The sequence below is a fragment of the Rattus norvegicus genome, chromosome 13 (genome assembly GCF_036323735.1).
Source record: "Rattus norvegicus strain BN/NHsdMcwi chromosome 13, GRCr8, whole genome shotgun sequence".
NCBI classification, from domain to species: Eukaryota; Metazoa; Chordata; class Mammalia; order Rodentia; family Muridae; genus Rattus; species Rattus norvegicus.
The window spans coordinates 94,974,699-95,032,652 of record NC_086031.1 but is presented as its reverse complement, the minus strand read 5'-3'; the positions used below and the strand labels follow the sequence as shown (position 1 = coordinate 95,032,652).

The 57,954-nt window shown below is 45.3% G+C and overlaps 1 protein-coding gene and 1 long non-coding RNA gene across 2 annotated transcripts; one reads left to right on the top strand and one right to left on the bottom strand.

Moving 5' to 3' along the window:
- Nucleotides 1-2,904: 2,904 nt before the first annotated feature.
- On the top strand, nucleotides 2,905-6,077 carry LOC134481537 (uncharacterized). The gene is made up of 2 exons (XR_010057111.1): nucleotides 2,905-3,504; nucleotides 3,666-6,077. It is a non-coding gene; the product is annotated as an uncharacterized LOC134481537 (long non-coding RNA).
- A 10,219-nt stretch (nucleotides 6,078-16,296) lies between these two features.
- On the bottom strand, nucleotides 16,297-45,010 carry Acbd3 (acyl-CoA binding domain containing 3). Its single transcript, NM_182843.1, is given in 8 exon segments — nucleotides 16,297-18,328; nucleotides 25,677-25,964; nucleotides 27,571-27,757; nucleotides 32,631-32,805; nucleotides 34,471-34,629; nucleotides 37,061-37,201; nucleotides 38,380-38,521; nucleotides 44,676-45,010. Coding segments are annotated over 8 exon segments (1,581 nt in total). The 5' UTR covers nucleotides 44,953-45,010; the 3' UTR covers nucleotides 16,297-18,116.
- Between the last annotated feature and the right edge of the window lie 12,944 nt (nucleotides 45,011-57,954).

Sequence of the window (57,954 nt, the reverse complement as noted above, 5' to 3'; positions counted from 1 at the left end):
TGCTCTCATTGTTTAGGGATTAAAGGTGTGCACTGAGAGCTGAACCACACCACAACTAAAAACAGGAGTTTTTTTCCCAGTGAGTGACACAATCTTGGGGTTCACCGTGTGACCAAATATCTTACAACACCGTGGTTCATCACTGTCTGGAGAATCAACAAAAGCCTTTTTTTTCTTGGGCTAAAGGATGAATCTCTTCTTCCTGGGTTGTCCCTGCTCTCTCTTTGTTCTCGGACCAACTTCAAACCTCAACAGCTGGAAAATGTCTGTGCTGCATCTCAGTGAATGCCTCCCCTCTTCCCACATCCCTTCACCACCACAGAGTTCCGAGGGCCTGACCCTGGCCATTGGAGTATGGGGTTGGCGGGGATGCTAGTTGTCTTGTGGGTGACACAAAGGCTGTAAGTGCTTCATGGAACTGAGTCTGAAGGAAAGTAAGGCATTTCCCCTTATCAGTAGGCCTGAATGAGCAGGGTTTTGTCCTTTCTGGATGGGCGGCAGCCCTGATGCTGACAGGGAGGTGAGGAGTTAATGGGAAGGGACCAGAGCTTCATCCTGGGTCAGGATGGCCATTGTTCAAGAGGGTGAATCCACTGCCCCAGGGGATTGTGGCTCGCAGGAGTGCCTGTTCTCTCTCTCTCTCTCTCTCTCTCTCTCTCTCTCTCTCTCTCCTCTCAATGCTCCCCACTTAGGTGGAGAAAACCTTGAGGTAGGCCCTGGCTGGAGTGACTTTCCTAGTGTAGACTGTGTCCGGGGAGGGCAACTTTCTAAGGGTGGAGGGTGAAGTCCTAGAGCAGAACAAGCAAGCATTCCTGGTAGGAGCAGGCCAGGGCCAGCCTCTTTAGGGGCTTTAGGGGCTGTGAGATTATCAGACTGAGGTGGTCGAGGGAGTTTTTTGTTTTTTGTTTTTGTTTTCTCTTCATGCCCTGGCTCACCCTGGAGATCTCAGTTCTTACAATTGCTGGCCACACTGGTAGCATTGGGTTTCCTTGTATGTATCCTACTCAGTTTCTGACCTCAGGGCGAGCAGTCTTCCCTAAGGCCCCCCAGGGTTTCCTCCTAGTGTCTTGGGGGCAGTGGGACTGTCTTATCTGCAGGGGACGTCAAGTACACCCGGGGTGGGCAGTGAACCTCTCCTTTGTGGGAGTGAAGTAGCCTGGCTTTGACTTCTGCCTCTTCCTCATCTGGACTTGGGGTGAGCTCTGTGCAGCCACTGGCTTTGGGAACTTGGAATTTTGACACAGCAGGGGAAGGCAGCTCAGTGGATAAAGGAGTTTGACCCGGAGCCTGGCAACCTGTGTTTGATCCCTGGAACCCACATGGTAGAAGGTAGAAGGTAGAAGGTACTGCATGTTGTGAATCTGGGGGCTCGCATGTGCTAAGCAAGCCGTCTGCCGACTGCTGCTGATTCACACACCGATTTCTTATGGTTTTTCTTCTCATTTCCTTATGCCTACTTGAGAGGGCTGGCTTTCTCCTTCCCCCTTGTGAGCTCTGAGGATTCTGCTCTGGCACAGTGACAAGCGCCTTCACACAGGCCTCTTACCCCCCATCACTTTTATTTTAAGATAGGATCACACAAAGTTGCCCAGACAGGCCTTGAACTTGAAATCCTTCCTCCTTCACCCCCAGAATAGCTCATACGACAGGCCTGGGTTAACAGTGATGTTTTGTCAAGAAAGATCCTTTGCAGACCATTTGGGTTCAACTAGCAAGACCAGATCTGGAGAGTGAGGGGCTTCTTCTGAGCCCCATGCTCCTCCGCCCCCTCTTTTTTTAAGGCATGGATCTTTTTTTTTAAGATTTATTTATTGGGCTGGAGAGATGGCTCAGCGGTTAAGAGCACCCGACTGCTCTTCCGGAGGTCCTGAGTTCAATTCCCAGCAACCACATGGTGGCTCACAACCATCTGTAAGGAGACCCGATGCCCTCTTCTGGTGTGTCTGAAGACAGCTACAGTGTACTTATATATAATAAATGAATAAATAAATCTTTAAAAAAAAGATTTATTTATTAATTATATATGAGTACACTGTCGCTGTCTTCAGACACACCAAAAGGGGGCATCAGACCTCATTACAGATGGTTGTGAGCCACCATGTGGTTGCTGGGATTTGAACTCAGGACCTCTGGAAGAGCAGTCAGTGCTCTTTAACCATTGAGCCACCTCTCCAGCCCTAAGGCATGGATCTTATGTGGTCCAGTCTGGCCTTGAATTCTCTATAATGCCAAAGAATGTCTTAAAATTCGGATACCCCCACCCCCTCCTTCCAAGCGCTAACTTTCCACTACTCATCTCCCCTAGCACATTCAAAGGATTGCAGGCAGCAAGGAACAACAGTGGTTTCTGCTCACGGGAGGGCGGGAAGGAGATTGGGGCGGGGGGTGGGGGGGTTCCCTTGGAGGCCTGCAGCTGAGGTGCCACGTCCTTTGTCTTCCGGAGAGGAAGGCTGGCAAACGCTGTGAGCTAGTGTCTGTGGGAGTGGGAAACAGGAAGCAGACCTCAACCCGAGCAGATGGGATAGAAGCCTGAACCCCACATCACATCGTGCTCCTCCCTGAGTGGTCTGCTGCTGAGCCCACAGAGCAGCCATAGACATCTGCTTTAGGAGTGGAGATGTAGGTGGGAGCCTGAGGCAGGAAGGGGTCCAGCTATAGGAGCCCCAGCCAGGTAGAACATAAACTTGACTCTGCTGGGGTGGATCAGGGCCACTTTTGTGGGACGGAGCAGTCGACCTGGTAGGTAGTTACTGAACCCAGTCACCCAGAAGAGACACAAGCTTCAGAGATCTCTGTCCATGATCAGTTGGCCCAGACGCTTTGAGCCTGCGGTGGCCCATCATGGTGTGTGTGGGTGTGGGTGGGGTGGGGGGGGATGTTGATGAAAACCAGTCCCATGGCAGGGACGAGGAGAATGGGATCCCATTACCTGGTTCTTGTTGAGGGGCCGTGGGATGAAGCCACCGTGGGGTACCAATGTAATTTGTTTGTTTGGTTTTTTTGTAAGTACACTGTCGCCGTTTTCAGACACACCGGAAGAGAGCATCACTGGATTCCATTACAGACGGTTGTGAGCCACCATGTCCTTGCTGGGAATTGAACTTCAGACCTCTGGAAGAGCAGTCAGTGCTCTTAACTGCAGAGCCATCTCTTTCCAGCACCACCAGTGTAATTTTTACAGAATTCATATCCAGATCCCCTAGCCTGACTGTTGAGTAATTTGCCTGCACCTTATTCTCTGGGACATTTTCCATTTGTTTGTTTCCAGCAGGTCTGCTTATAAAGCAGGACAGAGCACTTTTACTGACAATGAAAGGTCGGGTCTGGGTTGTAGTTTTCCTGCATGACGGGCAAATTCTCAGTCTGGGGAAAGGAGTGCACTAGGACCAGGAGGCTCCTGGCTCCCAGCCAAATCCCTGCCGGATTAGCGCCTCCAAGGGTCTCCAGGCCACCTCTACTCCATTGCCAGCTGAAGGGAGCCTTGGAATCAAACCAGTTATCCAGGTAGTGCTTGCTGTCATGTTCCAGAGACCCAGTTCCAGGTGGACCAGCGTCCCCCGCCCCGCCATGGAGGTTACACAATGACCCAACTAGGTTCTGGGGGGGGGGGGGTGTCACCGATGGCTCGGGTCCTAGAGAGAGCCCTCACGATAGTCCCTCCACAGTGACAGCATCACTTGACCGCCCCAGGCTGAGGAACTGAGAGAACCGTCCGCGTCTGATCTTCCTCAGCACCCGGACCTGGGTCCTGTGCCCCAGGGCGCAGGGCGTCTGGCCCTCGTGGCGGCGCTCGTACGCCCTCTGGTGGCCGTCTTTCGAGCCTGGGGCGCAACAGTCCCCAGACTAGAGCGGGAGAGGTGACCCAGATCTACAGACTCTACGCGAGGATCTCGTTTGCACAGAGGAAGCATACTTTCGTTGACACTTAATTCCTGGGAAGCCAGTGGGGCACGCTTGGACCACCAAATGGGTGAGGGGACCCGTGCCCTGGGAGAAGCGGGCAGAGACCGCGTACCCAGCGGAAGTGGTGGCTATTGTGCTAGCGTTAGGCCCTCCCACTCCCGTGCTGGCCATCCGCCTCTGGATGCCGCACTCCCTTGGGGTGGGAGGCCCGAGACCAGCTGGTCAAATTGGAAGAACCACAGTCACTGTAGGGGACACGAATGGTGGCTGAGAATTCCCCTTTCAATTTCTCCCTTGTTTACCGAGCTTATTAGAGGCTCCAGATCAATAGAGACTTGTTTATTGGGCTTCGGTTCTTGGGTTCCTGCTTGGAAAGGTGGCCCAGATACCACTGCAGCTCTGGCAACCAGGAAGGGCTGCCCTACCCAGGCCGAATGCAACCTTGTGTCGAGACCCATAACGGAGCCAGGCCCAGGCAACTTCCCGCTAGGGTAGGGGCTACGTGGTGGGTGGTGGTGAGGCTGCAGAGGCTGTCGGAACTAGTCCTGATCCTCCTGGGGACCTCGAAGGAAGGGAGCTGGGTGGGGAGGGAGCCTCAGTAAAGAACCCTGTAAGGTAACTGTTGCCTGATGGTTCTTAGTTCTGGCTGGCCAGGGAGGAGGGGGAGGTTCTAGCGGACATTTTGAGTCTATCAGAACCCAGAGGCCCCACAGAGCAGGGGGAGTCCTTGGAGAGGCAGGCACTCCACCTTGTGGGGCTGGAAAGAAGGTTGGTTAGGCGGTGAGGAATCTGAGGAGGGAATTTCCTTGATTCTGTTTGTGGTGTGTAATGAAGTCTGTTTTCAGAGTTCTGGAGGCTGAGGGTCTAGGGAATGTAGTCCCATGATAGAGTACTTGTTTAGCTTGCAGGAAGGCCTTTGATCCTCAGGGTGGCGAAAATCAGCAGGGGTACACATCTATAATCACAGCACCGGGCAGGCAGAAACCAGAGGACTGGAGGGTCATCCTCAGCAACTGAGTGAGCTCAGAGCCAGCCTGGGCTACGTAACTCTGTCTCCAAACCAAACCGCTGTTCTGGAGATTTGGAAGACAAAGATCAAGATATGGAGTTTGGAGGTGGAGAGATGGCTCAGTGGTTAAGAGCACTGACTGCTCTTCCACAGGTCCTGAGTTCAAATCCCAGAAACCACATGGTGGCTCACAACCATCTGTAATGAGATCTGATGCCCTCTTCTGGTGTGTCTGAAGATAACTACATTGTACTTATATAATAAATAAATAAATTTTTAAAAAAAGATGTGGGGTTTGATGTCTGGAGAGGCTTCTCCAGGGAAGACACCTGTGTGTCCTCACAGCCAGGAGGGATTAAGGACAAGAGGCTCCTTCCTCTGATCTCTAGATCTTCTCAAAGGATCCCGCCTCAGGGAGGCTCCTGACTTGTCTAGATGAATTTCGGGTAGTAGTTCCCAGAGGAGGCAGCCCCTCTGAGGATGAGGATGAAGTCCAGAGTACACTACCCCTTTAAAATGAGAGCTTGTCCCCAGCACATTTTTGTGAGGAAATGGGCTAGTGGGTGTGTACTTTCTCCAATTCTCCCCAGACCTGTTTGCTGCAGGGAAGGTGATCTTCCCTTCCAGGTGTCTCCTCTGGATGGAATGCTGGAGTTGGTGCTTTTCGGGAGATGGTGGAATCTTTTTTTTTTTTTCCGGAGCTGGGGACCGAACCCAGGGCCTTGTGCTTGCTAGGCAAGCGCTCTACCACTGAGCTAAATCCCCAGCCCCGAGATGGTGGAATCTTTAGGAGGTGGAGCCTAGCTGAGGGAAGTAGGTTACTGGAGTCGGCACCTTTGAAAGTTAAACCAAGCCTTGTCCCTTCCTGTCCCTATTTTCCTTATAGCTAGAGGGAAACAACCTTGTTCTTCCCATTGCCATGATGCTCTCTGCCTCTGTCTCACAGGGGCCCAGAACTGATGGAATAAAGAATGGTGGGGGCTGGAGAGGTGGCTCAGTGGTTAGAAGCACTGACTGCTCTTCCAGAGGTCCTGAGTTCAATCCCCAGCAACCACATGGTGGCTCACAACCATCTGTAATGGGATCTGATGCCCTCCCCTGGTGTGTCTGAAGACAGTTGCAGTGTACTTATATATAATAAAAATAAATAAATCTTTAAAAAAAAGAACTATGGGTGGAAATCTTTGAATCAATAATTTTTTGTTTCTCTGTATAGCCTAGGCTGTCCTAGAACTTGCTTTGTAGACTAGGCTGGCCTCTAAGTCAGAGATTCACCTGTCTCTACCTCGAGTGCTGGAATTAAAGGTGTGTGTGTGTGTGCCACTACCCACTGTCCAGCTAGACACTTATTCCGTAAGTTGTTCCCATCAGATATTTTCTCACAATGACACAAAAATAACCATCCAACACTACAGAGCCTGGGACAGCATGGTGGGTGCCAACTGCATTTCCTGGGTCCCCACTCACCTTAGAGACACAGCGCCCAACAAGTGTCCCCCACCATGTGGAAAATGCTGTTAGCAGTCACATCCTGGCTAACAGCTGGTCCTGATGCTGTTCCTGCTCAGGCTTGCTGAGGTGGCCTTTTATGCTGACCAGGTGTTCCTCACCTGTAACATCAGGAAGGACCACACACCCGGATTCAGGTCTCAGGGGCCTGGGCAGGTTGAAAGCTAGGGAGATGCTTAGGGAACGCAGAAGAAAGTGTGGGTGGTACCAAGTATGCTCTTAATCCCAGCACTTGGGAGGCAGAGGCAGTCAGATCTCTGTGAGTTCAAACCCAGCCTGATCTACATAGTGAGTTCTAGGACAACCAGGACTATATAGAGATAACCTCCCTCAAAAACAAACAGTCATCAAAACAAACAAACCCCAAAGAACAAAGAGTAAATGAAGAAATAAGATGTTTGGGGAGAGAGAAAGGGGAGACAACATTATAGCCCTCTGGCCTGGAACTCATGGTGTGGTCTGGAACTCAAAGCGATCCCAACTTTGGCTTCCTGAATACCAGGTTGTAGCTGTGGGCCACCATGCCCAGCTTACATTGTCCTTCAGTGTGATTGGTGGAAGGGTCTCTAGTGCGGGTCTAATGTCCCACGGGATGGGCATCAATATTCGATGGGCATTTGTGTTGTTTGCTTTGCCTCGTCATGAGCAATACGGACTTTTGGTAGCATCCTGTAATCTGACCACTCAGGAGGAGGATCATGAATTTGAGACTAGCCTGGGCTATCTACTGAGACCTTGTCTCAAAGAAGAAGGGAGGGAGAGGAGGAGGAGGAGGGAGAAAAGGAGGAGGAGTGAAGGAAGAAGAGAGGGAGGGAGGAGGGGCTTACTGGTAGACCTGGCCAATGGACCAGCAACTTGACTCAGTGGTAGATAGCCACTTGTTGCCAAATCTGAATGTCTAAGTGGGATCCCCAGGACCCACACGATGGGAGAGAAAATCATCTCCTGCAAGTTGTCCTTGACCTCCACCCGTGCAGTGGTGAGTGTCCTTACCACACATAAAGAAACGTAATGAAGAATTTAGAAAAGGAAATAGGAGGTCCAAAAGCAAAAGGTAGGACCAAAAGCAGTCCTTGCAGGACTGAATATGTCCACTAGATGACACCAAAGCTAATAAGATCGCTTTCCCCTCCCCAAGGCAGAGCCACAAGGTCTGAACCCTCCACTCCTGGAAGACCTGGGTGTGTTTCTGCAGCCGGGCAGAGCTGCACTCAATTCTGGATAGGTTAAGACTTGAGTCGTGTGACGGCTGGCTGCTGGTGGTTACACAGTGTGGGTTGTGACACAGGTTGTGGGCTGGCTAGGGGAGCTACAACTTTCTTCTAATTTGCACAGGTTCAGAAAGTGCTCCCTCAGAGGAGGGTTAGGACCCTGCAAATCTGGGAGGGGCGAGGACTAGGCAGCCAACTCCTGCAGAGGAGACAGCTGCTGCAGAAAATGTCGGACCATCTGGAAGACACACCATATGGGCATGGAGGCTCAAGGATGACAACAGCACAAATCCCCTCACTCCAAAGAGAAGGTGCTGTCCTGAAAACTGAAAGACAGTGGACAGACAGGTCCGAGTACTGGAGGCGAAGAGGAGGTTGAAATTCTTAAAGTCCCCACCCACACAAGGGTCTTTGTTCTCATATATCTAGCAAAGGTCCCTCTCTTCACTAAGTGCAAAGCCAGCCCTGCTGATCAGCCCCCCCCCCCCCCCCCCCCCGCAGAGCCCGAATCTGTCCCTCTCAGAACATCAAAGGGTTTCTCAGGCTTCAAGTATCACAGACCTGATTTCTGAACCACAGGTTGGTTTGCAGAGCACCAGCTACGGTCTCAGTACATCCTGCAGGGTGTGTGCTCCCTTCACACAAAGGACCAGGAAGGAGGAAAAGAGAAAAAAAAAATGTATGCTGGCCACACGGAAACAAGTGACAGAGCGTGTCTCCCAAAGACAGCAGCACCCACTCTGGTACCTCATGTACTTCTCACAACATGAGGTGGACAGTCCTCTTCAGATCCTGGAGTCTGTTTCTTTCCCTTGGATCTGGGAGCTCTTGACCCACAGTCTTGGGTCCCCGATGGCAGGGACCCACACCTGGAAGTCCATCTACCTGGGAGCCCCTAGAGGACTAGCCTGGGAGACCCAAGGTCTGGGTTGGGTGAGGGGCCTTAGAGCAGAACATGGGACCAAGCCAACTTCCAGTGACTCCCTGGTAGCTTTAAGCCATCAGAGCTAAGACAAGCAGACAGACAGGAGATGGCCCCCACCACTCAGGCCGTTCACGAGCAAACTGAGTTAAGCTACACTGTTTCTTTTTTTCTTCTGCGGCAGCTGTCTCACAGCACCTGCACTGGTCATGCTTTGCAATTTGACCAACCAGAGTCATCTAGAAAGAGGGAACCTCAACTGAAACCTGCTGCTTCTGACAGACTGACTTGTGGGCATTTTTCTTGATTAATCATAGCTATGGAAGGGCTTGGCCCACAGTGGATGTATCGTCCCTGGGCAGGTGGTCCTGGGTTACATAAGAAAGTAGTCTGGGGTTGGGGATTTAGCTCAGTGGTAGAGCGCTTGCCTAGCAAGCGCAAGGCCCTGGGTTCAGTCCCCAGCTCCAGAAAAAAAGAAAAAAAAAAAAAAGTAGTCTGAACAAGCTGTTGTTCCTGTTTCCGGTTCCTGCCTCCCTTCCCTGGAGCATGGACCATGCTGAGGTGGACGTGTAAGCCAAATAAACCCTTTTCTAAGTAGCCTTTGGTTATGGTGTTTATCATAGCAACAAAAAGCAAACTACACCAGAACCTAATAAAACATGAGACCCAAAGTTCCTGGTGGCAAGCTATCTCTGTTTGCTTGGCACTAGGTGGTTTCCGGGACCCAGGCTTTGGAGTGGGAGTGGTGGCGCACACACCTGTAATCACAGCTCTCAGGAGGGCGAGGCACAGCAGTAGAGCAAGGCTGTTTCCCCTCCCCCACCCAAATGCGTTCAGTGACTACAGTGACAGCACCAGACCAATTGCACTGGGTGGTGTTGGCAGCCAGGTGTACCCCCACCCCCACCCCAATTCTGGGTAGATCAAGGGTGGTGTCTGATACTTTGCATTTCAAACAAGCTTGCTTCTGTTGGCTGGAGCAAGCACTTCCAGAAGGACTTGTTTCAGGGGAATGCTGGGCCTGCTGTCTTCAAGTTCCAAGTTATCTTTGAGCTCTGCATCTCCTCCAGGGCCGAGCCCAGTGGTGAGGCTGTGAACAGAGGACAGCAATGTCTTCTTGTTGTCAACCAGGAAAGATCTCCGGCCTTCCTGAAAGGGTAACTGTGCCCTCTGGCAACAAGGCTTGGTTCAGAAGGGCCAGTCCCTGCCCAGCAAGGGCTGTGGTCTCATCTGGTGAAAGCTGAGAGCAAGCTGAGGTCAGCTACCCCCTGTCAGGGGCCATGTCCAGAAGAGAGCAGCTAGCTGTGAATGCTCCAGGACCTGCTTCCAGGAAAGGAAACCAGTGGCTGGAGATTTACTTCAGAAACCTCCCTCTTTTTGAGTTGTGGGGAATGGAACCAAGGGTCAGGTGCACCACCATTGTGCAACACTACCAGTCCTGGGATTCCTTTGTCTTTGGTTTGGTTGAAACCGGGTCTCAGGTGCCTCAGGCTGGCCTTGACTTCTGATCTTCCTGCTCCCATCTCCTAAGCCCTGGGGTGACAGGTTACATTGAGCCTGGCCCTAGCCTCCTTTTAAGTGGGCAGGTTGCAGGCTAGTGGCACTTTTGTCTTTCTTTAAAAACTAAGGTTCTTAGATGTCATTCAGTGGTGGAGCACTTGCCTAGCAGATGTGGGGCCCTGGTTCAATGCTCCCCTCCCCACCTGGCCTTGCTCCTCTTGCAAGAGGACTGAACCAGGAAGTTCCAGGACAGCCAAAGCTGCATATGCCCTGTCTCAAAAACCCAAAACAAACAAAAGAAAAAAGAAAACTTTAGACCAATTTGTTTGATAAGCAGCAATAGAAAAAACCTTAACAAAATACCTGCTAAGTGACTTCAGGAACACATTAAGGGTGTATTATACACTATGGCCAAGTGGACTTATCATCTCAGAATGGCAAAGTTACTTTAACATATGCAAATCACTAAGCATAACACACCACATAAGTAAACTTAAGGACAGAAACCACATAATCATCTCAATTGATGCCAAAAAGGCATTTAACAAAGTTCAACATGATAGATGTTCTGACGTCTTTTTTTTAAGATTATATATACAGGTGCTCTGTCTTCATGCACACCAGAAGAGGGCATCAGATCCCATTACAGATGGTTGTGAGCCACCATGTGGTTGCTGGGAATTGAACTCAGGACCTCTGGAAGAGCAGTCAGTGCTCTTAACCACTGAGCCATCTCTCCAGCCCCCAAAGTTCTGGAGCCTTTAGGGATAGGACATATCTCAAAACAATAAAGGCTGTATCAACAAGCCTAGAGTCAACATCATGTGGAGACCGAGCATTTCCTTTAGAACCAGGAATAGACAAAGATGTCTACTCTCCCTTCTCTTATTTTATACAGCACTTGACTCCTTTTTTCTAAAGACTTATTTTTATTTCATGTATACAAGTGCCTGCATTTAAATGTGTCTGGAATGAAATCACAGATAGTTATAAACCATCACATGGGTACTAGAACTAAAGTCAGGTCCTCGGCAAGAGCAGCTCCAGTGCTCTTAACCACTGAGCCATCTCCTTTTGACCACCACCCCCCTTTGTTTTTTTGAGACAGTCTTCCTATGTATCGAAAGATGTTCTGGAATGTTCTTTTTAGACCAGGCTGGCCTTGAACTCATAGAGTTCTGCCTGCCTCTTCCCCACTGTCACCACACCTGGTTAGTGGTTGAATCTAGATATAGCAAGTAGATAAGAACAAGACAAAAGGATAAAGGGAGGGAACAAGTCACACCCTTATTTACAGACGACTCCGCGACGAACCTGTTGAGTCAACTAGAAAACTCTTGATCTAATAAAGGCCTACAGAAAAGTGGCCTTAGTTGGCCTGAAGCTACATAGTTCAAGCTGGCCTTGAACTCTTGTCTCTGCTTCTTGGGAACTGGGATTAAAGTCATGCATTGTCATGCCCAGCAAGAATTGCAGAAGTTCATCGCCAAGGAGATATAACTGCTAATAAACAAATGGGCGAATGAACTCAACAGAGAGTTTTCAAAAAACACAAATGCCCAAGAACTATCCCCAAGTGTTCAATGACTCAAGCCTCGAGGGAAATGCAAATTAAAACCATGTGGAGATCTTATCTCACTCTAGTCAGAATGGCTATCAACAAATCTGATAACAAGTGTTGGAAGGGACAGAGAGTGAAAGGGACCCTTGTTCACGGTTGATGGGGTGCAAATTAATACAGTCGCTGTGAGAATAAGTTTAGATATTTCTTAACAAATGAAAAATAGAGCTACTATACAACTATTTCACTCCTGGGTGAAGAATTCTATACACTAGCCAGGGCGTACACCCAGAGAATTCCATACGCTAGCCACGAAGATTTTGCGTGTCCATGTTTGTTGCGGCTTTATTCACCACAGAATTGGAATCGACCTAGTTGTCCATCGACAGGTGAACGAACAATGAAAATATGGCATACACGCTCTCTCCAGTGAGTTGAGAACCCTCTGACTGACACCCACAGATTTGCACTCCCTCTCTAGTTCTCCTTGGTCCCTCACTCAACAGCCAAGTACACTGTACTTGAGTCAATTAGCCCTACTTCAGGGGAAAGTCTTGTCATTTCCATCACTGATTTGGACCCATGACCCTTCCACTCCTCAGCAGAGCACCAGCAGCTACTTCCGTGGCCATTCATTTCTCATAGAAAATACGAAGGTCCCAAAATAGTGGCGGTTCGTGCATTTAAGCTCAGCACTCAGGAGGTAGAGGCAGGTAAAGCTGAGTTGAGCCAGCCTGGTGTACAGTGAGTTCCAGGATCGTCAAGGCTACCTGTCTTGAATAAAAGTACAAAGTTTGCTTTTGCTGTCCAGTTCAATGATTTCCTGGCAGCCAGTGGGCAGGAAGGAGACACCAGCTTCATCTTGATACAGCGAACCCTCTAGGAGGTCCTATGTTAAAGAGCCCATGCCCAGTTTTAATAAGTTGTTATCAAATGTAATAGAGTCCCTGACGCAAGCCGCTCCCAAGCTGATGGGAGCAGCCTGAATAGACTCCTGTCCCCAGGGACACCACCTAGTTACATGTGCTGGGATGAGGCATGAGCTAGTAGTGCCTGTGTGACGGGAGGCCACAGGACTAAATCTGTGGCTCTGTGCATACCCAGATCTTCCACACAGCCCCGGCACCAAGGCAGACTACACCCCCACTGACACTCGTGCCAAGCCGGACTCTTTAACAGATCACAACTTCCTGTTTGCCCAGTGCCGAAGTCCACTCTACTTCCTGTTAGAGGTGGCACTCCTTATGAGGCACCAACCTTTCTTGTTGGAATTGGAGGAAAACAGGGTTACACAGACAGCAGGCTAGAAGCACTAGTCCCTCTGGTCAGTTTCTTGATGCAGGGTCCAAATGGTCAACATGTCCACATCCTGCAACATGGTTCTGTGGAATGCTCTATCCCAACAGCCTACTGATGGGGCACAAAGGCCACGAAGCACCTTCCCACCCGGCCGTAACTACTGTTATTGCACTGGCTGCCAAGGTGGTTCACACACACCTTCTTCCAGCTGCCGGGAGAGCCCTTCAAGGATAGCTCTCACTGCCTACACCATGAGGTCACAGGTCAACAGGAGAGCAGACTATCTCCCCTCATGTGTGGCAATTGTCACCTTTGGGTTGGTCTTTCTGTAATCTGTTGTCAGCCTCAGTGGGATGCAGCTCAACTCTTACAGCATGAGGTCTGCTCATTCAGGAAGCTCGCAGTGCTATGGCACACTTTTCTCTGACAGTCTTTCCTGACATAACGCATCTAGTCGGCAGGCTTAGCACTCATATAGCCAAGGCTTGAATGTATGATCCCCCTGGTGTCTCAGGGATTTAAAAGGAGCTCTCTCTCCTTGTGTGTGTGTGTGTGTGTGTGTGTGTGTAGAGCCACATTGCACAACACACACACGAGTGCGCGTGTGCACAGTTTATGTGTACGTGTCTGAGTGTATGTGGAAGTCAATCCGGACTCCCTGCAAAATCAACAAGGGCTTCTAACCTCTAAGTCAGGGGTTCTCGTTCTGAGAGTCAAATGACCCTTTTACAGGAGCTGCATAGCAGACATTTAAATTATGATTCATAGCAGTAGCAACATTACAGTTGTGAAATAGCAACAAAAATAATTTTATGGTTGGGGGTCACCACGACATGAGGAGCTGTGTTAAAGAGTTGCAGTGTTAGGAAGGTTGAGAACCACTGGTCTAAGCTGTCTTTCGAAGCCCCATCTCCTCCTGCTTCCCTTTTTTGACATAGGGTCTCACTCTGTACTCTGTAGCGCAGAGATTTTGCAATCTTGGTCATGGTGTCTCTTCACAGCCACAGAATGGTGACTAGAAGGAAAAAAAGCTCACCTGTGAGTCCAGCTCTAGGAGACCAGATTTCTCTTCTGGCCTTGGAGGGCACACATCCCCACAGGCACACTTATTAAAAGTGAAATTAAAATACATGTAAATGGACAAACTGATAATTCCACTACTTACAGAAGCTCTTATCTGTGGAAATGAGCAAAAATCCACACAGGAATAAAAAACAAAACACCCACACACAAAACAGAAGATACAGATTGGAACTGGAAAGAAAGGTTTTTAAATGTTTCCTTTCGTGTGCAGGTGCATGAGTGCACGCACATGCCAGGGCTTGAATGTGGAGGTCAGAGGGCAGTTTGCAGGTCTCATGGGAATCCCCACCCTGGGAGATCCAGTCCTGGGACTGAAGCTGGATGGCAGGTGAGCTACCCAGAGCCCTCTGCCAGCCTATATGTAAAAGTAAGTAAACTGTTTTCATTTATTCACTCATTTAGGGACAGTCTATGTGGACATGGCCAACCTAGCTTGTCACAGAGACTAGTCTGCCTCAAATCCAGAGATCTACTTGCCTAGTGACGGGATTTAGGGCATGCACTACCACATCAGCTTAAACTGAATAAAATTATACAAAATTATTTAACTGAGAAAGCTTAGTTTTCTTGCAAAGGTTCGGGTCTCACCGTGGCAGTGGGCAACCGCCTGTAAAGTCTTTTCAGTGTATGACACCCTCTTCTGACCTATGTGGGCACCGCATACACATGCAGTGCGCAAGCGTGCATGCAGGCAAACTCCCAAACACGTAACTCTGAAAACAGTTTAATTGAGATAGGGAAAGGATGCAGGAAATTTCCAGGAGAGGAAATCCAAACAATCAAATGAAAGAAATGGTATCCTGTTAGTGATTACCAGGGAAAGGCAGTGGAATTTCATTGCTGTAGATTTAAGCTTTATTATTTTGTGTGTATGTGTATGAGGGCATTTATACGCCACAGGTCACACGTGGGGAGTAGAGGGCAACTTTGTGGGATGTGGCTCTTTCTACCCTTCCATGGGGTTCTGGGATGACCTCGGCCAGTCGAACATGCACAGCCAGACCCTTTCCCTCCTGAGCCAAACACTTCGTGAGTTCCTCACTGATCTCACCTGGCGGGTTACTCGCAGATGCAGGCAGATTCTAACCCCTGAATGACCTTCTCTTCAGGCTCTGAGTGTGAGGTGCACATCAAGCGGAAATGACTTTCATGCTCACGCCGGGCCCAGGACATCTCATGTCTATACAAACACTCCAGGATCTGAAAACGCCTGAAAGCAGGACGTCTGTGGTGTCAATCATTCAGGGTGGCTGTTACACCTGTACTTGGTATCTGGAAACGTTTTCTAAAACAAACGAGTTTTTAGAGATCTATTTTTTCCTTATGTGTATGCATATGTGTTTGCATGAGTATGCGCACGGGTTTATGGATACTCAGAGGCCAGAAAAGGATATCAGGTTCTCCCCCGAACCTTCCTTTTTACATGTATAACCCGACGTGCATGTGGCAACTCACAACTGTCACTCAGGTTCCGGGGTGTCTGCTGCCTCTCTAGGCCTTTGCATGCAGTAGGCATGAACGTGGTGCACAGACATACATGTAGGCAAAACACCTATCCATGTGAACAGACTAATTTAAGTCTAACGCTGGCGGGTGTGCACACATCTGTAGTCTCAGCACTCAGGAGGCAGAAGCTGGACACTGGGAATTCAAGGCAGTGCGGGTTACACAGGAGGCTCGAGGCCAGCCTGGCCACGCTGGGGGATAGAAATGAATTCAGATTTGCTTTGCCCTGACAGAGACACAGACACGCATTTTTAGGTTGGGTTGCTTTAGTGTCACACTCAGTGGGTAACTGGCAGACATCTATTACGGGAAGCAGATGCTTCTCTTCTGTAAGATGGTGGCTATCATGGCCTCCAGAACCCGCTGATGGCACAACAGCTCCCCTGACTCTCCTTAAATTTGACTTCAAGATACACCACACACAGCAAAGGGACTAAGATATTCAATCCTATCAGTCCTGCATCCAGTGTGGTCTGATGATTGGGGCCGCACACCCCAGGAGCCGTGATAAAATCGGTTATCTCCCACATCACGACAAAGGCCACACGGGGAGGCTCTGGGAAATACTTTACAACCAGTCCTCTGCAGGACAAAAAGCCAACGCTTCCCTTCTTGTCAGGTCTGAGCGATTTAAAGTCCACTTTGATTCACAGGGGAAACTAGCGGCCAGAAAGACTGGTATTTTTTAACTGGATAAGCAGAAAACCTCATCTGAGGCATCTCTCCTCCTATCTGGATGAAGAACAACAATAATGTGCTTCAGGAAACTGTATTAACAGAAACATCGACGAGGTGCAGACAAACATTTTAATTGATTAAATATATTACTTTGAAGATCTTTTTGAAATTGCACTTGTATGGTACTAATCGACAGCCAAAGGCAATAAAAAAGTCTAGAACCAAAAATGTTCAGATATGAACATGTGACAGAAACTGCTATGTAAAGTGACATACACTGCTCCCAAGAACAAGATTTTTAGAAGATAATTTATCTTAACATGTGCAAGGACAAAATTGTAATCAAAGGCTGAAAGAAATATATATTAGTGCTTGCTTTTTAAAAGTTTATTTTACATTTTAAATACAGTATTTTTCTCATTAAAAAAAAAAATCCTAACTCTGTGGTTTCTATATATACAGAAGAGCTGTGGGGCCTAATGAATATTCTGGGTGTAACAGCATAGACATTTGACTACTTCCGAGTGAAAATTCAAAAACACAAATTAAGCATTGGTTAGAAGAAAATAATCCAGTTTCTTAACAAACAAAAGAGAACCTATAAACCAGGTATTATAAACAGAAGGAAAGGCAGCAAATGAAAACCTCACACAGCCTGACGTAGTAGCCTGTGCACACTGCAGCTGGCCAGTGGGGCCCCTGGAAGGGACCTGTGATGTCAAAACTAAACCTTAGACTTCAGAGGCAATACAGCAGTGGGCGTACACTGTGTCGTTTTCTGTCTATACTACCCTCCCTTTACATACTTAACCTCTCACACAGATGGGAAGCAGTGAACGTGGACTTGTTTCCATGAGAAAACTGAAGATGTTCCTTTTTCCACCAGTAAGACATAAGACAGATTAAGCTGTAACATTTAAGCATGTGAGTTTCCAATTTTCTCTAGATTGCAGCTCCACCAGGACTGTGGGGTGGTTTGTGCCCTCATAAGGAACAGAAAGAAATTCAGACTGTCTCTGGCAGTGACTTCCTATTAGTGCAGCAGCACTCTTCAAATGCTGAATTACACTAAAGTGATTTTGCATATTTTAATTCAGTAGGTGCCAGTTGAGTTTATAAAACTCCTGGCCATGTTATTTTTTACAGAAAATAGTTTCAATTTGAGATGTTCCACAAAACTCTATGAAAACAAAATCAATAGTTTTTTGTTAGCAGTAGTATGAATGGCAGGTGGAAGAAAAGGCCTGAGAATGGGAGGGCGGGTGGGAGGACGGGTGGGAGGACGGGTGGGAGGGTGCTGAGGCCGTCTATGAATCTCTACACATCAATCACCTACCGGGCTTGAATATTCTAAGTTGTCATTCTCTCAGAAAATAATTCTCTGTAACATAACTAACTAAACAGTTGTACCCAAAGCAAAAACAGCCTTGGTCACTCAGGTGAGATCAAGTTGAGGCCATTTCTTTTTCTACTATAACCTGTGAAGTCTTGAGCTTTTAAGTCTCAAACTGTTGCACTCCAGTCAAAGCCAGCTGCACAGGAGGAGACTAGTTCAGAAGCATTCCCAGTTACGGCTCTAACCGTGGCTCTGTACAACGCACGGAACAGACAGCAGTGCACCCACCAGCCAGGTCAGGGCAACGCCGGGATGTTTATTTTGGAGACTGAATATTAACACGTAGCTCTTGTAACTCCAATATCCACGAGCGGCTCTGCTGGTCAGCACCCAAGGGCTAGATGAGTCTTCAGAACTGCTTTTAACATCAGAGCATTAACGCTAACGAGTCTCAAGGAATCCTGGTTCTCAGTAAGAGTTCATAAACCATCAGAACACAATCGAGAAGGTAAACACTGACTCCTATGCGCCACAAAAGTCAAAGGAAATTAAATGTCATCTTCTGCTCAACCCCAGACTCCGACTCTGTAACACCAGCTTTATCTAGTATAATAGACTCTGTAGTAGACTGACTTAGACCTCCACAGAGAGTAGGAGTTATCAAACTTGAGGAGATAGACCCCCCTCCCTGGGTACTGGTGGCTGCCTGCATACACTTCCTCATGACAGTCCCGCCGGTACACAGGTACAATCTCATCCAGCAGAGGCTTGTTGACATTCTTTTTGGCTTTCTCTTCACAAGTGACATTTTCTGTGAGATAGTGAGAGAGAACAGAAGACACAAGTCAAGTGTTAGATCCAGGAATATCACCTCACTCATCAACAATGAAACTACATGCTTTGAGGTATTGTTTGTTAGAGATTCTCTTAAATCAGTCTCAACTGTGCCCGCATGTGTGGCATGTGCTGTCACTCACTCGAATTCCTGACTACCACTATGTGCAGTTGCCGGGCTCTGAAAGTGCAGCGAGACAGACAGACACAGGTATAGGTAGCCTCCTGTGTCCTTGCTGCTCACATTACTGGCCTTACTTTTCCCGTTCTCTATCTATCCAGGTCCTAACTCCTTCCTTATCTATAACAATCTCAGTCATGGAACACTGAAGAAAACTCTGCTGATTTCCTATAACGAGTCTGCCTTCATGTTAGGAATGGCAGAAGGTAGCTTAGGCAGACTATAGCTTCTATATATCTTAAATATAAAAACCACAGTAGAGAGGTACACAGAGGCAGCCACAATCTCAGTCAGTGCCCCTTGTCCTGTTTAACAGGGATGAAATACATGGATAAAGAATGAGCTCTCGGGGCTGGGGATTTAGCTCAGTGGTAGAGCGCTTACCTAGGAAGCGCAAGGCCCTGGGTTCGGTCCCCAGCTCCAAAAAAAAGAACCAAAAAAGAAAAAAAAAAAAAGAAAAAAAAAAAAAAAAAGAATGAGCTCTCGGGCTGGAGAGATGGCTCAGCGGTTAAGAGCACCCGACTGCTCTTCCAGAGGTCATGAGTTCAATTCCCAGCAACCACATGGTGGCTCACAACCATCTGTAAAGACATCCGATGCCCTCTTCTGGTGTATCTGAAGGCAGCTACAGTGTACTTATATATAATAAATAAATGAATATTAAAAAAAAAAAAAGAATGAGCTCTCATCAAGACTCTCACTGTTAGTGGTTTCCTGGGCTAAAGCAATTATCAAGTTAGGAAAGAAACACACTAATTGTCTGTAAGAATGAGATAATTATTCCAAACTGTCTCAGTCTAACATATTACATATAAACAACCTCAAGGAAAAAGGTGAACCCTGGCAACATCAATTAACTGTATTTTAATGCTCAGCCAGGAATTTTAAAAGTGTGAAAAGCTCTCAAGAGAAATTTAAGGAAATAAAACAAATTATATCATGTGGCATTTGGAGTTGATCTTGGAAAATTAGGTAAAAACTTCTGAAATATGAATAATTACAGACAAACTTACCATTACTGGCATCAATACTGGTACATTAAGATAAGCAAAATGTGGGGTTGGGGATTTAGCTCAGTGGTAGAGCGCTTGCCTAGGAAGCGCAAGGCCCTGGGTTCGGTCCCCAGCTCCAAAAAAAAGAACCAAGAAAGAACCAAAAAAAAAAAAAAAAAAAAAAAACTGGGCTGGAGAGATGGCTCAGTGGTCAGTGGTTAAGAGCACCTGACTACTCTTCCAGAGGTCCTGAGTTCAATTCCCAGCAACCACATGGTGGCTCATAACCATCTGTAAAGAGATCCGATGCCCTCTTCTGGTGTATCTGAAGACAGCTACAGTGTACTTATTAATAATAAATGAATAAATCTTTAAAAAAAAAAAAGTTAAAAACTGGGGAAACTAGCCAATAGTGGTGGTGCACACCTGCAATCCCAGTACTTGGGCGCAGAGGCAGGCAGAGCTCTATGAGTTCAAAGGCAGCCTGGTCTTTCCAGGACAGCCAAAGCTACACAGTGAAATCCTTGGGGGGTGGAGATGGTGGTAATTCTAAATGTTTGAAAGCTTAGAGAAAGGTGGGGGGGGGGTAAGAGGAGACACAGACATGGTGGCTCACACCTATAATTCCAGCACAAGGGAAACTGAGGCAGGAGGACTATCATAAATTCAAGGCCAACTTAGACTACATAGTGAGTATGATGAGAGCTACTTGGGCCAGGTGTGAAATCCCGAATCAAAAGAGAACCCCTCAAAACAGGTGTGAAGGTGCGACCTGTAATCCTAGAGGAAGGGATGCAGGGTATTCTGTGGATGCAAGGCCACTCTGCCTACACATCAGCCTCAGCGGTGATGAAACCCCATCTCATAAACCAAACAAAATCTCAGCACCCACAAGAGGCCCAAATAAAATTAGCTTCACTACAGTAATGCCTTCAACTAAATGTTTTTATGTGGGGCTAGAGTCAAGTTAAGCTCAATGGTCAAGAATACTTGCTACATTTCAGGGGACCTGTTTGGTTCCCACCATCTAAATCAGGTGGCTCACATATACCTCTAACTTAGCTTCAGCACTCTGACACCTTCTTCTGATCTCCAGACACATGCTTCCACAAATAAAAATCAATCTTTTAAAAAAAAAGGATTTTACTTACAATTGAAGGTTAAAGGATCACTCAAAATATACACTAGTGCCTATAAAGATATCCAAGAAACAAACTAGTTCATTAACTCAATACCCAATTTTGTTACATCCACAGAACTAAAGACTACTGAGCTAGGTAAATAATGTATCTTTCAAAAATTAAAATAATTTAATTTGTGTGTGTGTGTGTGTGTATGTGTGTGACGTGTGTGTGTGTTTTGTGTATGATATGTATGTGTTTTGTGTGTGATGTGTTGTGTGTTTTGTGTGATATGTGTGTGTTGTGTGTGATATGTGTGTGTTGTGTGTTTTGTGTGATATGTGTGTTGTGTTTTGTGTGTATGTGTGTGTTGTGTGTTTTGTGTCTGTGTGTGATATGTGTGTGTTGTGTGTGTATGTATGCCATGTGTGTACAGAGCCAACAGGAGCAGTGGTGGGCGGCCCTTTATTAAGACAGGGCTATGCAATTCCTGGAGCTATAGTTATAGGAGCTATGAACTCCAGGAACTGAATGTGGGTTCTCTGGAAGAACTCTGACCGTTCTTAACCACTCATCTCTCCAGCATCATCTTTCATCAATTTAAGCAAACCACTGGGACATAAAAAAATCAATAAACTAGAGAACCGCAGCAGAGGGGTGATTGTCAGCCCTGTTTCTTTTTTTTTTTTTTGGTTCTTTTTTTCGGAGCTGGGGATCGAACCCAGGGCCTTGTGCTTCCTAGGCAAGCACTCTACCACTGAGCTAAATCCCCAACCCCCAGCCCTGTTTCTTTAGAGAAAACAAACTCTTATCTTTCCAAATGTAAGGGAGAAAAACCAAACCACCACATAGACAAAAATCCGAATGTCAGCTGGGTGTGATGTGCACATTTTAAGTTCAGCAATTGGGGAGGCAGTGGAAGAAGAAACTGCTGAATGTTCGAAGGCCAGGCTGGTTTACAACGTGAGTTCAAGACCAGCCAAGGCTGCATTACTTACTACTCTGGACTCTTCTTCCATGCACTACACAGTGCACAGGTGGACACATCAATGGGGCACAAGTGAGCTAAGTCTCCACACAGGTTCATTCTTAGTGGAACAGTTCTTAGAATTAGTAAGGTCTCACCATTCCTGCTCCAATGGAGATCTGAATGGATCAGTGTTTAGGAACGGTTAGAAACAGTGTATGAGTAGGCAACCCCACCTTCCCTTCAAGACACATACAGCAGAGCCAAGGTTAAAGAACCTCAGATGTTTTACCAGTTCTCTTTTCATAAAACTTTAAGATTGCCTTATATCTCATTTTTATTTGTATATTTGTGCCTATCTGTCAGTATGTGTACCTTATATAAGCAGGTGTGTGAGGAGACCAGAGGGAGGTGTCAGAACCCCTACCTGATGGTGCAGGCAGTTCTGAGCCTGCATCAGTGCTGGGAACTGAACCTGGATACCCTACAAGAATAGTAAGTGCCTGAGCCATCACTCCAGCTCCTTCTACCAGTTATTGCCCCAGTGTCAATAATTCCCAAACTTATCAGCTAGGGGTTCAGAACAGAAAGTAGGAAGTAATTTTCTTTTTAAAAATCTTTAATGGGCAGGACAAGAGAACATCAACCAAACCTCAGAACAGAGCAATTTCTTCCCTTCCTTTTTAAAAGATGCATTTTATTTGATGTGATGGACTTTTGACCTGCATGTATGCATATTATGTCTGTATAAAGAGTGTATGCCTGGTGCCTGCAGAGTTCTTCTGAACTACAGTTATGGGCAGTTATAAACAACTATGCAGGTACTGGGCATGAAGCCGGGGTCCTCTGAAGGAGGGAATGCTGTTGACTGCTGAGTCATCTGTCTAGCCCTTTGTCCTTAGTTTTTGAAACAGTCTGTCTTAGTAGCCCAGGCTGGCCTAAAACTCACTATGTATGATGCCCAAGCTGGTATCAAATAATGATCTTCTAGCATGAGCCTCCTCAGTGCCGAGCTGACAGGTGAGGATAATCACATCCAGCCAGAGCCAAGGACTAACTTTGTCCCCTCCTTCCTTGTTTTTGTGGTGTTCGGGATCTTGTGCATAGAAAGCACAGACCCACCACTGAAAACTCGCCTCACAGGAATCTTAAGCATTCACAGAAGCTCCTTCAGAGAAACACACACTCTCCTTTCTACACACCTGCAAGCAGTCGTGTATTGTATGAGAAAGGCTGGCACATAGCACAGGCTTAGCTGCTGGCCCACGCTGCTGGGATGCAGGTAGTACACGCAGCTAAACTGTTCCGATTCTGCCTTTCCTTGCCCCCCTCCTCCACCTTTTGGTTTAGGTAAGTATTGTGGGAAATGTCTCACTTTGCTCCTAGAACTTAGGAATCAACATTGTTAAAAACAAAATGTCAGAGCCCTGGAATTGGCTCAGCCATTAAGATAACTTGTTCTTGGAGTGGACCAAAGGTCGGTTGGCAGCATCCACAGAGCAGCTCACGATTCTTTATGCTCCAGTTCCAGAAGGCCTGACCTCTGCAAGCATGTGGTACATGTGGTACAAAAACATACAGAAGGCAAGATGTTCCCTCAACTAAAATAAAAAGTCAATCTTTAAAAATCTTAAAAACAGGGGCTGGAGAGATGGCTCAGCGGTTAAGAGCACCCGACTGCTCTTCCAGAGGTCATGAGTTCAATTCCCAGCAACCACATGGTGGCTCACAACCATCTATAAAGAGATCTGATGCCCTCTTCTGGTGTATCTGAAGACAGCTACAGTGTACTTATATATAATAAATAAATAAATCTTAAAAAAAAAAAAATCTTAAAAACAAGCCAGGCATGGTGGTGCACACAACAACATGCCAACCTAGTGGTGATGCACATCTTTAATCCCAGCATCTGGGAGGCAGGCAAAGTGATCTGAGTTTGAGGGCAGCCTGGTCCACATAGTGAGTTTTAAGATAGCCAGGGCAACACAGTGACACACTGGTCATTTAAAAAAAAAGGGGGGGGGGTTGGGGATTTAGCTCAGTGGAAGAGCGCTTGCCTAGCAAGCGCAAGGCCCTGGGTTCGGTCCCCAGCTCCGAAAAAAAGAAAAAAGAAAAAAAAAAAAAAGCCTTGAAAGACAAGGCAGGACATGTTTTGATATTTAATTAAGGACTTTAATCTTCTGATTACAGTCTGCAAGATGTACTTCGAGCCTGGGATACTTGGTAGTTTACATAAAAATGGTATGTAACAACATCTGTCTTTGAAATTTCAACTGTTAAACTACATGCTAAGTGGATTTCAAGACCCACTTATGGTTTAACAGCTCGGTATGATTCCAAGTGAGCCCAGTGGTGTTAAAGTCAAATGGACTCATGTCCATTCCAAGCACAGCTCTTAAACCTATCCCAACACCATCATCGTGAACTACTATAGTACCCTTAACAAGAACAAGGGCTTCTTATAAGCCACCCGACAGCTCGGTTAGCCCTCAAAAGTGGAAGCAGGGAGCTCAGCCGTTCTCATAGGCTGGCCCTGCACTGCAGACCTGTGTCAGCTTCAATTCGGCTAACTCAGCATGTAGAAATGTCCCAAGTTCTAGTTTTTTCAGCTAACAAAATTGAGGAGGGCGGCTTCTCAAAGATCGATACAGCCTTTAACTTATTTCTTAGACCAAGACAGTTTACTAAGGTCTTACAAACTCCCGATTGTTTACTGAGAGACTGAGAGGAATGAAGTCACACTCTTATAAAACAGTGATTTCCAAAGAGAAGAGTGGCTGAAATCTGGTGAATTTTCTTTATTTACACACAACTTTTTGTTGTTATTGGGGTTTTTCCCCCCAAAATTTTTTTAAAAAGATTTATTCATTTTTATTTATATAAGTACATTGTAGCTGCCTTCACACACACCAGAACAGGGCATCAGACCCTTTTTACAGATGGTTGTGAGCTACCATGTGGTTGCTGGGAACTGATTAAACTGAGGACCTCTAGAAGAGTAGTCAAGCATTTTTTTTTTTTTTTTGAGCTGAGGACTGAACCCAGGGCCTTGTGCTTGCTAGGTAAGCGCTCTACCACTGAGCTAAATGCCCAACCCTGTAGTCAAGCATTCTTAACCACTGAGCCATCTTTCCAGCCAGTTGTTTGGTTTTCTGAGACAGGGTTTTCCTGTACAGCAGCACTGGATGTCCTGGAATTCACTATGTAGATCAGATGGGCCCTCAAACTCACAGAGATCCACCTGCCTCTGCCTCCTGGGTGAAGGCCTGCCTGTGCCAATCTGCCCCACTACAGACAATGTCTCACCCAGCATTTGGGAGGCAGAGGCAGGAAAATCAGGCCACCCATCACTATACAGTAAATTAAGGACAGCTCTGGCTCCACGGAGTCCTGGCTCACCCCGCCGTGGCTCCTCCTCACACCTATAATCTTAGCACTTGGGACTCAAACAGGAGGTTCCTGTCTTTGTATTTTTGTTTGTTTGCTTTGTTGTTTTGTTTGTTTGTTTGTTTGATTTTTTGAGACAAGGTTTCTCTGTGTAGCCCAGGCTGTCCTGGAGCTCTTTTTTTTTTTTTTTTTTAGACCAGGCTGTCCTCAAATTAACAGAGGGATCCTGTCTTTCAAACAAAAACGTTGTTATCGGAAATATAAATTCTTTTGTTGGCAAGAATTCTTACTTGCTCTTTCAAACCTTTACAAACTGGGGCATGGTGGCATACACCAGTAGTCCCAGCTACTAGGGAGGGTGAGGAAGAGGGCTGTTTTGAGTTCACCAGTTCAAGACCAGCCTGGACAAGAAAGTAAGTTCCTGTCTCAAAAACAAAATATACAAACAACTCCGCTCCTCTAAGGGTCTTCACATACTTAGCTTCCCAACACACTAGACTGAAGTAAAACAACACTCAGAACCAAACAGACTTTCTTGGCATTTTAGAGAAATTCATGTTTAGGGCCTTTGTGACAGGCAGGCCTTTCTCAGAGTCTTTTCACCCACTATCCCAATCCTGAACAGAGCACTTCCTGTCTATGAGTGTTAGCAGGACTAGATGTGAACCAAGGCCTACCTTCTTCCTCCTCCTCTTCGTCGTCACTGGACTCACTGACATGCACACTGACAGCAGCGTTTGGAGAGTCTGTCCATTCAAAATAAACCCCAAACCCAATGTCATAACTGTCTGTGGCAAATTCCCAAAAGAGGTATGATCCTTCCTCATGAGTGGGGACTCGAACGGTGACTACTTCTCCTCGCCGGACTGTAATCACAGAATCTGCATCCTGCCGAATCTTCTCTTTAAAGTCTTTGATCTGTGGTCTTGTCCACATGGAAGGAGCTGCAATCACTGGAAGAGAGTCTAAAGGCAACAGGATTTACAAAAGCTGAGGCCAAAGGGTTCTTACCCCGCAGAGAGCATCTGACTGCAAGGGCAATATGGTTGGTTAGCTTAGGCCAAGGACGGAAGGGAACAGAAAAGCTTCTTGGGTTATTATAATATCCAGGAAGGTCACAGGTACTCAGAGGTCATCAGACCCCCTCAATAAAACAATCCACAATCTTACAAGTGAGGTTTCCTAACAGTCTGCTTTCATTTAATTCTACCTGTGAAAATTCTTAACCTCTGGATATCTTAAAGTTCTAAGGCTTTTCTGAAAAGAGCTAAGAGAGACAGAAAACCCTGGATAGCATTAGAACTACGGAGGAGCTCACACGGAAAGGCAAATATCTTGATGCTGAGTACATTCGTGTGCACTGCAGAACTCAGCAGGTTTTCCAGGTAGGACAATCAGATTCACTAACAAGATTTCCTCTCATTTGCAAACCCTTGGGAGGGCTAGGGATGTAGCTCAGTTCAGAGAGCTTGCCTAGCACAGACACAGCCCTGGTTTCAGTCACTAGCACTACAGAAAGCAGGAACTAGTACTCAAAGTCACCTTCAGCTATATAGTGAGTTGAAGGCCATCCTGAGTTGTCACAAAACAAATCAACAGTTGTGGTGGTGAATGTGTCCCTTTATCCCCAGCACTCACGTTGGTGGCAGACAGTGCTCTAAGTTAAAGGCCAGCCAGGGATACACAGCAAGATCCTGTCTCCAAGAAAAAAGAGAGATGAGGAAGAAAAGAAAGGAGAAGGAGGAGGAGGAGAAGGAGAACCAAACACAAAGCCAATGAAATGCCTCAGTGGGTAAAGGCACTTGCCACCAAGCTTGATTACTTAAGGTTATTCAGAGTCCACATGGCAGAGAGAAGGAGAACCAAGTTTTCAAGGTGTCTTCTGACCCTCTGTGTGCACGCGCACATTCATACAGTAAATCAGTAACTGTGGAACAAATCTGGTGAAGACTCTTGGTAAGACTAAAGAAGTCTCCTCCGAAGCTGTTACTGTTCTGTTCTGAAAAGTCAAGGACAGGCAGAAGGAGTTTCAGAAATCCCCCTTACCTACACCTGCTTCAACCAGCATAGCACTCACAGGCTGAAGTGGGGAAAAAAGAAGAGAAAACCACTTGAACCTCCCCATCCTTACTTCTAACTACTGAAAATTAAAATTAGGAAAACTATATTTCAAAGAAACCAACGGTCTCAGAAGATCGCAAAAACAAAAGCTGCATGAAAAGCTGGTGAATTCGGCAGATGAAGCTGGTGAATTCGGCAGATGTCTAAACGGCAAATCTCTGCTGAGATAACAGACCTGTGGCACTCATCAGTTTCATGTGGCGCCTCAAACTGAACCCAGGGCTTTGTGAACACTAAGCACTGCCCTCTCTCGACAGAGCTGGGTCCCTAGCCCTGATCTCCATGTCTGCATCATCGAGAGCATGAGATGCAGATTCTAAGAGCAAAGGTGCTGGGCTCACACTCACTCACGTAAGTGTTCTCAAAGCTTTCAGCTTCTCTTCCTGACGTTCACTTTCACAGGGCCTAAGAGTGACATCTGGGTGGGTAAATACGTGGGCCAATCCATACCTTTGGGTCCATTTTCCAAGGCCTCTTCCGCAGCTTCTGGCTCAAGGACTTTCTCGGGATTCTCAGTGTGGGTCTTGGCCTGTCCGTTCACTGGCAGGGGATCACCTGCTCCAGCTGTGTTCACCTTTGCTGACGCAGGCAATGAAGCCCCAGCCACCACTACTTCTTGCTGCTTCTGCAATGCTGCCTACGAATTGAGAAAAAGTTAGGATGCATTTATCAGAAAGGCTAACATTTGCCTAGGAGTGAAGTCTGACACCATGCATTTGCACTACACCAAAGCATTCTAAGAAATTACTTTTTCCAGTTTTACCATATCTATAACAAATATTAATACAACACCCACTGACAACTAAACATGATTAAACATTCAATCTCAGCTAAAACTACTAAGGGCAAAAATTAAGTACAGTAGTATGCCACTGGCCTCCTTGAGGGCTGAGATTAAGGGCATGTGCCATCATGCCCAGCAGTGACAGATATTCTTAAAACTAGATAGAAGAAAATTTGTTTTTAGTAAAATTCCAACTACAGGCAGGGATGATGATGTATGCCATTAATTTCACTACTCACGATTCAGTCAGGCAGATCTCTGAGCGCAAGGCTAGCCTGATTTATAGAGTGAGTGCCAGGCCAATCAGGGATACAGAGACACTCTGTCTTTCACACTACAAAGTTGGATACGCTAAATATGCCAGCACAGCACTTCAAGAGGCTGAAGTGGGGGGGGGAAACCAAGAATAACACTTGAACCTTCTCCTCATCCTCATCTTTAATTACAGAAATTAAAATTACAGAAATTGGGGTTGGGGATTTAGCTCAGTGGTAGAGCGCTTGTCTAGCAAGCGCAAGGCCCTGGGTTCAGTCCCCAACTCCGGGGGAAAAAAAATACAGAAATTGAAAATTACACTTCAAAGAAACAAATGGCCACAGAAGAGTCACAAAAACAGAAGCTGTAATTGGTGAGTTTGATAGATTTATAAAGTAGCAAACAAAACCCTCATACATGGACAACTATTCTAATATGGACAGAAATAAATATTCATAGAAAGATTATAATCACAATATTTTGAGAAATTTAATTTGGGTTTTATGGAGCCTAATGTCAGTCTCAGCAGATGCTCATCACTGAATCACAGCCCTGGCTCCAACGAAAAATATTTTAATACAGTGTGAGTGTGTATCCATGTATCCATCCATCCATCCATCCATCCATTCATCCATCCATCCATCATCCACTGATTGATTGAGACAAGGTTTCAGTAGCCCAGGCTGGCCTTATACCTGCATCTGCCTCTCAAGTGCTGAGATTAAAGGCTTGTGCCACCACATTCAGCCTAAATTTTAATAAAACTATCAATCAAGTTGTAAAAAATATTGGTCTAGGTTGGGGATTTAGCTCAGTGGTAGAGCGCTTGCCTAGCAAGCGCAAGGCCCTGGGTTCGGTCCCCAGCTCCGAAAAAAAAAAAAAAAAAGTTAAGAGTTACAATAATGAAGTTAAAGGTCAATGTATTTTCTCACTTAAAATTTTACAATGGTCAGGGTTCAGTGCTGCAATCTATAATCACAGCACTTAGGAGGCTGAGGCAGCAGGGTCTTGAACCTGAAGCAGGGAAAGAGAAAAAACAAAGAAAAGAAATTTGATACTCGGAAGATTAAGGTAGGAAGATTGCAAATTCAAGAACAGGCTAAGATACAAAATGCCAGGCTGGGAATATAAAAAGAGGACTGGGAATATAGCCCTCAGTGGTAGAGAACTTGGCTAGCACTCAGGTTTTTAAACTGGGTTACAAATCCATATGGAGGCCACAGAACTGAATATATATGTGTGGGGTGGGGTGGGGGGAGTCGTCATGAAATCTGGCACAGTACTGGGTTTCTGAGGACTACAAATCCATTCAAAATTAAAATATAATAAATCTGAGATAGAGCTGAGCTCTACTCGGCTGCACGAAGTCAACTTCCACACAGCCTTGGTTCTGAACACAGAACACATACACGCTGCCCATGACTGTCACGACATACATCTTAGCTGAAATTCAAGATTTTATGTTATGAATTGCAGTGTTTTTATTAAACATACAAAGTTTTCTGTACTTAAGAGAAATAAAACAACTTACTCATGGGAAACAAAGACATAATACTTAACTAGTATGGACTTAGATTATAGGAGCTGGAGAGAGAGTTCAATGGCTGACAGTACTGACTGCTCTTTTAGAAAACCCACATTCAGTTTCTAGCATCCAAACGGTGGTTCACAAGCATCTGCCACTCAAGTTCCGGGGTTCTGATGCCTTCTTCTGGCTTATGTGGTCATCAGGTATATACACACGCACAGACATACATTCAGGTAAAACACCCATATACATAAAATAAATGAATCTTCCCCTCAAAAAAAATTCCTGATGGCTGATAAGATGACTCACCATACAAGTTGGTTTAATTGTCAACTTGATATAATCTAGAATCTGCTAGGAAAAGTCTTGTGAAACATTGTTTATACTGGATTGGATTGGCCTGTGGAAATGTCTGTGAGCAACTGTCTTTATAACATCAATTGATGTGACCCAGTCCATGGTGGGCAGTACCACTCCATAGGTAGGGGTCTTGAGCTGTTTGAGTAGGGAAACTCAGTTGAAAGCAGCATCTCTCTTTGTTCTTGACTGTGCAGGTGATGTGATGATCTACCTAAAGCTCCTGCCACTGTCACCCAAAGATAGGGTCTCACTATGCAACCTTGGTTGACCTTGAACTCTCTGTATAGACTGGCCTGAAACCACCTGTCTGATTCTCCAGGGCTAGGTTTAAACACCTCTCTATGCCACTACATAAAACACAAGACTTTAAAAAAAATCCTCCAAGAATTAGATTCTAAATCACTTCCAAGAAAAAACACCAGCTATTCAAAAAAAAAAAAAAAATGCATGCAACCAAAACAAGTCAGTACATTCAAAACATTATATGATGGTGGAGGAAGAGAAAACATTCTTGGAGTTAAACTCAAAACTCTCCAGTAAAATCAATAAACTCCCTTCTCTGGCTGTCACTGACAGGACATTTATTCATTAGATACAGCAGGCTGAAATTATTTATACAACTCTTTTTTAAAAAACATACTTTGGGGGAAGTCTTAAAAGGCACAATGCGATCTGGTTATGTCAGTGCTTGCGTGTAATCCCAGTCCCCTAGAGGCAGGGTTTAGAGTCTCCGCCTGGGCTACAGAAGCAGCTTAAGGCTACTGTAGTAGTGGTGATGTCTTAAAAAATCTCAGCAATGAGAGGCAGAGGCAGGCGGGTCTCTGTGAGTTTGAGGCCAGCCTGGTCTACAGGATGAGTTCCAGCACAGCCAGGGTTGTCACACAGAGAAACCTTGTCTTGAAAAAAACAAAACAAAAAAACCCAACCAAATTAAAACAAACAAAAAACAAACAACCACTGCCCACCTCCCCCACCCCCAAAGAGACAGGGTACAGGAACAATACAATAGACACGCTAGGCACCTATACCACTAAAAGGACAAGCACAGCAGTTCTGTTCAGTATTTACACAAAAGTTAATACTTCAGAGGAGTAAATTCTATTTCTTCCTTCTCCTTATGTAAAATTCATCAGTAACTCTAAAAAAAGAACCCGAGTGCTAGTGAACTGTGAGGCTCAATTCTCAGGTAGCCTACTGGATCTATCTAGTCCCAGAAGCAACCAATCAGAATTTGATCAGACTAATTTCAATTGTGGCTTTGTCCCATTTTTGAATTTATCCTACCAGAACGACTTTCTCCTCATAAAGTGACAGCAGCCTGTGAACAGGACAGTATTTAACAGCAATCCTATTACCTCAATGCCTGTCAACTAAGCAGAAAAAGGGGAAGGAGGTGATAAAGTAGGAAAAGGCTATGCAAGAGGGATGCTTATTAAATTGGTTCAACACCTTCTGGTCCTCCTGTGGATTACACAGAACCTATGGAGCCTTTTAACATCTCACTGATTTCTAAGACCAGGAAGAGAGGTCATTTTATTTTAAAAATGTCTACTTTTATAATTTTAAAAATTATTACTATATAATGTGTGTATGTTGACTTTGTCAAAAAGTGTCACAACCTAATAGTGAGCATTTATAAATTAATTAATTTACCTTTTTTCCATCCTTCCCATCCCCCCCCCTTTTTTTTTTTGGTTCTTTTTTTCGGAGCTGGGGACTGAACCCAGGGCCTTGTGCTTCCTAGGTAAGCGCTCTACCACTGAGCTAAATCCCCAGCCCCTCACTCCTCCCCTTTTTAACTTGGAAATGGGGTCCTTCTAAGCTGCCCAGACTAGCCTGAGCTCTCAGCCACCTGGGTAGTTGGTATTACAGGTTACACACCAGGCCTAGCTACTATCCTTCTCTTCCTTTTATCATTCTGTGAGGTTAAACCTTGACCGTGTGTCTTATTCTCACAGGGCAGAGAGAAAGCAGGACATCGGAGCAGCAGTGACACGTCAGAAAGTCGAATGATAATGGCAGAGCCAGGACAGAAGCCAAGCACCAGACTCCTCCCATGTCTTTCACTTAAACCACTTTCTCCTGAAACTTTAGTTGACTAACCACAATCACCTGAGCCATCTCTCCAGCTCAAACTGCCTAAACGTTGAAGCAAATATTTAAGAATAGGATGCTGGAGAAGGAGTACGAGCTGTCATGAGGTACAATGGATCTGGATCTGCCCCAGCTTTGGGGAACCAGCCTCTGGCCTTATTGACCTTTTGTCTGAAAAATGCTTGCACTATGGCTAGTTACCCAGGTCCCCATGGTTCCAGGGGCACTGTTAACAGTCCACACCAGACTCACGGTCATGACACCTATACAACCCCCACATGCCCTGTGACAGTGTAAAGTACATCTTCTGAGGTCAAGATCCTGCGTTTTCTGTTGTAACTGCCAACACAACGTCAAACAGACTGCCTGAAGGATCAACCGAAGAGCTCCTTCATACCTCGGCTAATGCACAATTCATTCCTGACTGGTAGGAAGGAGCCTGTGCTCCTTGGAAATGCAACACTTCTTTCTCTCAAGCTGCCGCCATACCTGTTGCTGTGCAAGCTGGACTTGGTATAACTGTTGCATGTACTGCTGATAGTGCTGCTCCTGCAGCTGGCGGATGAGAATCTGCTGCTGCTCGTAGTTCCCTGGATACTGCTGGGCCGCATACTGCTGGAATTGCACGGCAGTCTGCGAGTTTAAAGCTGCCATTATCTGCTGCCTAAAAACATTAATAAATACAAGCCAGTCTGACAACAGGAGACTGTTCATACAAAATAAAATGTCCTTGTTTATTTCATAGTTCATAACTTAAAAATGACCAGGCCAATAATGTATACCAAAAAGCATGTGTTCTAGGCCCAGAATACGTAATGAAAAAAAATGACCTCTAATGTACCAATACATTTAGCTTTTGACGACTCTATAAGGTTGACCAGTAACTGCCCAGACTTCTATTGCAGCTAGAGTCAGGAGCCAGAGCTCAAGCACACATAGTCTGGCGGCAGCAACACTAACCACGACGCTGTGAGACACAGACTGCTCTGGGCATGGATGACGTTTGACTTTGACTACGGTTTCTCTTCCTAAACACCCCAGGACAGTGACTTTGGCTATGGTTTCCCTACCTAACCCCTCCTCCCCCACCCAGAATAGCACAAGGCAGAAGAGCTAACTGGTGCTACAGGCTCTGTTTAGGATGAATAAAACCCGTGAAAACCTGACCAACTGTAGCAGTTCATTTAAAGATGCCTTTATTAAGAATCACTGAAGGTAAGTAAAGTGGGGCTTGCTGCTGTTTACTGATCTCTCTCTCTCCCTCCCTCCTGCCCTCCCTCACTGCACAAGGTCGTATTACACCATGTTAGACAGAGCCAGGCTAGCCCTGACTCAGCCTCTGAGTGCTGCAATCACAGCTGTACCAGCACTGTGCCTTGTTTGGAGACACCAATTTCTATTGAATTAGTTCAATTATTTTTATTTCTTTCAGAGAAAATTACATGTTTCAAAACTATGTGACTACTTACCAAAGACTTCAAATCTACTTATTAAATAATAAACAGATAAATTAAGTAAAAACAGACTCCTGACTAAAGTATGACAGTGGGCCCAGGTAAGGTATTCAACTCCAAATTCAAAAGAGAATGGCGTTTAAAACCTCCTTCACAGTAGAGTGAGTCCATGGCTGACTTTGAGGCTAGCTCCCACTGAAGGTTTCTCTGAGAGACAGGCTGTAAGCAAAGAGGAGAACTCAGCATACCTTAAGTTCTCCGGCTTAACTTTTCTGCCATGCCATCCCTGGACCCCAAGGCCTTCTTTTCTCGTGGTCTCTCCAGCTGCTCTTTGAAAGGCCAGGCCTTCTGAGAAAGTGGCTTTCAGTCTTTTCTGAAGAAGGAAGTTTCAGCTCCCATGTCCTGCACTAGGTCTGGGAGTGGCTATCTGATATACATTGGGTTAGCTAGGCCCTAGATCCTCAGAATTTTTATCCGGGTCTCAGACTCTAGCTGGTCTCTCAGATATACGGAAAATGGATCACAAAATTCCCAAGTGAGACAGTCTTGTGTAAGACAAAGCAGACAGAAACTGCAGATAGCAGTGAGAGAGAAGAGAAGACTAAGAAGGTAAGAGATTGTGAGAACTCAGACACTGGACTCAAGACGGAACCACTGAACGACCCCAACTGCTGCTTCTAGTCTCGAGGTTTCACACGCTAACTCCAAATTTCAAAACACTATCCTCTGAGAGCAAACAAAGTCCCTGTAAACATGAAAGGAGCCAACACCTCTTTTTCTCAGGCACAGTCACAGACGCTCTAAGACACACAGGTAAGATCTCAGGAAGCAGGGCGGCAGCCTGGTTTTAAATAAAATTTAAGCAGCAAACTCACTTTTGCTGTTCCAGCCGAAGCCTCTCTTCTTCTATCCGCCGCCTCTCTTCTTCCTCCCGTCTGAGTCGGTCCTCCTCCTCTCGCTTCCGTTTCTCTTCTTCCTTTTGCAGCCGCTCTCGTTCTTCTTCTTCACGCTGCCTTCGCTCCTCCTCCGCCTTTCTACATGGTAGAGAGCGAGGAGAATGAACTCTGCACAAACTATTTTTAAAACATTTATACTTCACTTTCCAGTGAAAATAAGACAAAAATCTTTGCAGAAAATAGCAATCTCTCAAAATATGAAACACAAACTTTTATATGGTAAAAACAAAACACGGAGTCAATCTTACAACATGCATGACTACATCAAGAATGAATGGGTGTGGGGTTGTGGATTTAGCTCAGTGGTAGAGCGCTTGCCTAGCAAGCACAAGGCCCTGGGTTCGGTCCCCAGCTCCAAAAAAAAAAAAAAAAAGAATGAGTGGGTGCGGGGTTGGGGATTTAGCTCAGTGGTAGAGCGCTTGCCTAGGAAGCGCAAGGCCCTGGGTTCGGTCCCCAGCTCTGGAAAAAAAAAAAAAAAAGAACCAAAAAAAAAAAAAGAATGAGTGGGTGCTTTCACAGTCTTTAATGACAAAACAAAAGTAAGCAAGAATCAAAAAAGGGCAACTTTGAAAGACATTATATCTGACTCAGTACTGCACTACAGTACATAAATCAACTTTCTACATTACTCCATTGTCAGTAAGTACCAAGTCTTAGCCTGGCATGGTGGTTTTCAGAACTAGGAAGGCAGAGGAAGGTTGATATACAGTGAGAACTTGTCATTAAAAGGGGGGGAATACACCTTTAATCCCAGCACCAGGGGGGTGGGGAGGGGGAGAGGCAGACAGATCTCTGAGTTCGAGATCACTTTGGTCTAAATAGCAAGTTCCAGGACAGCCAGGGCTACACAGAGAAACTCCTGCCTTCAACAAACAAAACAAAAACACTGTGTGAAGGAGGGAGGGACTGCGTGTGTGTGGGCAATCAGGAAAGAAAGTGAATAATTTAATGGGGAAAAAACAAAACAAAACAAACAAACAAACAAAAAATAGTAAGAAAAAAGGGTAGAGCAGGAGGACTGGAAAGAGAGCTTTGCAGTTAAGAGCTCGTACTGACCTTCTGAGAGACCACAATCCAGTCTCCAGAGCCCTCACCTCCAGCTCCAGAGGATCTGATGCCCTTTTCTGCCTTCTAAGGACACATGTACTCATGTGTGCATACCCCCACACAGATACTCATACATACGTATAATTAAATCTAAGAATAGAATACATCTTTTTAAAAAAAAAAAAGACTCAAATTGGGGGCTAGAGAGATGGCTCATGGTTAAGAGCACAGGCTGCTCTTCCAGAACCCAAGTTTGATTCCCAGCACTCATGGTGGCTCACAACCATCTGGAACTCCAGTGCCGGGTGAACTAACCCTGTTTGGCTTCTGAGGACAATGTACACCCATAATACAAAGACATACATGCAGGGGTTGGGGATTTAGCTCAGTGGTAGAGCGCTTGCCTAGCAAGCGCAAGACCCTGGGTTTGGTCCTCAGCTCCGAAAAAAAAAACAAATAAACTAATTTCATTGGCATACAAAACATATTACTTTGGTTATTTATCAATGAAATGTTATTGATGTCACTGGGTGTTTGTTTTAGACTGTGCTGCTCTGGCTAGCCTGGAACTTGCTATGAAGAACAGGCTGGTCTTGAATTTTTTTTTTTTTTCCTTTTCTTTTTTTCGGAGCTGGGAACCGAACCCAGGGCCTTGCACTTGCTAGGCAAGCGCTCTACCACTGAGCTAAATCCCCAACCCTGGTCTTGAATTTTAAGCAATCTTCTGGCTCCGCCTCCAAGTACCAGGATTATAGGGCATGCATCATCCAGTGAAGCCCTTCTACAGCTCCCTCATGCTTAGGCTATTCTGCCTAATTTTTAATTTAGTTTTTATTTTATGTAGATGGGTGTTTTGCCTATGCATATGTCTGAGCCATTTGCACCCCTGGCATTCCTGGAAGCTACCAGAGTGTGTTAGATCCTCCAGAACTGGAGCTATAGATGCCTGTGAGCCTCCACATGGGTGCTGGGAGAATCTCTGAAACACAGTGAGCACAGTAGTATCTACTCCAAATTCTAGAAGAGATAACTAATTAATAAGCCACCTAGGATCCAAAGCCAACACCAGAGAATAGGAGGGAAGGAGTGGATGAATTCATAGTTGAGTCTGTTAAAGGCTTATTGTAGTAGGACAAAAGTAGCCAGGTGTGGTAGTGCACATGTATAATCCCAGCATTCATTTAGGAGGCCAACCTGGGCTACGGCAGCAAGACTGTCTTCTCAGGGGTGGGGGTGGGGTGAGGAATACTGCTGTAGATGGGTTGTAGGTTCACTATGGTTGTAACAAGGAAGCGGCCACTCCTCCCTCCACCCCCTCACATGAAGAGTTCTGAAACACTGCAGTAAGAAGTAGAAGTGAAGGACAGTAGGAAGGAAGATGTCTGACCCAGAACACATACTCCAGAAAGCAGAGCATCAGTGCACAGCGCCCCCTGTGTGCCACCGCGCCCTGTGACATCACCTTCTTTTTTCTTCTTCTTCCTTCTCTATTCTGTGGGACGCAACATATGCTGAGAGGAGAGGACAGCACTTATTCAGAAGCTTCACAAACTCTACCATGGCGTCCTCTTTGGACATGTTTCCCAGAGCTGCCCATTCTCTCCTGCAAAGAATAAAAAGAACAGTTACCTTCTTCCCGTAGCAGAATGAGAATCTATTTTATTAAATCTACATATGAAAAGCTCAATTACAATTAAAATAAACTAGGTTTTTACTAGAATCGAAAGTTCAAAACTTCAAGTTTCAACAAATCTACATTGATATATTAAATACCGTCAACAATCCAAAGCATAAGTGCATTTTGTTTTTCACATTTGTCAAAAAGCAATCTATAGTAGAGCGCTTGCCTAGGAAGCGCAAGGCCCTGGGTTCGGTCCCCAGCTCCGGAAAAAAAAGAACCAGAAAAAAAAAAAAAAGCAATCTATAGTTTATTTTCTTTACATTTTTTTTCTTTTTTTCGGAGCTGGGGACTGAACCCAGGGCCTTGTGCTTGCTGGGCAAGTGCTCTACCACCGAGTAAATCCCCAACCCTTTCTTTACATTTTTAACCTGAACTGAACAAAAGTATTCCATTTTCTGGCAAAATTCTGTGTCTCAATAAGGAAATGACTTATGCATTTTCATGTATGCATTTTTCATGTTTAGTTTTATGTCTATGAGTGTTTTGCCCTCATGTTTATCTGTGCACTTGGAAGGCAGAAGACATCAGTTACTCTGAGACCGGAATTACAGGTGGTTGGGGCTGTTGAGAATCAAACCCAGGTCCCCTGGAAGAGTAGCTGGTGCTCTTAGCAGCTGAGCCATCTCTCCAGGCCCAGGCGTACATGTTTTTTTTTTTTTTTTGGTTCTTTTTTTCGGAGCTGGGGACCGAACCCAGGGCCTTGCGCTTCCTAGGTAAGCGCTCTACCACTGAGCTAAGTCCCCAGCCCCTTATAAATTTTTTTTTTTTTTCCGGAGCTGGGGACCGAACCCAGGGCCTTTCGCTTGCTAGGCCTTTCGCTTGCTAGGCAAGTGCTCTACCACTGAGCTAAATCCCCAACCCCAGGCGTACATGTTTTAAATGGCTGGCTTTTATTATTATTTAGAAAGAGTCAGATAAAATTGCACTTGTCTTATGCTCAGATAAATAAACTTCTTCCACAATAGGATCTAGAATCTATGAGCAAAATCAATGTTTCAGTTGTTATGTGAAGCTAAGTTCACTACTTACACCTTAAGCAATATACATTATACTTCTTTCTAACATCATCATAAAATTAATAAATAAGAAAACACTGTTACCTCCTATCATTCCCCAACACATCAAAGAATCCAACCTCAGGGGAAGTGTCTGGGTTATATGGGCCCAAAAGAACTTGCTTATGCAGTGCCACAAACTTCAGTTTTTCTTCGTAAGTTGGATGGAAGGCTTTGCCATCTTTTACTAAAAGAAATGAAATTTAAAGAAAACAATTGGTGTTGGCAAAATGCAGTTTCCAGCAGTAGAAATGCATTGAAGCTTTGCTACAGAGTACGTCAATAACATAAAAACTATAGGTTAAGATTGTTATTTTATTAAATTTCAATGGGGCTTAAAGTACAAATCCTTTAGAGAAGATTTTCTCTTCTTCCTCTACTCTTTACTGGTTCTCTTTAAGTCAGTGTTCTACTATAACCCAGGGTGGGTTCTAGCTTGTTATGTAGCCCAGTTCTCCAGATTCAGTCCCTAAATCCTAGGATTGCAGGCATCTATCACCATACCCAGCCTGATTATGTTTTTGTTGAACAACTATCTTTATTTTTATTGTTGTTTTTTTGTTTATAAGACAAGATCTCAACATGTTGTACTCAGTGGCATGAAACTCATTATGCAGAGCCAAGCTAGATAGAAGCTCAGGAGATCTGCCTGCCTCTGCCACCACATACAGCCAAAAATGATCCTTAAAAAACAATTTTAATCACTTTGAACAGGACCATGCATTAATTACACACATACACTTTGAAAGGCTGTATTTAAAGTACACCTGCTCTACTGAGGCTGTCATGTTTCGGCATGGGCTTTGGAATCAGCAGGATGGCGTTTAAATTTCATCTCAGACATTTGTGAGTCATGGTGGGATTACTTTCTTAGTGTAGTCATCAGTAAAAGGAAGGTTACATCACCACATCAGAGGTTAACAGTATATTATTATTATTATTATTATTATTATTATTATTATTATTATTATATTCTTTGTTCTCCTTATCGTTGACTCTGACAGGCTTCCACTACATCTAGAATCCCAGTTGTGGCAGGAGGATCACCATGAGTTTGAGAACGTGTTAGCTACACAGTGAGTTCAAGGTCAGCCTAGACTACAGAGTGAGACTGTCTCTGAAAGATAAATAAAACAAAAAGAAAGGCAGAATTAAGCTAGTCTGGCAAAAAACAAAACAAAACAAAAAACTATTACCTATATTCAAAAACAGTATAAATGATCTGGTAAAATGATAATCTTTAAATAATCCCCCATTAAAATAGTCATAATAGTTTTTAATTGATTCTAGTAAAAATGGACTACCAAAATTTAAAAAAACCCAGCTGGTAAGATGGCTTAGCAGGGGCTGGAGAGATGGCTCAGTGGTTAAGAGCTCTGACTGCTCTTCCAGAGGTCCTGAGTTCAATTCCCAGCAACCACATGGTGGCTCACAACCATCTGTAAAGAGATCCGATGCCCTCTTCTGGTGTATCTGAAGACAGCTACAGTGTACTTATATATAATAAATGGAAAAAAAAAAAAAAAAAAAAAAAGATGGCTTAGCAGCTAATCCGCCAGCCTGAGGAGGTTGATCCCTAACCCACGCAGTGGAAGGAAAGGACCGACTCAGGCTGTCCTCTGATCATGCACCATGACATTGCCCCCACCAACAAATACAAAATATAAAAAAATAAGTATAAATGATGTACAAGTTTCATCCATACACATGATGAAATAAAATTAAGAAACAAACAACAAAAAGCCAGGCAGTGTTGGCACACGCCTTTAGTCCCAGCGCTCAGGAGGCAGAGGCAAGCAGATCGCTATGAGTTTTGAGTTTGAGGACTGACAAGGCTACACAGATAAACTGTCTCAAAGAAAAAGAAAAAGAAAAGAACATGAATTGAACTATATGAATGGGAGAAAAGGCCAATAAACACCTCAACAGTTATTCAACTCCACTAATCAAAACCACTGCAGTTAAACCACCACACCAGCAGATTTTAGAAAGCTAAAGAACACAGCTTGGTAAGAAAGGCTGGAGAATTGGCTCAGCCGTTAGGAACATTGGTTGTTTTTCTGAGGACCTGGGTTTGGCTCCCAGCACCCACATGGTGGCTCACAGCCAAGTGGAGGAACCCAATGGCTTCTTCTGACCTCTGCAGGCAGCAGGCAACAAGTGGTACACATACATTCATGCAGTTATGCAAGTAAAATAACCGAAGTCAAATGAAGCCAACGCGGACCATCCCACTAGTTCTTAATCTTTTCATGCCAAAAGCATTCAAGTAATAAAGTAACTAGATAGTGCTTTTGAGTCCTTCCCTCAGTGTTTTACCAGAAAGTCGGGTCCTATCTACTTTCACCTTTTGCAGTGGAAGAACTGTCTGAAACCACAGAGAGATCAGTCTTGCCTTTTACAAGGAGTAACTGAATGGCCTGGGCCAGGTCCCTCAACTAAGAGATAACATAGAACTGTCATGGGAGGATGAAGTAAAATAGTATGTCCCCAGCTTTCACCTGACATCTAATAACCACATGGTTACATCTATGAAACCATGGACAGCCATTAGTTAAACCAGTTAACTCCAACCCAGAAGTGTAAAGCTCTGGAATTCTTTAGGACCTTAACATTAAAGGCTAAGAAAGCCTAGCTTAATCTTGCTAAAATAGAATTAAGAACAATTTTTTTCCTCCTTGGAAAAACCTTCAGTGGTTCTTCCTCTAACAAAAAGGCTAAACTATATACAACTTCATCAAGTTCATCCAGGATCTGTGTTCAACTTTCTCCTGTTTGCCATTTCCCAAACACACATGCCCGGCCCCATCTACTCTCTACTGTCCTTTCTGGAGTGGCACTATTTCCTGGACCCACACCTGCTCTGCAGGTGTTGGCTGGCCCTTTAGGTGTTTTGCCTCCATGCTTCTTCAGAGCGAAGAGAACTGAACCATTCACACAGCAGTATCCTGATGTCAAGCCTTATCCACAACAAGTGTATAAAACCCCCTGACACTAATAGTGAAGCACTAACGGTTTCATCATAAGGGACCTCATCTGTTATTTTACAGGTCCCATTCCCTGGGGTAGAACTCGGGGCCTAGTTATGTATGCTATGCTATGCACGCTGGGCAAGCATTTCACTTTCAGAGTTGTTGGTTTATGATCATCACTATTACAAGTATGTAACACAGAACACTTCTTGGCAGTGGGTGAGCTGGTATTTTATGTATCTATTCCAGAGTGGTCTTGCACTCACTCTGTAGCTGAGCATACACTTAAACTTCAGATTTGTTGCAATTTCAGGCCTGTGACACCATGGCTTGCTTACATGGTGGTGTTGATAGAACCCAGGTCCTAAAGCCAGATAGGCAAGCACCCTATCAACTGAGCTACATCCTAGGCTTCTCCGGCTATTTTCTTTTTTCTTTTCTTTCTTTTTTTTTTTTTTTTTTTTTGGTTCTTTTTTTCCGGAGCTGGGGACTGAACCCAGGGCCTTGCGCTTCCTAGGTAAGCGCTCTACCACTGAGCTAAATCCCCAGCCCCGGCTATTTTCAATAGAACATAATCTTGCTTATCCAAATTTAGTCCACAGAAGGTAAGATGCAATTTAGAATGAAGGGTGGAGCTGGGGAGGGTGGTTCAGCAGTAATTTGCTGTACAAGCGTGAGGCCCTAAGTTCAGACCTCCTAAAACATGAAGAAACACAAAATAGTGGACCTTGGTAAACACAGCTTTCTTATGAAGAGAAGCTAGGACAAGAAAATCTGCAGAAGCTCATGGCACATGGCTTGTCTGGTGTACAAAGCAGCAAAGGAGATCCTATTTCAAGGAGAACCAACACCCAAGGTTGTCCTGTGACTTCCACACAGAAAATGCACACAGACACACTCAGAAAAAAGGCAACCTTACAGTTTCTGTTAATTCTGTTTGTCTATCCTCTTTCCTCTTAGAGTTGGTGCCTGATATACCACCAATGCTTCACTGCTATCACAAGTAATAGTTCACACAGAAGGGTGGCTCTGAATTGCTATTCAGCTGTTTTAAGTGCCTGGTTATAGTTTTGAGCACTTAATTTAGGAATTGAGCAAATTATCCCCATGGATGCACTTCCTTCTGTAAGGTGACTAGTAACTTAGCCCTCTTGATATGGGTTCCCCAAAGACTCTTGCCACTCAAAAGGCAATTTAAAATAATCTGTTTAGACAACTAAATCTTAAATGTGAGTCTAGTGTTACCTAATCCAGCTTCTTTATGTAGAACTTGATTCTAGCAGTCAAGTTTCTAGGAATTTATATAGCAACAATTTAGAATGAGGCTCCTGATCCAAAAAATAATGCTAAATTTGCTGCTCAGTATACAACTTAAGTTAATTACTGTGTTTGTTTAGGTTTTGTTATTGTTTTTAAACAGGCTCTCACTATGTAGCTTTGGCTGTCCCTTCATTGTGCTGGCCTGGCTGGCCTCAAATTCGCAGAGATCCTCCTGCCTCTGCCTCCCTAGTTCTGGGATTAAGTGTGTGACACCATTCTTAGTGCTTTATTCTCTTAAAGCAGATCTTGCTACTTTCATAAGATCGGCTCAGATGAAATAGCCCTCCCTTTGTTACCCATGCAGCAAAATCAAAGATTAGAAGTAGGTTCTTTCTGGTTTTGGAGTCTGGGCCAATATTTAAACAACAATAATATCTCATTGGTAAAGAATGAACAATGCTCTTCCCAAGGACCACAGTTCAATTCCCAACACCCAAGTGAGGCAGTTCAGAACTTCTTATGACTCCAGCTCTGGGAGGTTCAACACTTCCTGGGGCACCCACATTGGCAATGCCATAGACACACACACACACACACACACACACACACACACACACACACACAATTAAAAATTCTTTTATTTTTTAAAATTTATTTATTTATTTTATATATGTACACTGTAGCTGTCTTCAGACACACCAGAAGAGGGCATCAGACTTCATTACAGATGGTTGTGAGCCACCATGTGGTTGCTAGGATTTGAACTCAGAACCTCTGGAAGAACAGTCAGTGCTCTTAACCGCTGAGCCATCTCTCCAGCCCAAAACTAGATATTCTTAAAAAAAGAGTTAAAGTTGGTTCTTCCCTGTTTCTTGCAGTTTATGTTATTGAAAAGCAAGTCCCAAAAATTAACTTTTAAGGGCAAGCACTGCTATATACAGACACCAATGGATTTGCATTTATTTATAACAAACTCTAAAGTCAATCGGTGACTGAAGAGATGAAGTGATGAGTGTAAACACATTACCAACTCCCGGAGGGAGCTACACACAGTAAAGGCTGAACTCCTCGGGCCGTGGCAATGAACAGTTCAAGGGTAAACTTTAAAATACTACGAATGCAGAGGAACCATTTATTGTTCTGGAAATTTTCATAAAATTTCACTAGTTTGCACATTAAAGTTAATTTAAAAATAAAACTACCTTAATATGGGTCATGATAGTGAACTCAACTTTAGCTGGTAAACTATGTAATCCGAAAGCACTATCTTTGGGAAACTTGTCATAAATATGCTGTTCTGGAATGCATGTGGAGCCTAGCAACCACTTTTAAAAGTTTCATTTGCCCTTATCTCTCTTTGCTTTCCCACTCAAGAACTTAAATATCTTAAAAAAAAAAATCAGACTATTAGTCAAGATCTATCCCACTGACCAAATACTGTGACTGTCATCTCTATTAATAGAGAAGAAAACAATTTTGTTTTGAAAAGAGAGAGAGAGAACGAGAACGAGACCTTCTTGCCTTAGTCTTCATTATTCACTTACAAGGTAGAATTTCCTAGCCACTTAGAAGTTACTAGAACACAGTGGCCATTATTTACTTAAGCAAAAGGGAATAAATGAACTTAGTATTTTATTTTATCCTTCGCCACATCCCTACCGCCGAAAGATCACATCCTATACACGGTTTCTGAGGCTAGAAAAAGTAAGCGTGGGACCCAATACATTTTCTTCCACTAAGATAGTTTTTTAAAATCGCTTTAATGTTGTTATGAGCCGTGGAAAACTGGGAGAAAAACCGATAAATAACAAAAAGGAAAAAAATCCATCCCAGAATAGGAGCCCCGGGAAGCGCGCGCTCTTGTCCCACTCTAGCCCATGGAAACCAGAAAACTTAAACCAGGTGTAACGCCTCAGCAATATCAGGCGACGCGGGCTGCTAAACCAGGGTTCTAGGTCTCTTAGGGGTGTGACCAAGGGCCAGACCGGTAGTGACAAACTCCGGGTGCCACCAAGGACGGAACGGCGTTCCGGTCACCCCGGCCTAGCACGGGTGGGTGGGGCAGGCATGGCCGGCCCGCAGCCCCGCAGAGGCGAGTGACCTGCTTACTTTTGTAGAAGCGCAGCGCCAGCCCGTATAGCTCCTCCAGGCCAAAGCCCCAGTGCTGCTCCATCCGCCGCGCCTCCTCGGCCGCGCCCTCAGCCGCCGCCTCCCCGGGCTCCCGCTGCTGTCCCGCTGTGCCGGAGCCCAGTCCATCCCCGGGGGGCGAGGACGGCGGCGTCTGCAGCGGGGCACCCTCCGCGCCGGGCCGCTCCTCTGAATCCGGGCTCAGCGTGAGGCCGTCGAGCGACACCTCAAGTTGCTCTACGTTCAGCTGCGCCGCCATCTCCGCTCGCAGCGCCTCCTCGGCGGGGACAGGCGGCGGCCACGTATCGACTTCCTGCTGACCTCTAACCCGCGCTCGCCGACACCGGAACTTCCGCTGCCAAAGCGGCTGGGGCTTGAAAGGGCCTGGTGCCCCGCCCCCGGGCGTGTGGGTCACGCCCCTCCCGCCTCCTTCTCTCGCTAGGGACCTCACACCCCTCTAAGAGCTCTCTGCACACCCACTCCCCGGACAGATCTCCTGCCGCGGCGGTCTCAGGGCACCCGGACGTCCCGTGGGGTTCGTGGCGGACCGCGTTGGTCCGAGGCGTGTGAGGCGAACCCCAAGCCGCGGTGCGGGAGGTGGCAGAGCGCGTGTCCGACCCTGCAGGGGAGGACTGTGCAGAATCGCTGTTGGCAAGTTGCACACCAGTTTTACTTAAGTCTCCACAGCGACTCTGAGGAGATGAAGAGCAACTGCCAGTCTTCATTTTTAAGTAGAAACCAGGGTTTTCCTCCTTTATGTTCGTTCTACTAAGGGAGGGAGCGTTGGACTTTTTTTTTTTTTCTTTTTTGCTATGTAGCTCAGGCTGTGTTTGAACTCACTCTTTAGCTCAGGTTGGCGTTTGTCCTCCTGCATCAGTCTTCCAAGGGCTTTGACTACAACATGTGCTTGTCATCAGGACCAGCCATATAGACAGCATGAGGCTAATTCAGCTATCCATACCACAAAAGTGTAGGGCAAGAAGACAGAATCTCTGCGGTGTCAGGTACAGGAAAGTAGGAGGTAGATCCGAGAAACAGCCAGAGAGTACATAGCAGTCTCTCTCTTCTTCTTCTTCTTCTTCTTCTTCTTCTTCTTCTTCTTCTTCTTCTTCTTCTTCTTCTTCTTCTTCTTTTCTTCTTCTTCTTCTTCTTCTTCTCTCTCTCTCTCTCTCTCTCTCTCTCATTTGTTTGTTTGTTTGTTTTTATTTTTGAGACAGGGTTCTGAGCTACATAGTCCTAACTGCCCAGGGACTCACTATGTAGGCCAGACCAGACCAGACTAGCCTCAAACGCACACAAACCCACCTGCCTCTGCTCCCGAGTGCAGGATTCTGGGATTTTGGGTTCGGTAGCAGAGTCTTCCAATCATGAAAAGTGAAAAATCGTTTCCGTGCATACACTGGGCAAGCCCTTCATCTTAGGAGCGTTTGAGTTGAACGAATGGATGAACACTTCAGTTACGCACAGTATCAGTTCATCTCAACATGCATTTCAGGACTACCTTGTATGTCAAAGGAGAGTAGTGTCCTACCCCAAGGCATCATGGTCCAGAAGGTCCGTGCCAGAACAGGATAGTAGGGCCAGGCGGCTGGAAGGTACTTTCTGCCCCGGTGCTCTTGAGCAGGTTCCTAGTTTCTGTTTCCTCTCTCCCTCTTAGCTTGGTGAAAACACTGGACTCAGGAGCTTATGCATTAGTCTGTTTTTCAAGAGTCTATGTGAAATCACCAGAGGCCTGCTAGTCCAACCTTAAAGTTTCTGTCACCTCTGCATAATGCCAACGTGGGAACCACGGCTTGGACACATGGGCTTTGGGGGAACATTCCATTCCCAAAATACAACAAAATGTAAATCACTTAGAAAAGAGGAGGAAGGGGTTGGGGATTTAGCTCAGTGGTTAGAGCGCTCCTAGGAAGCGCAAGGCCCTGGGTTCGGTCCCCAGCTCCGAAAAAAAGAACCAAAAAAAAAAAAAAAAGAAAAGAAAAGAAAAGAGTAGGAAGAGGATTACATGCCTGTAATCCCAGCAATGAGGAGACAGAGACAGGCAGATCTTTGAGTTCAAAGCCAGCCTGGTCTACAGAGTGAGTTCCAGGATAACCAGTGCTACACAGCAAAACCTTGTCTTGAAACAAAACAAAACAAAACAAAACAAAACAAAACAAACCAGAAAGCCCTTTCTGGCTGATGGCTTTTAATAAAATGTGACCACCATCATGTACAACATTAAAATATACAAGATCCGTTACCCTAGGGGAGCTCACAGGCTAGAGTCTGTCCCTGGACTTAACTTGAAGAATTGGTATCTACTTTAATCTGAACTGTTTGGAAGCCTGTTAAAATCTGGAATTTTAATTTCATATCATTGTGTTTCTGGCGTACCTTAGAATGAAGCAGTCTAGTGACCATGGGCTTAAGCTTGTGCTTAATGACATTAGCTGGTGTTATGCAGGTTTTGAGATGTGCCCTAAGTTAACAGCTGTTCCTGTCCTGTGTGACAGACACTGTCCAGGCTGTTATCACAGGCCACATAAAATGATAGATTGATGTTGTTATCTGTCTGGTCATTTCTGTTAGTCTGTTTCTGCACTACACCTATATACCACAGCCTGGATGGTTTATAAATAACAGCTCTTTGTTTCTCACAGCTGACATGTTTAAGATCAAGACACTGGCTGTTTTGAAGGCTGCTTGATGCATAACAGTTTCCTCTACGGTTAAAACAGTCCATCCTACAGGAAGCTCCTTAAGCAGGAAGGCAAACAACTCAAAATAACTTCAGGAAGTTCCTGAGACTGACCAGATTCACTAGGCCCCTCCCATCAGAGTAATTCCCCTCAGATCAAAAGAGAGCTGAGTTTAGGAGACTTTGAGACCAGATCAGCTGCCTGGAAGAAACAGACCCAGTAGCCTGTCTGGAAGATGTTTAGACCAACTGTGGCACCTGGAAGGACCCTCTTCAACATGTTGAGATGCCTGCAGTCTGTGTAGTGAACTCCAGGTTCCCAGTCTTGTGAGCTGTCAACCATGCTGGGGTGGGCTTTCATGATGCAGCTTCTGTGAGTCATTTCTGCTCCTATAAGTAACCCCTTACCCATATTCGTATAAGTAACCCCAATAAAACTCAATAGTTCACCAAGTTGGACTTTGGTAGTATCTACACCTTGGTTTGCTGTGGGCTCCATATCTGGGGTGAGTGGATCTGTGTGTTACCTCCCCAGGGAAGGTTTTGTCACAGGACACTGTTAAGGGCCACTTTCTGGTTCATATGTGTCCATGTTCTTGCTCTCACATAGTGGAAGGAACAGGGGGGCTCTTCGTGGCCTCTGGGGACGGTTATCTTATGAGAGTGATAACTCGTGAGGGATCACATCCCAACACCACAGTATAGTGTCATTACATGACATTCTGTCTACAATACTGTAGCAGGTATGTGTGGCTGCTTTAGACAGAAGAGAGAGGCTGGGCATTGTGGCAAAATAGCTGTGATCCTAGCACAGGGGAGATAAAGGGAGAAGGATGAAGAGTTTAAGGCCATCCTCTGCTACATACTGAATTGAAGGCCAACCTGGGCTCCCTGAAACTCTTCTCTCTCTCTCTCTCTCTCTCTCTCTCTCTCTCTCTCTCTCTCTCTCTCTCTTTCCTATACACACACACACACACACACACACACACACACACACCCCTCACCATCTCTAACTAGAAGGAGAGCTCATTTCTTCCCTGGTTTTAGGTTAACTTAGCTCTTTAAAAGTGTTCCAGAAGGGGCTGGGGATCTAGCTCAGTGGTAGAGCACTTACCTAGGAAGCACAAAGCCCTGGGTTCGGTCCCCAGCTCAAAAAAAAAAAAAAAGTGTTCCAGAAGCTCTACAAGGTAAGCGATAGGACATAATTTCCCAGTAGCTGGCACTGTGTTCCTTTCTGTCTGCCTGCAGAGAACATCCCCTTACTTCTGTTTGTCTTTTTTGTTTTGTTTTTTGCTTTTTTTTTTTTTATTCTTTTTTTCGGAGCTGGGTGTTTTTTGCTTTTTTTGAGACAGCTTTCCTATATATCTCAGGCTGGCTTTAAACTCACTGTGTAGCCCAAGCTGGTCTCAAACTTAGGCAATCTGCCACAGTCCACTGATTGCTGATGTTACAGATGCATGCCACCACACCACACTTAGAATTCATTCCCTTCCTCCCTCCCTTTCTTCCTGCTAGCTTTCTGAGGCAGAGTTACATTCAGACTGACCTAAAATTTGTTATTTATTGAAGCATGACAAACTTTTTTAAAAAGATTTGTTATATATAAGTACATGAATTTTTACATTTTTACATTTTTTAATTATTCATTTGTGTATGACATGGACCATGTGGGGCTTACTGATCCAACTCCAGTTGTCAGGCTTGGTCACAATAACCTTTGTCCACTGATCACTGGTCTAGCACTAAACACTTGGTCCTCCTGTCTCTACTTCCCAGGTCTTTCTTGGTCTCACTTGTCTGCTCCAGACTGGCTTCAAACTTGTGGGTTCAAGTCATCCTCTTGTCTCAGATTCGCCAGTAGCTGGGACTGCAAATGGGTGTCACTGAGCTTGGCTCAAAACCTTCTTCTTCTTTAAGATTTATTTATTTAATTTATATGAGTACACCACTATAGCTGTCTTCAGACATAGAAGAAGAGAGCATCAGATCTCTATCACAGATGGTTGTGAGCTGGGATTTGAACTCAGGACCTCTAGAAGAGCAGTCAGTGCTCTTAACCACTAAGCCATCTCTCCAGCCCCATTCTTTTTAAGGATTTATTTTACCATTTATGTGTATGTGTGAGGGTGGGTGCCTGAAAAGGTCAGAAGAGGGTGTCAGATCCTTGGATTGCCTTCAGCTGGAGTTACAGGCAGTTGTGAGCTATCTAACATGGTTTCTGGGAACTGAACTCTGGTCCTCTGCAGGACAGCAAGTGTTTTTATGGCTGCGCCATCTCTCTAGCCTCTCAAAACATTCTAAAAAGTCCATTAAAGGGGCTGCAGAGATGGCTCAGTGGTTAGGAGCACTGGCTGCTAATCCAGAGGATCTGGGTTCAATTCCCAGCACCCACATGACAGCTCACAACTGTCTGCAACTCCAGTTCCAGAGGATCTGACACAGAGGCAGGCAACACCTCAATGCGCATCAAAAGCCAAGACAAAAAACGATTGGGGATATTTTTTCATGTTCAAATGTAAAAGCAATGACAGGCATTTTGGCACATGCCTTTAACCCCATCACTCAGGAGTCAGAGACATGTACATCTCTGTGAGTTCAAAGCCAGCCCATTCTACATACCAGTTCCAGTCCAGCCACGGTTACATAGCGAGACGCTGTCTCAAACAACAAAAAACCTCAAAAGGAAAAGAAGGAAGGAAGGGGGAGGGAGGGAAGGGTAGGGAAGGGCCTTTTTTCTAGGGATCCATTCAATTCAAGCCAAGGCTGAAGCTTAAGCTTCAAGGCCCCTCTGCGCCCCCTGCTGTCCAGGATTGGTAGTGCTGCATCTGCTGGGCAGATGGGACGATCAAACGTAGTCTATCACCCACTTCCGCTGGGAGACAATGGTAAATGTGTGTGTGTTCATGTGTATGCATCTGCATGTCTGTGTGTGACATGTGTAGGTGTGTCTGGATGTATAGGTGTGTGAATGGTGCACTTCTGGAAGCCAGAGAAGATCATTGAGTGCCCCCCCCTTTTTTTTTAAGATTTATTTATTTGGGGCTGGAGAGATGGCTCAGTGGTTAAGAGCACTGACTGCTCTTCCAGAGGTCCTGAGTTCAATTCCCAGCAACCACATGGTGGCTCACAACCATCTGTAATGGAATCCGATGCCCTCACACTTGCACAGATGGTGCTCACACACTTGCCCCCTCTCAGCCACAAGTATTCCATGTCTGCAATCCGGACACTCTGGAGGTAGAGGCAGGGAGATGAGCAATCTAAGGTCACCTTGGCTACACAGTGAATTTGAGGCCAGTTTGGGGCAACATGAACACGAGGCCCTGCCTCAAAACAGAACAAATCTCCTTAGATAGGTGTTAGAGCCCCATTATATGGGGGAGGAATGGAAAGTCGGGGAGATGTGTAATAATAGAATATTAACAACAGGGAGGCGAGCCGGTCTGCACAGCTTTGGAGGCAATCCCACCACTACCCTAGCTGTGTAATCTCGAGCACATAACCACTTTGCGCCTCAGTTTCTACATCTGCAAAATGGAATGCTATCCACAGAACCTAATCAGAACACAGAGCCCAGTACTTAATGCGTGCAGCCCTGCTTAGAAGAATGACCAGCACAGAGGACGTCCCTGGGCGTCAGCTCTTGCATTGTTACTGATTTTACGGAACTGCCCCAGAGTCCCCAGTCACCAAGAGGGTGCGAAAGGTCCTGATAGCAAACCTGCAGACCCAGATCCAGCTCCTGTCCTGTATGTGGGCTTCTGGGAGGGAAGGTCCATGGCCCTGTGCAAGCAGGCAGGCTTTTGTGAGGAGTGGAGGCATGTGCCCTTCATTCCAGGGCAGAAGCAGATGTATTCCTGTGAGTTCCAGGCTACGTACAGCATGCTGGTCCTCATGGAGCGTGTTTCAGGCCAGCCAGGGCTACATAGTGAAATCCCACCTTAAAAAAAGAGCAACCTGGGCTGGGGATTTAGCTCAGTGGTAGAGCGCTTACCTAGGAAGCGCAAGGCCCTGGGTTCGGTCCCCAGCTCCGAAAAAAAGAACCAAAAAAAAAAAAAAAAAAAAAAGAGCAACCTTTGAGTTGATCCTACACAGCGGTCCCCACGTCCTCGCTTTTACTCCCTGTGGTTTCAGATACTGGTGGTCAACTGCAATCCAAAAATCTTAAATGGAAAGATCCAAAAATAAATAATAGCTAAGTTTTAATGTTCACCCCTGTACTGGCTGGTTTTGTGTGTCAACTTGACACAAGCTGGAGTTATCACAGAGAAAGGAGCCTCAGTGGAGGAAATGCCTCCATGAGACCCAGCTGTAAGGCATTTTCTCAACTAGCGATCAAGAGGAGAGGACCCAGCCCATTGTGGGTGGTGCCATCCCTGGGCTGGTCATCTTGGGTTCTATAAGACAGCAAGCAAGCCAGGGGGAGCAAGCCAGTAAGAAACATCCCCCAATGGCCTCTGCATCAGTTCCTGCTCCCTGCCCTGCTTGAGTTCCAGTCCTGACTTCCTTTGGTGATGAACAGCAATGTGGAAGTGTGAGCTGAATAAACCCTTTCCTCCCCAACTTGCTTGTTGGTCCTGATGTTTGTGCAGGAATAGGAACCCTGAGTAAGACAACCCCATTGGTAGTAGCAAATAGAATATTGCTGTCCAGTCTGACCTGCCCGGGATATGAATCGGTGTCTGTGAGAAACTGAACCCTCTCAGTTACCAGAGTCCTGAGTTACAGAGCAGGGCTGACGAGCAGCACTTATGCGGTAGCTAATGCTATGTCTAAAGGCCTACTCACCACAGACCTATTGTTTCATCGAAAGAAGGGTGAATGTACCATGGTACGATTGGGAGGCCCCAGCCACACACCCTTCATCTGAACACACTGTCGTAATTGTCCTATATTCCCACTTTATAAACTTCATTATTAAAACACCTTGCAGATAAATTAAAAAGTTACACACTTGGGCTGGAGAGATGGCTCAGCGGTTAAGAGCACCCGACTGCTCTTCCAGAGGTCATGAGTTCAATTCCCAGCAACCACATGGTGGCTCACAACCATCTGTAAAGAGATCCGATGCCCTCTTCTGGTGTATCTGAAGACAGCTACAGTGTACTTATATATAATAAATGAATAAATTAAAAAAAAAAAAAGTTACACACTTAAATTAACCAGACCCAGAGTTTGAACTCTGCATTTAGAATTGGCACTTAAAATGGAAGTTGTGAGGTTTCACATAAAATTTGACACTTTTGGTATTGGGTATATTTTATGCACTTACCCACCACCAAAACCAAATGCCCCATGACAGAATTAGAATCATAAAAACAGTTGTCTTTATTTCCTCATCCGTAGCCCGTGCTCGTCACCTGCAGTCAGCCCCTCTTCATCTCCTTCTATTTAGCCTTTCGTGTTTTGTCTTCCGGTTTTACTGCAGTCACATGTACGTTTGTTTACATATACACACGTGTTATTGGCCAGATTCTGCAAATGAGAGAGAACATGCAGTCTATTTCTGAGACTGTGGTGACCTTGCATTATGCATACATTTAATTAATTAATTAATTTCAGTTTTTCGAGACAGATTTTCTCTGTGCAGCTGTGACGATCCTGGAACTTGTTCTGTAGACCAGGCTGACTTTAAGCTCAGAGATCTGCCTGCCTCTGCCTCCCAAGGGCTGGGATTATAGGTGTGTGCTATCACTGCCCAGCTGTGTGTGTGTGTGTGTGTGTGTGTGTGTGTGTGTGTGTGTTGGCGCGCATGCACACATGTGTGTGTGTGTGTGTACCATGTATTCCTGGTGAGCTGCTGTGTGGGTTTTGGGGACCAAACACTGGTACTCTGAAAGCGCACAGTGCCTTTAACCACTGACCGGCCCGATTCTCTATTCCCCAACCTTACATAAGAGTATACAGTCTAGGGTTGGGGATTTAGCTCAGTGGTAGAGCGCTTGCCTAGGAAGCGCAAGGCCCTGGGTTCGGTCCCCAGCTCCGGAAAAAAAAAAAGAACCAAAAAAAAAAAAAAAAAGAGTATACAGTCTAAGTCTATCCATTTTCCTTTTTTAAACTTCATTTTTCTTTAGAGCTAAAGAGTATCCATTTCATATGCACACCGGAATTTCATATGCACACCGGAATTTCATATGCACTGTACATTTCATCTGTTGGCGGGCAATTAGGTTGATCCCAATTATTTGTCTTCATGAACAAAGTAATTACAATGTTTTGTTTTGCTTTTCAAGACAGGGGGTTCTATGTGGTAGACCAGGCTGGCCTCAAACTCACAGAGCTCTGCCTGCCTCTGCCTCCCAAGGGCTGATTTTAAAGGTGTGCACCTTCCTGGCTGTAAATATAATTATTATCATTATAATTGTTCTGTTTTTTTTTAAGATTTTTTTTAGATTATTTATTTATTTAACGTATATTACACTGTCACTACCTTCGGACAACCAGAAGAAGGCATCAGATCTCATTACAGATGGCTATGAGCCACCATGTGGTTGCTGGGAATTGAACCCAGGACCTCTGGAAGAGCAGTCAGTGCTCTTAATCGCTGAGCCATCTCTCCAGCCCCCAATTGTTCTGGTTTTTTTTTTTTTTTTTTTTTTTTTTGGTTCTTTTTTTCGGAGCTGGGGACCGAACCCAGGGCCTTGCGCTTCCTAGGTAAGCGCTCTACCACTGAGCTAAATCCCCAGCCCCTGTTTTTAATAACTATTCTAATCCCTTATGGTAGAGCCAAGGAGGGGCTAAGACAGTACAGACGCTTGCGGGAGGCTAGACAGCCTCAGTTTGCTTTCTGGGACCCACAGGTGGAGAAAGGAAACCCGTCCTTGGAGCCGGTCTTTGACTTCTACATAGATACCAGGACATCTGTGCCCCTCAAATTAAATAAATAAGAACAGTTTAGTCCCTGGCACTGCTTAACTTCTGAACTCAGCATTACCGTAGTTAATGCTACACAGGAAAGTGCAGCAGATACAGGGCTTAGTTCTGCCTGGGATCTCAAGCATCTGTCTGGATGCCAGTGTGAGGGTGGACGCTACGCATGGATCACTTTTAAATGTCACATACAACTGTCTGAGACAGAGTGTGCCTACTTTTTCTTGATGATGGTGTTAGTTATCAGACCTAGTCCCTTATACACGCTGAGCAAGTGCTCTACCACTGAGTTATATCCCTACCCACCCATCCACCCCCTTTTTCCTTGTACTTTTCTCTTGGAGACAAACTCTCACTAAATCCCAAGATTGACCCTGAGCTTACTTTGTAGTTGTGCTGGGTCTGGAACTTCTAGTCCTTCTGCTTCTGCCTCCCGAGGACTTGAGATTGCAGAGCTGTAAGACTGAGCTACTCAGCCTGGTTTATTTTCACTTTAAAACTTTTCTCCTTACTTTCCTTTTCTTCTTCCTTTTGCTCCTTTCTTTTTATCTCTTCCTCGTCGTTCTATTTCTTTTTTTCCCCTTGGAGACAGGCTTCATCGTGTAACTGAGGCTAACTTGGAACTTGCTGTGTAGCCCAGGCTAGCCTTGACGTTGAGTCTCCCAGTTTTGGCTTCCCAGGTGTTGAGATTATAGCCATGTCCACCAAACCCAGCTACTAATCATCTTTTTTTTTTTTTCAGAGTCCAGGTCAATGTTGCCTAGTGTTCAACATATGGTAGATACTAAATAAAACTTGTCAATGGATGGACAGATGTGGTGTGGAGGTCAGAGCCTCTCTTAGCGCTCATTTCCCTACAGAGGCTATTTCTTAAATTCACTGTGTGGGCTCCTCAGACATCCCCCAGTCCTCCGAAAGCAGCTTAAGTTACCAAGTCATCCTCAATGTAATTTTTGTAACCTTCCTCTCCTTCCAAAACTCAACCATTTTCACCTTTTCATTGTATGTGTTGGTCTCTTTCTCTGTGCATAGGACAAAGCAAGGAACACCACCCGCCCAAAAAAATTATCCAAAGAAAGCATTTATTCAACAAATGTTTAAACACCTTTCACAAATTCGAATACAATAATATCAGCACTTGAGAGGCTGAGGCAGTAGAATTACCGTAAGTGTAAAGTCAGACTGGTCTGCAGAATGAGATCCTATCAAAACAAGAAAGGAAGAGGTACAGAGACCGTAGGGTGGTCACTCCTCAGTTTACCATGCTGTAAATCCAAACCAAGGTAGCCCTCTAGCTGAGGTCTTCTGTCTCTGGTCTTTTGAATGCTGGGCTCATGGACTGTGCCATCTAACACCTGGGTGCTTTGTACTTCTCTCTCTGTCTCTCTTTCTCTGTGTCTGTGTCTGTCTGTCTGTCTGTCTGTCTGTCTGTCTCTCTCTCTCTCTCTCTCTCTCTCACACACACACACACACACACACACACACACACACACACACACACAACTTGCTCTGTAGACCAGGCTCCTTCGCCTCCCAAATGCTGAGACTACAAATGTGCACCAAGCCTGGCCAACACCTGGCTTCTTATCTTTCTTCAAAATCTATGGCTGCGACATCTCCTGCTGCCTGACACATGTTCAGGCTAAATAAACATTTGCTGTGGATTGAGCAAACATGGTATCCAGGTCATTTCCCTTCAAAGAACATTCCCTAAAGCCTCTTTGTCAAGGAGAGCCTCTTTAGTAGCTTTTTTTACTACTCTGAGGAAACTCATCCGTCCAAAAGCGCATTTGCACAGTGACTTTGGAAGAGTCCTGAGAGAAGAGAAGAGAAGAGAAGAGAAGAGAAGAGAAGAGAAGAGAGAAAAAAGAAGAGAGAGAAAAGAAGGCACGTAACAATATTTTTTTTTTTTGGTTCTTTTTTTCGGAGCTGGGGACCAAACCCAGGGCCTTGCGCTTCCTAGGCAAGCGCTCTACCACTGAGCTAAATCCCCAGCCCCTGGCACGTAACAATATTGAGATGTCAATATGACCCCTCTGCCAACAGAGTAGAGGGAAGATGCTTGACTTTCTTCACAGAAACATCAAGAAAATTTCTGCCACATATGCACATGGATGGCAGTGAGCGGTGCTTATAAGTGCTACCTGGGTTTTGGTTTTTGTTTGGCTTCTGTGGTGCTAGGGATTGAAATCTAGATGAGTGCTGTCACCACCGAGCTATATACCCTATCCCAGAAATACAGTCCTTTAAGTTACAAACAATTTCTAAGAAAAAAATATTAGTATATATAGTTGACCCTTGGCTGGAAATTTTGGTGTTCATTAAAACCATTCACAAGCAGGGGCAGAAGTGGTCCATGCCTTTTATCCCAGCATTCAAGGCCTGGTCTACAGAGTGAGTTCCAGGACAGTCAAGGCTACACACACACACACACACACACACACACACACACAGAGAGAGAGAGAGAGAGAGAGAGAGAGAGAGAGAGAGAGAGAGAGAGACCCTGTTTTGAAAAAAAACAAACAGAGAACCATTCATAAGTTCACTGCATTGACATATGAAATGCAGGTCCTATTCTGAGGCCATCACAAATGGTTTTTCTCAGTGACTGGCAGAGCAACGGTGGGTGAGCCAACCTTTGCATCATCTGCTGCCCCCAGGACTGAGCAACACCAAGTCTTCTGCTTCTAGGGATGACTCGCTGAGAATGCCAGAGCACCCAGGAGAGTAGGAGACAGCTGCTGGTCTGGATGTCATATCTCGCTGCATATCTCTTAAGTAGCAGGAAGTCAGACATCCAGGGAAATGTGGTGTGCGAGCCACAGCCAGGGCAGGGTGTTGGTTTCCCAGGTGTTAGACAGCAGGATTCTGGCTAGGGCAGATACAGAGGCGCTAAACAGAACGTCAACTATAAAGACCTTACAATAAGTACTAAAGCCACAAGGGACCGTGCCTTCCCCAACACAGACTTGTGGGTCAGGCTGCATCTGTTCATTTTTAAAAAAAGCAATATTGTTGTTGCTGTTTTTCTTTTCTCTTTCATTTTATTTTAGATCTCACCAGGCTGGCCTTGAACTGACTGTGTAGCCTAGGATGTCCCCAAGCTCCAATATTTCTAATTTAATTTATTACTTACATTTTTCCTTTGACAATTTTATACATTCTTCAAACTTCTGATCCTGTTCCCTCTACCTCCCAAGTACTGAGACTAGAGGCCTGTGCCGCCATGCCTGTTTTTATGTGGTGCTATACAATCCAGTTCAGAGCCTTGTTTGTGGAGGTTGAGGCAGGAGGATTACACATTCAAAGCAAGCCTGCTCTTCAGAGTGAGTTGGAGGCCATTGTGGGTAAATTAGTCAGATGTCTCAAAATGAAACAAAACAAAAATCAAAAAGAGGGCCAGGTCACGGTGGCACATGCCTTTAATCAGAGCACTCAGGAGGCAGAGGCAGCCAGATCTGTGAGTTTGAGACCAGTTTGGTCTACAGGGTGAGTTTCAGAACAGTCGGAGCTACACAGAGAAAACCTGTCTCAAACAACAACAACAACAACAACAACAACAACAACAACAACAACAACAGCAACAACAACAACAACAACAACAACAACAGCAACAACAACAACAACAACAACAACAACAACAAAGGGCTAGAGAGATGGCTCAGCGGTTAAGAGCACTGACTGCTCTTCCAGAGGTCCTGAGTTCAATTC